Raw genomic sequence first — 72,089 nt, 5'->3', positions numbered from 1 at the left:
ATTCTCGTCAATACTTGTCGACAACTATAGATCTCCATTGACAGTCGACTCCGTATGTGTAGACATATAAGAGCTTGTAATCCGTTATCTCTTCTAGGTCTGAGCACCTATAAAGATTGACCTCATTGTCATCAATGTATCTATATAGTCCTTCACTCTCATGACCAATCATCCAAACTCTCTCAACAAGATGGGTCTTTATCAATTGCAAGTTTGGAAGATCCATTGTGGGAGGATATTCCTCTATCGTCGGGATCTCCAAGCTTGTGTAAGCTGCGTTTGAATCTAGGGTAGACATGATTTCTGGGCTTAAGAGCTTTTGCTTGGTTCAAGTAGACTTAGTCCACCGTGTTCAAGTTCTTTGGTTAGGGAAAAGTCGAAACTATGTCCAAAACCGCAATCGTTTCGTCACAATTCTCGCAAATTGTCGCTTTTAGACACCCCTAACTTGCGGATGAATTTTGAGGCCTCAAACGACGTTTCTTTCAAAGTTGACCTAAACGGTTGTCATAGGCATCATTTGGTTCAAGTTTTGCTCTAAGATCTGTAGAGCTGCTCTCACTCTACGTTTTGATATAAAAACTTTTTCAATCCGATATCGTTTGTGAAAATTATGGCCAAAACAGTGAATTGCAGTTTCGAATGGTCAAAATGAGTCCAAATTCAATTTTAAAAGAAGATTTGGGATCTCTGTGACACTGTGAACACTTTTGTATGGTCAAAAGTACAGTTGGACCCTAAAAATGGCCTAGAGACATCCTACGCGTAGGATGTCTATATGCTCAGAATTGAACAAAATTTGGTCGAGAGACTCCCCTTAAGTCTAGCAACTCAATGGTATGCTCAGAATTTCCTTTGGAACTAAAAATGACCTTGAGACATCCTATGCGTAGGATGTCTTCTTGCTCAGAATGACTTGAAATTTTCACCCTTGCTTCTCCTTGATGTGCTGATCTCAGTGGTGTGCTCATAGGTTGGTTTGGAGTCCTAAATCAAGCTGGAGACATCCTACACGTAGGATGTCTAACTGCTCAGATTTTGTCCAAACTTGATCCCAAGATTCTCCTAGTGCTCATCAACCCAATGGTATGCTCAGAATTGAATTTGGATGCCAATAGGTCAAGTTTTAGGCTGCAAGAGCTTCTAGTGCACTCCAAGAGTAGGATGTTTGACAATTCTTGTCTTTGCTTGGTAAATAGGCCAAACAAGGTCCAAATTCACATTTGAAAGAAAGTTCTGGAATCCTTGAGACACTTAGAACCTCCCTATATGGCCAAAGTAGAATTTTGACCACTTTATGACCCTGGAGACATCCTACGTGTAGGATGTCTTTTTGCTCTGTTTCAGTTCAAACTTGCACTGTAGCTTCCCCTTGATGTGCTAATCTCATAGCTCTTTTTACTTTTTGATTCTGACACCTATAGGTTGGTCAAATGATCAAGAATCTTCTTCAAAAGCCTGATGTCTGTTTTGATGAATTCCCAAGTCAAATTAACTCCAAATTGGACCAAATTTTCCTAGGAGGCTTATCTAAGGCTATGTGACAGCATGGTATGTCCACAGTTTGAATTTGGCCTCTAAATCATGCCTTAGACATCGTACGCGTAGGATGTCTAACTACTCAGAATTGCCCCAAATTTGAATCACAGACTCTCCTTAAGGTGCTGATCACTGTGGTATGCTCAGAAATGTGTTTAGAGTCCAAAATCACACAGAAGACATCCTACGCGTAGGATGTCTTTTTGGACTGTTTGACCCCAAACTTGTCTCAAAGCTTCCCCTTGATGTCAGCAACCCAATGCTATGCTTATATTTGAGTTTGGATGTCAAAAGACCCGAAAACTAGATATCCTTGCCTTTTTCAGTCAAAAATGCTAAAGTCTGTTCAATCTTCCCTTTCACTGACCCAAATGAGATGAAATTTATCACATGCACTCAATACAACATTTAGAACATTCCTATGGAGTCATCCTATGGTTTGGTCTCAAAATTAGGCCTTGGACACAATTTGGGTTGGGTGTCTGGCAATTCTCGTCTTTGGCTTTGATCTGTCAAAATTTGGTCAAATTTCCACTTTCCAGGTGAAAATAGGGTAAAACCTACCTTCTAAACACAATGGTAACCTCAGATTGTCAAAATTTTCATCAGATCACCCTGTAGACATCCTACGCGTAGGATGTCTACTGCTGATTTTTTGAGACTGAAGTGTCCCTGATGCTTCTTTATGCTCTCAGCAAGTGCAAGTATGCTTCACAATTGCAAAAACATGTAAAAATCACTCAATTAAGCCTTTTCTAAAATTTTATGTTTTTTGACTCCGCCTTTTGGCTCTTGGTCAACAAAAATAGGGAAAAACACCCAAGTCAATATGAAAATAGGGTAAAACCTACCCTCTAAACCCACTAGTGCTCTCAGAATTTTCAAATTTGGTCTCCAGATCCCCCTTGAGACATCCTACGCGTAGGATATCCATGTTCACAGAATTGCAAGTTTTCTTCACAGAACCCTTGCAAATGCTCTTTTATATGCACAGCATCAGTCAGTCATACAAAAATATCCACAAAAGATTGTTTAATGCATTTTTACCCTCAAAAGCACACTTTTCCGTGATTTCAAATGCAATCAAGCACTTTAGAAAATAATTCAATGCTGAATAGCTCTAGATCAGAATCGGATCACTTACCTAAAGCTACTGCTACAAATCATATGGGGTTTTGCATCTATGAGTAGAAAAACGCTTCATTGCCACACAAGGACTAGTAAATGCTTTTATCACCTCACAAATCACTCGACCACGAACACCTACTCTAATCCACAGATCCTAACTAAACCTATCTAGTCGCAGACCCTCTGCAAGACACACGCTTCCTGGCTATCCACTTGATCACGGAATATCCTCTTCCGGATCCACTTAAGAAAAACACTTTCTTTAGCCGAAACTAAATCAAGCAACCATCACACGAGTGTTAGTAGGAAACCTACTTAGGTCCTTGTGTCCCCGGCAGTGGCGCCAATGTTGGACGGGAGAGACTCACACACCCATGAAGTGCATGCAAACACTACCTAGATCAACATAATGTCAATTGAGGACACAGATGACACGATAGGCACATGGAGGAAATCTCTTTAGCTTGTCAGGCTGAGACCATCCTACACATACAACACTCTGGAAGGCCAACTAAACCACAATCAAGAACCTCACTGCTCTCAACTACACCACCTAGCCACAGACACATATACGGAAGGTAACTCACCTAATCATGCCAGATTCATACGAAACTTAAGGAACACCATCCCCTCACTAGGATACACCTGTCCCTAAGCTTCTACACTCAAAACCCTCACTCTAAACCCATCTGCGGAAAACGCGTAGGATGACAGAATAGAATTTTGAAAGTTCCCAAAACTGAAATTTATGAGTACCTATGCGTAGCTTATGTTGCCACGATTCTATAGACTACTAGCACGCAGAAAACAAACATCGTTTGATACACTTATGGCCACAAATAGCTCGTAGATGCGTCGGCGTGTGCACTTCGTCTCGCGTGGAATGCTTGGCATTGTCGCGTAGCTCTCCTCGAGCCTACAACAATGGTGCAGTCGGATCTCCAATGTGTTGAGCGAGCCGGGCGTAGCGAGAGGATGAAGCTCACACTCACTCTCTTTCTCTCTCACACACAGTAGACGGCAGCGCTAAGTTTTGATTATGATAAAAAGTCTTTTTTACAAAATGACCTAGGTACCTTATATACTAAGGCTACCTTAGGTTTAACCAAAAATGGGGTTGTAAGGGTCAAATGGCTTTGTATTTACAATCTAGAAGTGCCATTGCACCCCGGCTTCTGAAACTAGAATAACTACTCATTACAAATGATGTTTATAGCCATAATCCGCAGCATTTCATAACTCACAAAAGATAAGACTTTGGTACGAAACATGAGTTATGTTGTGTTGTTGACCCAGCGGTCAACAAGCCTTCATATATTCATGGATATATATGGATGATGTGTTATTTGCTAATAATCCCTTTGTTATGCAATGTTTGGATCATAATAGACCCTTGTCCCATGAGGACCCCTTTACAATTTACCCGCTAAACATTATTGGGATCAAAGCCACACATAAGGGAAACCAATCTACATATTTGAATACATATATCCAGTTATGTGAACCAATAGAAGGTGAATATATTACATACATTGCATGGAAAAAAGATAAATTACCGTGTCCTAATGTCTCATTTATTCACGCAGCCAGTAACCGACCAAAAAAGATGGCATATAATGTATGCATATCACAAGTTCTCCCCATTTTATACAATGCATCCCAGGGATCATATGTGGTAACAGACTTAAATAAACTTATTTCTATGTTTGAAGAAAATGGTTTCAAAAAAGAGAAGATTGTTACATGTATTACTAACTTTATTGAAGCAAATAAATTTCCTCGCATTAGATTTACCATTAATACCTTGAAACATAGAATTGGTAGAGGATAGGTACACTTGGTGACCTATCCTCCACCAAGTGTACCTTTTCTCAGGGATGGGGGATGGCCACACACACACACACACACACACACACAATATATGGACAATTGGGTATTCCCATATTTCCACACACACACACACACACACACACACACACACACACACGCACACATGCAAACATAGAATATTACAATCGGGTATTCCCATATTTCCACACACATACACACACACACACGCACACATGCAAACATAGAATATTACAATTGCTTTTGGTCACATAACAATAGAATTATACTAATCTGTTGAACATGATGCAGGCAACCACATCAATAGCCGAGGACTGATGGATGTCAGCAAGCACAAATATGAGGCCATGCAGTTAATAATTGATAATTGTATACATGCCGGTGTTTTTGGCATTGAACAATTTTTTTATTGTATTTCATATGCTTCTATAGAAGCTAAACAGACGATGTACCAATTTTTGGGTAAATAAAAACTCTCTATCGAGCAATGACAATTGAATTTTTTAAACATGGGATTTCTTTAAATTTGAAATTCAAAATTGAAATAAAGATTTGCCACAAGAACCCCAACAAAAGGGGAGATGATTTGCCGATGTGTGAGGAGTATTAAATAAACTTTTTTTTATAAACTCAATAGAGTTTTTAGATAACGATCTGGAGTGGTCAGACCTTGCGTTAAGGCTCACCTAAAACACGGTGCAAGCGGCCCAGAAGCAAGCGTAGAAGAGAATTAACGCATCGATTCTTGTATTGGCTATAAAGTTGCATATATAGTAGCGCTATATTGTAGATATGGGCATGCTTCTGTAGCACATAAAACTCCTCTCAAGCACTTCATCTCCATAGTATTGCTCCTGGCAACGTTTTCACCAAGTACCATTGATAAGAAATATAGCATGGCTCTATATTAAGTACCTAAAGTATAAGCCTAAGTAGTTATAACACTACAGCTGCAAGCTGCGTTGCAATACACACACGCAAGGAGTCTACACAACAAGCAACTTGAGCAAAGGTAGGGTTGAAAGCCAACGCTTGCAAGCAAATCTACAATTTGTGACAACACCAAAATGAGATACAACACTTCCGTAAAGGTAAGACGTATTTGCGTTAACAAAGTACATAAGAAAGTGATGCACATGTAAGGTAGGGGATTTGCACTTACATATACATGCATAGTCTCATAGTAGAAAATCTCATCTACAATTGGGTTACAAAAAGAAGAAGCTCCACATACATGGACATGCACGTAGGTGGTTAAAGCAATAAGTTATGAATAATCGACACAAGGATAACAGATAGACACCTACGGGGTTGATTATTGTCATACTTATACATACGGAATGCTGGGTTTGGCATCCATGTACAAAGGTATGTATATAAGCACATAAACACATTTGAAAAGCTTCATATCGACATATAAACAGGTTGTCTAGCATGCATAATAAAAAAGTTGTATCATAAGACTAATATCTTTGCAAAAAATTGTGTGTCATTTGAAGGAAGCAGCAGCCAAGTGGTGCATTTCCTTGAACACTATGTGGGAAAGAGGAGCAATATAGATGTCTACTGCAAGCAATAACTAGGTGAATTGGTACAGAAAGCTTCGAGTACAATTGTTTTATATCTACTTAAACAATGATGTTAAAGAGAAAAGTTTCCTCCTTATCTGCTTTCCTTCATGTTTTCTATATAGCATAAAAATGTATCAAGATTTGAAAGAGGGTATATAACAACCTCCTGTGAGGACATATGTCATTATGTACGACTGGTTTTTTTTAAAAAGAAAGGTTGTACAAACAAAATGCTGCCGAAATTTTCACAAATTAAATATACTTATGAAAAAATAGATTGGAAAGATGTCTGTACATACCATAGAGATAGGGATGCCTTAAGGCAACATCAAGTATAGTATGTAAGAATATTAAACTCATATGTGTAACCATCGTTGACAAACAGGGGTACAGGCAGACAGCTAGGATGAGCATCACTCGAGATATATTTAAGCTACAACAGATTCGGGACAAGCTCATGGCAGCACATAAATGGAAAAAGAGAACCAAGGCAGTAGCAATTAGAGATCCTATATCCAAGCCTTGTAAACCCATAAAAACTTTCACAGACCGTAATCGACCCAACTTACATAGATGAGTAAAAGAAAACATAACATATGATTAAGAGTATGGTTGGGGTCTAGGGTGTGCCATCAATAACAAGCAGTGGGGATTGCTTGATATACCTGTCACCCATTTAGTGCAAATTAATTCTAATTAATTGTACTTGTGATTGGTTGGCAGGTAAAGATCCCTGCTCTCATCTGATAGGAGTTTCGGCTTAAGCTCCTACTTTTTCATGTATCAGAGTAATTTGTAATGAAGTTTATATCAAGAAATTATTCTTTGTTTTGTTCTCTACACAAAAGGTTTTTTTAAATAGTATTCAAGTCTCTCAGTATATGGTTCTAAGTGATGGGATTTTAAACTTAAACACACACACACACACACACACACACACACACACACACACACTGTGGTACCTTTATTTCTTGGGGTACCTTTATTTCTAACTGGTACTACTGGACTATATTAGTTTTAGTAGTGGCACTGTACACTACTGATATTGATACAGATATACTGCTATACTCGTACTGGTACAGACTGGTTCTATTGTGTGTACTGAATCTGGTACACACACACACACATGGTTGGTTATTGCGTGGTTCCATTTCCCTGTATAATTCACTAGAATTGTTGGCTAGGGGTACCTTTGGTACTGGCTGGTACTACTGGACTATACTGGTACTGATAATGGAACTATAGACTAATGATACTGATACTGCTATACTTGTAGTGGTTGTACTGGTATTGGTACTTAGTGGTACTAGTGGACTATACTGATATTGGTACTGGTACACACACACACACACACATACATGTAAACATGATAGCTTGTTTGTAAGCTTAGTAGATGAGAGCTTTCTATCTCATTCCATATACTTGTTCGGATTCCCTATCATGTATTGTCATTATGAGCATCCTTGACAAGGATTGGCTTCTCAACATGTAGACCCTACCCTTGACACATTGTCCGGCTGTAGGGATTACACACACATTCTTATCAAGAAAAATAACTTTTTTTTAATCCTCTATTGGCTATAGGTCACAAACACTGGCAATTAGGCTCAAGCATTTGCTCATACTCGGTATCATAAGCTCAATGATGGTTTGTTTTAATATCTCATTATACGGATCAAAAGACTCTTAATCTTAGGTTGTATAGTTTATATGCAAAGCAACTAGAGTTAATAACGATGTATCCTACCTTCATTCTTAATATGGGATCACATGCACTGCTTGGTGTACACAACCCGTTTTTTGACAATAAATTGGCTCCAGTAATTTATGCAATTTCATTCTTCGTAATAGGGCTCGCATTCATCCACGTACATTTCCACACAATTGTGTACGTTAGCCATGCTTCAACCTGTGATTATATCTTGTGAACACTCTTTCTCGAAATGCTCCTTACTTGCCACAAGGTCTGTTCCGTGCTGCTTGCAAAACCCTAGAACCCATAAAGAGAATACACTTCGAAGTTTAAATATTTTTTGGCTTAACTAGATTCATGTGATAAACCAGCTGTAGCAACTATTTTTCTCTGTCGAGTGTGTTATCATGCCCACCATGAGAATCTGCAACACTTATCGACAAGTCTAATTGTTTGGAATTACTTTGTTTGCCCACCTAGTAGAATTAAATGTACACTTGCTTGCCTTGGCCTCCTTACATTGAAAATGTATATTATCTATTCTTTAAAGCTACGCGCATGCTTGCTCTAACGTGTGCATGCTTGCACACTTGTGCACACAATTGACGGGGTGATCACCCATGTACTCTTTCTCGAATAAGGTAATTTCTTGCTTACCACAGATTCAGAGTGATGAGACGTGCCCACATGCGCGCACACACACACACACACACACACACACACACACAATATCCACTCACAAGTGAGGGTGCACATACACACGCATACACACACAAATTTTTGATTATATATACATATTGTGAGCATGGGTTCCAACAGAATATTGGACATTATACTTAGGAGGAAATAATACATGTGTCTATACACACGCTCTCCTCCCCACCTCTTGATGTGGGTGTGTGTACACACACACGCATGCAAATCTGACGGTACCTCTACAAGGACGACAATTGTGAATAGAAGATGCGGAATCCATTCTTCTACACTTTCAGCTTCAGCTCATCTGAATTGAATCATTCAAAAAGGGAGCATTTTTACATGATAGGTAGGTGCTTCTACACCTACTCAGTACTGGCCTTTGCATTTTGTTGCTTTGATGAAAAAGCTGATTAGTTTCAAATACTGGGTTAACAATATGGTTTCTCTATTGCTTAGAACAAGTGTTGGTTACATAATTGTACAAAGCTAATGTTTGGTAAAATCGAATATTTGACATCTCTGAAGATGACTTAAACTTCAAAAGTTGTTTTTTTCAATCTCACAGACTAGTGGTTAATGACTAGTGGTTAATGACTTTCCAACCCAAGGTGAATTTTACGACCTAAAAACTGCTTTTCTTGGTATTGCGGTTGATTATATGGTACACATGGTTGCTTAGTTTTTGATTTACTACAATTGCTACAGAGGTTGCTTAGGGGGAATCCCAACGTCCGAGCAAGTCTTTCCGAGCTAATGCAAAATCGAGCAACATCTACCAAAGCACCTTGAATATATCCACGTTTTAAAATTGATGGAGCTCATGATAAAGCAAGAAAGCATGGCCATGCATTGTGACTAGCATCGCATATTTTTGCATCAGCCACCAGGTAGAGGCCAGATAGAGGTCAGCTATGTGCACAATATAGGTAACAGTGTCTAGTTGCCATTACCTTCTTATCTTTGATAGGTCCATATGTACTAAAATTTGTTTGCATCCATCCTCATCAAAGTAAGGATGTGGCTATAGCCTACTAGTTAAAGTATGATGATTTTAGCATAGTTGCCAAAGCCCCCAGTTCTACTATGCTCATAGCTACAAAGCCCAGGATCATAATTGATGCATAGTTATTTGAAAAGTAACTAAAAACCATGCATCATGTGACCATGCTCTTATGGTGGTCTACTGTAATAGCATACCCTCATGATCAAGGGACATGCTTCAATTAATTAAAGGAATGATTTTTTCCCCAAATTGAAGCTACTCTAAAGCTAAACACTGACACTAGAGGGAAAATTTAAAGACTAATAAAGGGTTAATACAAGAGCAACATCAAGTCATTGCTAGACTTAAGTAGTGTAGGCTCCTTTCCGCCACTCAAAAAAGCTAAACTCTAACATGTCCTCTCTCTCTCTCTCTCTCTCTCTCTCTCTCTCTCTCTCTCTCTCTCTCTCTCTCTCTCTCTCTCTCTCTCTCTCTCTCTCTCTCTCTCTCTCTCTCATATATGTAGTGAAAGACTCAAATGCGATTTGCATTGACGATAGAAAGAAACATGAGAGTATGAATGTAGAAGCCCTCTAAAATTTGTTTCCTAAAAAATCTAGCTTACTTCTTGGATTTTGTTATGGTCTTGCCACATACACACCTACAACAAGCGCAGCTTCAATACTAAGTCGATGCACCAATAGGTTTTCCTTCTTGCACACTTCCTCTAACAATAGCTTCTCCTTGGGCTCTCTAACGAGCTTCCAAATCACAACACCATCTTTGATGAGCTTCCTGATTGTTCTGCCACGTGAACGTGACTTGGCCATGGGAATTTTGTTGACCTCATTGGGATTGAGCCATGCTTTACATTTCATGCATTTGATAATGCTGGCCATGAGACACTTTTGTAGCTTGAGAGATCCATGGTCTTCAACCAGGGAGACACCCATCAGTCGTCTACAATGAGAGCTCTCTCTCTCTCTCTCTCTCTCTCTCTCTCTCTCTCTTCTCTCTCTCTCTCTCTCTCTCTCTCTCTCTCTCTCTCTCTCTCTCTCTCTATAAGATGGTCGAGAGAGGATGAGGTGAGCAATGGCGTTTCCTGCACAAAGGGAGATATTCGCCTTTGAGCTTCCTAGATAGATGGTTCTGTTGATGGAGAAAGAACAAGCTGAAAGGTAGAGAAAATAGTACCCACATCTCTTAACTGAGCAAATAATGATGTTTTGCATCGCTTTAGATGTGTTTGAATGCTACTTACGACATGCTTTGGTTGTTATGCAGGAAAGTTTGGATCCTGTCCTGCCAATGCTCCCCTCTTTGAGCTAGTCCACCATTCTCTACTACTTCTCCATCCTCACACCCATACCCAACGCTTTATAAAGTGAGGCTGATGGGTGCCCGAAATCAAGATCAGGTTAGGTGCGCAGGCTTCAGTGTTGCAAGGCAAGAGAGTACAAAGAACTCGGAAGCCACGATGAGTATGAGATCGATGCCACTGTAATTCCCATCGCCCCTTTGCTCCCAATAACGCATGCAGCTGTTGATAATATTTGGCGAGCCACTCAATATACTGAACATTATACTTGAATGCATGCAGTTGTCGACCATTCGTAAGCCGCTTGAGCTCTAAAGTCGAATGAAGATCAGCATCAAGCGGGGATGATGGAGCCTTGATTTCCTTTGTCGCTCCTATGGGAGAGGTGTAGGATGGGATTGCGCAAGAAATTGGAGATCCGTGACATTACCTGTAGCCATCCACGCCAGCGTGGATGGCTACGGGCAGTTCAAAGGTTGAACGCTCATGCTCTCATTTGCATGCTATTCTTGAAAGTAGAAACACAAAATTGGGTGGTGTCCACTCATCCAACTGGAAACATATCCCCCCCCCTCTCTCTCTCTCTCTCCCTCTCTCTCTCATGTTGATTGTTCGCTCATTCTTGACATCCAGGTGTGTGCAGACTCAAAATTTTCAAGATGCTCTATGCATGTGTGTGTGTGTGTGTGTGTGTGTGTGAGAGAGAGAGAGAGAGAGAGAGAGAGAGAGAGAGAGCACTATCAATCCCTGTAGAGAAAGTAGGAAGTATAGGTGTGTATAGTTTTGAATCTGAATTGAAGGACCCAAATGCCTAAATATTTGCATCGTATTGATCCTTCAAGCCTCCTAGTAGCCACAACAACAAGAATAATTCTATATGGGGATTCTTGCCTTGGCAAGGATGCCTCCTCAAGCACTTGCAATGCTGCTTCCTTCTCTTTTTTTCTTTGTTTCTTTGTGGCTCATTTGCATTTGCTTGCATATTGATGGAAGGAAACGTCAAGTTATCAGTTAAGAGAAGCCCACAAGGGAGGAGGCTTTTGGGTTATTATCACATGGAAACACGCCCACTTAGGATCGATCCCGTCGAGTCTAGAAGCTTCACAATGTCACCTTTATATGATACTCATGCAAAGGATATGTCTGCAAATGCCGCATCAAAGCATTTTGAGGCCGCTCTCCATGGTCTTGGTGATGTCTACATGAAAGGCACGAAGCCCATGCAGAAATTGATCATTGCAAACCTTGAAGAGTCCTACGACATGCTTGATTTAAGGATTTTCTTGCAAACTCGATATCGGAGCCATACCATGTTGCAGATGCAACGGTTTCCTTTGTGGGTCATTTTCTATTTAATGCATTTTTTGTGGCATGAATTGTTTGGAGGGTCCATATGGTTTGGAAGCAGCAGCGGGGAGCTCCATATGACCACCCGCAGCAGCAACCTGGAGCTCCATTGCTCCATTGAGGGACCATTTTGTAGAGCAATGCACTGAGGAATCATTTTGCCAAGCATTGCAGGGATATCTTGAGAGATGCATTGGCGCTCCACTGCCTTATAATAGGTCCACATGAGAATCACAATGATAAATAGCTACCTCCTATTGAAGTTATGATGAGTAGGAATTTGTCATGGTCACCTATGGATGGTCATATGCTCAAGGCAAAATGAGCCCATTTTGTGTTGTCTACCAGGCATCATTTTCCTTGACCTTCCATCACGGAGTTCCAACCTCTCCATTGTTAGTCGACCAAGATGGGTTGTTTTAAGACAAAGGATCACGTTCTTGGTAGAATCGATGAACCTTTGACTCTAACACTTAACTCTTTCTAGTGCCTTTCTTGCATTATAATGAATCTTGCACTCATGTGCTAACTACAAACTACCAAATTTGGTTATGTTATTGTTCGAATTAAAAAATTATTTCATTCAAGTGGAAAACTAAATCATCTTGTCTTTGTCAAAATTTATTATTTTCATGCTCGCTCGATTTCTGGTCTCGCTCGATATTTCTTGCTTGGCTCACGGTAAGACTCTTGCTTAGTTTTTGATTTGGTCGGTTTTTTTAAAGCATAATGTACCCTTGTACATAGACATACACGACATCTGGGTACCAACATGTGAATACCAGCTTTTGGTTACCTTTATGCTCCTCACATACATACATACATAAAGCTTCACAAGCATTGTACATACAACCTCCTTCTTGAGTTACAAGTGAAAGTTAAGTATGTTGCTCCTAAAGGATTCATAAGGATACATAGATACATGATTTATAAGCACATAGACACGCTCTGTTAATATTTTGTTAGTATGTTCATAGGCTGCTATGTATTTCTCATAGGTTTTTTTGATAGCCAGGTTGTGGTTGACTCCATAACATATGTATCACTACATGTATGAACTAAAAATTCATTGAGTCAGAACTAGAATTCTAATGGTTGTCTAGCTGAACATACATCGTCTTCCGTAACATTAACTTTGAGTGGAGGATAAGCATACATGATAAAAAATACAGTTCTTGAAGCTAGGAAAATGGGGGTTGATTCTCTACCATCCAAATATACTTTGGAATTTCCATACTCTGCTTTGACTCTGCTGATGCGTATTCCTTACTTTGATATTGTACTCCCTCTAAGTGGTACTCTCTCTAAGCTGGTAATGGCACCTTGGTGTTATAGTTGAAATTTTCTTAGTTTTTAAAGCTGAACACTCATCTCTTTCTTTGGCATAGAAATTTACATTCTTGTATATCAAGATTTTTATGGGTTTTGAGCTGAAAATAGCACTTTCTTTTGGGAATTGAAATTTAAAAAGCTTTTTGAAGAGGAAATTTCTTTATAGTGATATATCTTTATATATGCAGGAACTCAGTCTCGATGAAAGTAAGTATATAGTGCTGAATTCACATCTGTAAAGTACTTTTTGATGCTATCCTTTCTTGACGGATAAATGATTTTTTTGGAATTTATTTGAAAATTTTCCAATGATGGTAAAAAGAACCTTAATCCTCATGTGGGGGTCTCGGATGAGATGGCATTAGATTGGAAATTTTGAGAATTGATCCAATTTACAAAGGAGGTGCTGCCCGATTTTTTTTGGAAGTTAAATGATGCAAATATTATCATAAACAAATGGCTTAGTCTCTAAACATAATATTTAATCTGTGTTACGTTGTTAGTGTTTGTTGTAATTTTTGACACCAATAACAAGGGGAGGAAGTCATTGACACCTTTCTTCCCAAGTAATGCCAGTTCTGACAAGCTTGTGTTTCTTGGATGGTGGCAGGTAAGAGATTCTTTCCTTGGGATTACAATGACAACTGCAGCAATAACAGAAGATCGTCCAATGTTCGGTTATTTTTATTAGTGATAGATAACCCTTGTACATGATTCTTTGATAAAAGGATGTAATACACTATACATTAGTATCATTTCTAAATGTTAATAGAATCCTAACTTTATCTACTTGGTATCTAATGTATACATAATATGTGGTTATTTACACATTGACTTGTCTCTAGTCGCATTGTATGGTTCAATAGTTTGTGAAATCAAACTATTGTTAGATTATCATTCTTAAACACACACACACACACACTTGTTTCTAGCTAGCCTTTGGTCGGGTTAGCACCATACAATGAGACTAGACCTGTTATATTTTTTTTACTTGACCCACCTTATCCAAAGGGATGGGTTGGGGAGCCACGGCTCCTAATTTGTCAAGCACATATATCATATAGGTCTATTACCTTAGACTAGCAAATGCTCTTTGAATATGTACCAGAGAATGTTTGTGATTAATTAATCAGATGGATGTTTTAGGAATGTGATGCATATATAAGTTAGCCCTATTGGCACACACAAACCTCTTTCTATCTATCCTTTGGTCAGGGTAATACCTTGTAATGGATCAGACTAACTATCTACTTAATCCAAAGGGATTGATCGGGACTCCTTCACTTCCTCTCCCGATCAAGTTGATAAGACCTTTTAAAATTTGTGGTTATCACTATGAACTTTTGACAACATTAACACAGTATTTTATGCTTTTACATGATATTGGGTGATGCTCATACACAAAAGACCTGATCTATTTTTTCAAACACAGATCATGTTTCTTTAGAGAGAAACAATAAGAGATCTTCTCTTACTCAGTACTAGAATTGACACACTTGATTATAATACTCCTTCAATATGTTTGGGTATGACTATATTAGCCTTAAGGCACCACTTCTCCAAATGGAAACCCTTTTACATGTAAAGAATACCACTTGGAACACTTATTTATTATTTCCTTGGACGTTTGTATTAATCATTCTAAACATGGTTTGGGGGTAGGGTTCCACATGGTGGGCCCTACCTCCCACCATGAGGACTCCTCTCCTAGGGTTGGGGGAGGGCCACACACACACACACACACACACAACACACACATTTAAATAGGACAGCTTGTTTATACACTTAGTAGATGAGAGCTTTCTGTCTCATTCCATATACTTGTTAGGATTCCCTATCATGTATTGTTATTATGAGAATCCTTCACAAGGATTGGCTTCTCAACATGTAGAACCTACCCTTTCCACATTGTCCAACTTAAGAATTACATACACATTCTTATCGAGAAAAAAGAGTTTATTTTTATCCTCCTGTGGCTATAGGTCACAAACACTGGCAATCAGGCTCAAGCATCCGCTCATACTCGGTATCATAAGCTCAATGATGGTTTGTTTTAATACCTCATTATACGGATCAAAAGACTCTTAATCTTATGTTGTATAGTTTATATGAGAAGAAACTAGAGTTAATAACGATGTATCCTACCTTCATTCTTAATATGGGATCACATGCACTGCCTGGTGTACACAACCCGTTTTTTGACAATAAATTGGCCCTAGTAATTTACGCAGTTTCATTCTTTGTAATAGGGCTTGCATTCATCCACGCACATTTCCACAAAATTGTGTAGGCTAGCCATGCTTCAACCTATGATCATATCTTGTGAGCACTCTTTCTCGAAATGCTCCTTACTTGCCGCAAGGTTTGTTCCATGCTTGCAAAACCCTAGAACCCATAAAGGGAATACACTTCAAAGTCTAGATCTTTTTTGGATTAACTGGATTCATGTGATAAACCAGCTGTAGCAAAGCTTTTTCTCTGCCAAGTGTGTTATCATGCCCACCATGAGAATCTCTAACACTTATTTGACAAGTCTAATTCTAGCTTGAAACCCCTCTGGCATTACTTTGTTTGCTCACCTAGTAGAATTAAATGTACACTTGCCTACCTTGGCCTCCTTACATTCAAAATTTATACTATCTATTCTTTAAAGCTACACGTATGCTTGCTCCTAGCGTGTGCATGCTGGCACACTCGTGCACACAACTGACGTGGTGATCACCCATGCACTCTTTCTCAAATAAGGTAATCTCTTGCTTACCACGGATTTAGACTATTGAGACGTGCCCACATGTGTGTGCGCACACACACAAATATTTTATTATATATACATATTGTGAGCATGGGTTCCAATCGAATATTGGACATTATACTCAGGAGGAAATAATACATGTGTCTATACAAACCCTCTCCTCCCCACCTCTTGATGTGGGTGTGTGTACACACACACGCATGGAAATCTGATGGTACCTCTACAAGGATGACAATTGTGAATAGAAGATGCGGAATCCATTATTCTACACTTTCCACTTCAACTCATCTGCATCAAATCATTCAAAAAGGGAGAATTTTTACATGACAGGTAGGTGCTTCTACACCTACTCACTAGTGGCCTTTGCATTTTGTTGCTTTGGTGAAAAAGCTGGTTAGTTTCAAATGCTGGGTTAACAATATGGTTTCTTTGTTTCTTAGAACAAGTGTTGGTTATATAATCATACAAAGGTACTGTTTGGTAAAATTGGATATTTGACATCTCTGAAGATGACTTAAACTTCAAAAGTTTTAGTTTTTCAATCTCACAGACTAGTGATAAATGACTTTCCAACCGTGCGCTTCCGTTGCACGTGTCAATGCAAGGAACTTGCTAATACACTATGTGCAAGCCACAAATGACTCCCATCACGCAACTAGACTAAACTAGTAAGCTCAAAGATGACAATGGTGTGTCACTCACTGCTCTACGCTTGCTGTCGTGGAGGATTCCTCGCAGCGAAGAAGAGGGAGATGCCGCTACGCCACGCTCAACTGCCTCACCACCGTCTTGCCACGGTTGCAATGCTTGATCACACACTCTCTCTTTTTCTCTCACGCATACACACACACACAAGGAGATGAAGAAGAAGATGGAGATGGAGCAAGAGCACTCTTCAATAGCACAAATGAAAGAATGAGTGAATTTTAGGTTTAGTTGACTTTTATATGAGCTCGCCCCATTCACACTCGGGCGCCCATGCTTAGCCAACCAATCCCTTGAATGTTCCAGTATCATTGATGGTATGGGAGGGCACCTACCTTGAATTCACAACCCCAAATGTGTGGGGCTTATAAGAGCATAACAAGGTTTTAACTCAAGGCAGGAAAATAGTAGCAACGGAGGTGGAAAAAATGCTTGCGAATGTTGCAGAATGACATTTGGCAATTACCACAACGATGCAATGAGTGTGGTTGTAGAGGTTTTGAAGCTACACATCGAGAGTGAATCAACACATTTAGGAGTTGGTGGTGCTCGAGTACTACTCTTGTTGCTCCTTTGTTCATCTTTCACCAGATATCCTCTCTCCTTTCGTGTCATCAAGAGATATCCAACTATATTGCATTTCTTTTGCTTGGGCTCCTAGCAATAGAATGGTATTTGAGATGCTCCAACATCTGCTTTGTTTGAACTTTGCACGTAAAGAAGTCCTCGAAGAGGGTGCCGCATATGCAGACCTTAATGTTGCCCTCAGCTTTGTAATGCTCACACTATAACGGCTATAGAGTGTAAAAGCCCTAGGATGCAACCATCCTAATGGCCAAGCATCAACGAATATGTCAAAAATCATCCATATCTAATAGAAAGGCTTATGAAATGTGTTATAGCTCAGCTATCTAGCAGGTAATAAAGATTAGTGGATCAAGCTATGTAAATAATGGTGTCCAAAATACCATCCATATCTATCAAAAAGGCTCATGCAATGTGTTATGGCTATGGTAATAATAGAATGTAATAAAAAATTAGTGGATAAAATCTATGTAAATATACATGGATAGATGTTTCCTAATGGAACAAAAAACAATGACTAACACTAAACCCTCAAAATTGTGTGTTAAGGAGTGGATCATACCTTTTAAGCCATTTTTCTCAATATGTTTCTCTCGTTTAATTCTCATAGGACACTATAGACTTATTATGTCTATATTTCCATGTGGATCCAATCTAATGGAATTTCATAAGGTAGAGAAATGACATTTCTACCCTTCATACACAACCATCTTGTTGAGAGAGAAGGAGAGAACACAGAAGTAGAACCCCAAAGTGTGTAGAATACACACATGAGATGATGTATATATAGAGGGGACCTGGGTGCCATATATAGAGAAGCCATATATTGAGTAGCTTCACATATAAGCTCAACACCCCCGCTCAAATAAGGGTCCCTAACTGTGGATGAAAAAACCCTTGGGGGATCAAGGGAAAAACCCACAGCTCTATATACACCCACCATTATATTATAAAAATCATTGAATATACAAATGTTTACGAGGAGCTACATCACTCCTTTTACAATGAATGTTTTATGAGGAGTTACATTACTCCTATCAAATACAATAATGAATACAAAGGTTCAATAAAGAGGTGTAAAAGCTATCGATTAGCTTGTAATCAAAAGTGTCTCCGTGAATCTGCTGTGTAGCTTGTCATCAATATCGCATCACCAAACATGTCTTCATGTTGTCATCAATATGGCATCACCAAACATATCTTCATAAATCTTTTTTTGTCACCAAGTTTGTCTTCATAAAATCAATTCTTTGATCATTCCTACATAGATCATAGACTCCAAAAAAAAACATGTCATGAAAATTATTAGCATCGTTAATGAAATAATTACGCTCACAATGCCATAAGAGATGGTTCGCGACGCCACTCTTTTGACGACATATATACGCACGACAACATATGGTACATAAAGTATAAACATAAAAGTACAAAATGTGTGATTACGTGATACAAATGATATGTGTATATACTACATAAAACAACATTTATCAATGTAGTGATCAATGAATACCATCAAAGTATTAGCAAAATATCATCATTATGTCAATAAAAATGAATAAATGATCATGGTATCAACGAAAAGCATCATGATATCACCGAGAATAATCATTGTATCAACGAAACAACATCATGGCATCACCGAGAATAACCATGGTATCAACGAAATATCATCATGGCATCACCGAGAATAACCATGGTATCAACGAAACAACATCATGGTATCACCGAGAATAACCATGGTATCAACAAAACATCATCATGGTATCAATAAAAATCACCATGGAATCAACGAAATATCATCATGGAATCACCGAGAATAACCATGGTATCAATGAAATATCATCATGGCACCACCGAGAATAACCATGGTATCAATGACATATCATCATGGTATCAACGAAAATCACCATGACCAAAGTATTAACAAAACATTATCATGGTACCATCAAAATCACTATGGTATCAATGAGAAATTATCAATAAAACGACATAAACTATATCTCTAAAAGAATAATTATACGAGAATCAATGAACGAGTATATCATATAACAAAAGATCATGTACCAACAGTAGCTCGATAGAATTTGGACGATCATCAACGGCTCGACTGAGTCGGAACGATGTGTAGCTGGCTTCTGCAGCAAAGTTACGTCAATAACAAATATATGATTGATGAAGAAAAATATAATTGAGAAGTTTTCAATTATGAGAAAAATCAAAAGCAAAAAGTAAAATTTTGATTTTCAAACATATTCGCAGTCTGAGACGATAACCCAAAATTGGTGCAGAATTTAGAGAAACTTTCTTCTGCAAAGTTATAGACCACATCGATTCCAATCCCCATCGCAGGTAGTTTCTTCTGCAAAGTTGTAGAACACATCGAATCCGGTCTCTCACGCGGGTAGTTTCTGCAAAATCGTTTTCAATAAGCAGAAAAATAAAAAACAAAAAACGGAAATTGCTTTTTAGGTATGTACGCAGTCCGCGAACGATAACTCAAAATCGGTGCAGAATTTGAAAACACTTTCTTTAGCAAAGTTGTAGACCACATCGATTCCGGTCTTTCTCATGGGTAGTTTCTGCAAAATCGTTTTCAATAAGCACAAAAATCAAAAACAAAAAGCGAAAATTACTTTTCAGGTATGTACGCAGTCCGCGAACGATAACTCAAAATCGGTGCAGAATTTGAAAACACTTTCTTCTGCAAAGTTGTAGACCACATCGATTCCGCTCTGCTCCATGGGTAGTTTCTGCAAAATCGTTTTCAATTAGCAGAAAAATCAAAAACAAAAAGCGAAAGTTGCTTTTCAGGTATGTACGCAGTCCGCGAACGATAACTCAAAATCAGTGCAGAATTTGAAAAAACTTTCTTCCGCAAAGTTGTAGACCACATCGATTACGGTCTCCCTCGCGTGTAGCTTCTGCAAAATCGTTTCCAATTAGTAGAAAAATCAAAAACAAAAAGCGGAAGTTTCTTTTCAGGTATGTACGCAGTCCGCGAACGAGAACTCAAAATCGGTGCAGAATTTGAAGAAACTTCCTTTTGCAAAGTTGTAGACCACATCGATTCCGATCCCTTAAGCGGGTAGTTTCAGAAAAATCGATTTTGATCAGGAAAAAAATCGAAAACAAAAACGTACTGCTCTAATACCATGTTTAGAGAGAAGGAGAGAACACAGAAGTAGAACCCCAAAGTGTGTAGAATACACACATGAGATGATGTATATATAGAGGGGACCTGGGTGCCATATATAGAGAAGCCATATATTGAGTAGCTTCACATATAAGCTCAACACATCTACCTAAGAAAATAAAGATACTAGTGCATCTTGCGGGAGGATCGTGCAAAAGATATACACACAATGCTTCCACATCATCGTGTACCTAGCCTAAAACGAAAAACTATATCTTTATGAAGTAATCTACAAACATGAAAATCAAGAAACAACTACATCCTTTGGAATATTATATTACCAATAATAGGCAAAGCATTCTTATCTATTTTTCACATATTGCTACAAATAGCCCTTGTGACTCACCTACATGCAATTTCAAGGCCGTTTCTTGCCTTTTCTGCAAGGTTGTGCAATTAAATGTTTTCCTCTTCTTGAAGCTCTGAACAACATGTGAAGCAAGAGGGATGCATCACATTTACCATGAACCACTTGTTTCCATCGTGGAAATCATAGTTTGCCCTTGCCAATATGTAGCTCCTACATATTATGTAGTGTTTACTTTGTGACTGCCCCACCTACTAAGAAATGCTAGAATGGTGAAAATGCTTGGGTTCTTACACTAACTATAAGTTTACTCTTGCAGCCATGTCTTTGAGATCATTTTTTGTTGAAGCCCTCTCACCCACCACTTGTGGCCACCACACCGTCTACTCCACAATTTTTTCAAGGTGCAGTAAGAGAACTCTATTGGCATCGTTAAAGACAATCATGCCATGATGGCGAGTATAGGGTTTCCTTCTCTACAATTCTTTCAAGGTGGTGGTGAAGTTGAGGTGAAACTAGGAATGAACTAAGGTAGTTGACATGTCTAGGATGCTGTCTTCCATCATCAATTTGCTGTTAGGAAATAAGACGTAGCCAAATAGATATTTGAGTAGATTACTTAATGGAGAGAGATAGATTTCACACACAAGATATTATAGAGTAGTGAGAGAGAGAGAGTACACATGATATACGTGGTTCACCCAATGTGGGCTACGTTTACGGGAAAGCAGCCACTCAATGGCTTTAGTACTTCAAAACAAGAAGTAGTTTACAAAGGGATTATACCCTTAATAGAGATCCTGCCTTGCTTCACTCTCACCACCTCACACTCACCTTGTTGCATCAACTTCACTCTATGAAATGTGTGTATAAATGACCTCCTTTTATAGGCCAAAAGGGCTGCCCTCTCTCATGAGAGGAAACCATGTGTAGCCGCCCTTGTGTAGATAAGTCCAAACTAGACCCTCCAATCCGCCCATGTGTGGCCGCCCTTGAGAAGAGAAATCCGCTTTTGAATTTGGCCATCCGCCACCGGCCATTGACTATCGGCCACCGGCCAACCGGCCAACTGACTGGACATTTTTCAACCACTTTTCGGCCGCCGTCCGGCCATAATATTTCGACGAAAAGGAATATTCCGGCAAAGGAATATGTCCCTAAAGTTGCCCGTGAATTTTGGCCGTGAAAATTTTGGTTTTCGACGAGTGATTTTTTTTTCGGTGAGTGATTTTCCTTCATGCACGATGGATTCTCCTCATAATGGGGGCCTTACAAATGTGCGTTTTTACCACAGAAAATTACAAGGGGTAAATCAGGCTCCATACTTAACAATCTCCCACTTGGAGACTGATCTCCAAACCAAACCTGTGACTGCTTTCCATCTTGGCTTCTTATCCTTGAATGTTGATTGAAGATAAGCAAAAGCTCAACTTCTCCTTGTTGACCACCTTTGTAAATATGTCTGCATGATTTTCACTTGTATGCACATTTCCTAGCTTTAGCTGTCCCTCTTCCAAAAGAGTGCGTATGAAGTGATATCTCACCTCAATGTGCTTTGTCCTTGAATGAAAGGCTGAGTTCTTCGCAAGATGGATAGCGCTTTGGCTATCACTGTACAAGACACAATTATCTTGTTTGAATCCGAGCTCTTCTAAGAATCTGTGAAGCCACATAATTTTTTTTCTTGCCTCTATCATTGCTACTGATATCCATTTTTCGGCTCTCATAAAATAATTTTAAGAAGCCACTTCACCCCACAAAAACACCCTAGCACAATGACTGGGCTTGCTTTTTCATTGTAAATAGTGTGCGTGTGTTTAGGGTTTTTATCACATTTTTTTATTAAATCGTTAAGCGAGTCATTGGGCTAGGAGAAAAAAAAAAATTTATAATATTACGGTCCTCTTTATATGTAAATATTTTCTATCAAATAAAGGACCTAAGTACAAAGGGTTTATTTTTCAAAAAAAATTGTATTTATATAAATATATATTCCTAGATGTGCGTTATCAGGCCTAAGTATGCTAGCTTCCATCGCGTGTCATTTCTTATACATATTTTACTATCATTCTATCACTTAAGCTCAACTCACACAAGCCTTGAAAAACCTTTATGTGACTTCATTGTAAAAATTCACCAATAACCTTATCGGCTCCGTCATATTTTTTTCCATCCCTCCCAGTTAAATATTCACAAGTACATAGATTTTATCTTCAAATAAATTCCATGAATTACTCAAAGGAGAGAATAATTGAGGGTCCCTTCCCTCATGATTTTCCTCCTTTTATTTTATATATTTTTTGCCACCATGCATCCCATGTGTCCATTTTTCATGAGTAGCTAGCCTATCTTCTTACCCCACAATTATATATTATATTTGATACTTATCCTATACCATACATGTGTGCAAGCTCCTTGGAAATATTAGGTCATGGTTGATATATTGGGGTCTCACTTGCAAGACTACAAAGGAAAAAGAATCAAATAGTGGCCCACTTCAAGCTTTATTAGGTGCTACAGGGACAGCTTTCTGCTCGAATTTTGGCACCTTTTTATGATCCGAATTTGAGGATACTTCCAAAAGACAAAACATAGCTCGTGAGCTGAAGTATTTTTCATAAGTTTTTCAGAAATTTTGAAGTCAAGGGCGATTTTACATGAAATTTATGGCCGAATTCAAAACTGCCACCTCATACACCAAAAAAATCTTCCTATTTCTCTCACCCTTCCACACACCTACTCACTCTTACACACTCCTCCCTCTCCTTCCCACTCCCAAACCTGCAAGTCCCATGCCCTAATTCACACCTCGATAGCCTTCATCCTCCATTTGTACACCCTATGTGTCCCCCTTTCTCTCTACATATATGTCCATATTACCATACTCTCTTTAGCTTTGTAATGAACTTCAAAAAAATCAGCAAAAATCCAAGTTTAACCTTTGCAAATGAAGCTTTTATTATGAATTTTCCAAGGTTTGAAGATAACATAGATTCATCGACACGCGTTACTTCGCCATGCTGACCGCTTCTTTTACCGGTGCTGTAACAAGGTGAATGTCAACTTCTCCAAAGCTTCAACCTTGCTTTACAAGCTTATCCCTTCTCTCACGTTTCTCATCATATATCTCACCATTTGGTGAATGATTTTGTAAATATTTTGTAGTGATAATTACTAACTACTAACCACTAACCTTATTGTAAAATGCACCCTCTACTAGAGTAGGCACTCCCAAATTATTCACTCAATCCTCTCTCCTTTCATCCTCAATAATTGTCTTCCCTTGAGCCCACATCCATGTGACTCAAAGGATAAGAGAGACCCACCCTCATTTAAAAAAATAAAATATGCATAATCTTTGATTTCTTCAAATAAACTTGATTTGGTCTAATCCTAATCAGGGCTTCTAAAACCTATAAATAGAGCCCTTCTCTCCCTTGTAAAACATCACATGATCACACTACACCACACCATTCTCAACACATAACACACCACTCTTCAAGCCTAGTTGTGTAGAGTGTGTGCATTGTGAGTGCTCTATTCCATCACTACACATAGGTGCATGGAGAAGCTTGAAGTTAGTTATGCCATCTAGAGGAGTGGAGTGTATGCCATACTCTTCACCACACTTGTAGCCTACTCTTGTGCATAAATAAGATTTATAGTTTTGGGTGCAATTGTATGCTGCAACTACGACTCTTCTCTCCAAATTGACTTGATAAGTTGGCTCACCAGGTGTTTGAAGGTATATTGTCCTTGAAGTTTGTAATGCCATTTCATGCTTGGTGGTTTGAGGGCTTGTTGAATTGTTTGCCTAAAAGGTCAATTGTAAGAGGGTGCTCGGTGAGAGGGCTCCTGTGACCCAAAGACAATTTGTGTATTGGCAACAAGATCAAGTTTTGTGTTGTCTCTCTATTTTTTATCTTTGGCGTGGTGAATGTTTTTGTTTGGTGTGTGTGCGGCTATCTTGCATTCCCCTACCTTTGTGTGTTTGATTACAAGGAGATATCGCGTGCGTCCTAGTTCTCATATATAACTAGGTGGTGCCGCTTTTCCTATATTGGTTTCTGGCTGTGAGTTGTTGTTATCTGTGACTGTGCTTGCCCTAACCCCAATTGAGCAGCACGAGAGCCTTGAGAGGTGTTTAGAGGTCGCCTCTCTTGTTGCCCGCCCCGGACCGCCTCACTACATACTCTGCTTCCGTGGTAGAAAGTGAGACCACTTTCTGCAGCTTTGAATCCCAGCTTACTGCTGATGTGCCTCCAACTGTGAACACATAGCCAGTAGTGCTCCTTCGAGTATCTTTGTCACCTGCCATATCTGCATCAGCATACCCTTCTAGAAAAATATCAGTTTCTCCAAAATACAAAGCATTTGTTATTGTCCCTTTTACATACCTAAGTATCCACTTCACAGCTTGCCAATGCTCTTTACCTGGGTTGTCCATGAACCTACTCACAACTCCCACTGCATGTGCAATGTATGGCCCTGTCCAGACCATAGCATACATTAGAGAACCTACCGCTGTAGCATATGGAACTTTAGACATATAGGCTATCTATTCTTGTGTCTTTTGACACATATCCTTCGTTAGTTTAAAGTGACTAGCCAAAGGTGTAGAAACTGGTTTTGCATTTTTCATTGCAAACCTTTCTAGTACCTTCTTGATGTAATCCTCTTGAGATAGCTTTACTGTCTTCTTCGTCCTATCCCTTGATATTTTCATACCGAGTATCCTCTTTGCAGCACCTAAATCTTTCAGTGAAAAGGATTTAGACAGCTCCTCTTGTAGGTCGTTGATGTCCTGCATGTTAGCACTTGCAATCAACATGTCATCAACATACAACATTAGGATGATGAATTTCCCATCTCCCAAATTCTTTGTGTAGACGCAGATATCCGAGTTGCATCTTGTGAATCCATGGTCCAATATCCACCGATCAAACTTCAAGTACCATTGTCTTGATTCTTGTTTTAAACCATACAAGCTCTTCTTTAATCTGCAAGCCATTTTCTCCTTACCTTTTACTTCATACCCCTTTGGTTGAAGCATGTAGATTTCCTCCTCTAAGTCACCGTGAGGGAATGTCGTATTTACATCCATTTTCTCGAGATTTAGATCATGAGCAGCCACAAGGCTTAAAATAAGCCTGATTGAGTTCATTTTTACAACAGAAGAAAATATTTCATTGAAGTCAATACCTTTCTTTTGACAAAACCCTTTTACCACAAGCCTAGACTTGTACCTTTTCCTCCCACCTTCTTCTTCCTTCACCTTGTACACCCATTTGTTTTGAATTGCCAGCTTACCTTTAGGCAACTCAACCAACTCCCATGTTTGGTTGCGATGTAGTGAGTCCATCTTCCCTTGCATGATTTTCGTCCATTCTTCTTTGGATTCATCTTGCATAGCTTCCTCGTATGACTACCGCTCTCCAGAATCTGAGATCAAGAGATGGTTGAAGGAAGGAACAAACCTTTCTGGAGTTCTACTTGCTCTTGTAGATCTTCGGGGAATAGGTTGAGGCTCCTCAATTGGTTGAAGTTGTTGCACATTGTCCCCGTTTGCAGTCCTTCAGTCTTCGCCATCCTCAAGCTCCATGTACTCATCACCTTTTTCTTTTGTTTGATTTCTTTCCAAGTAATCTTTGTACATATTTTGTTCGTTAAAAATTACACCCCTACTCCTTAAGATTTTACCATCTTCAGGATTCCATAGGCGATACCCAAAGTCACCTTCTCCATATCCAATGAAGAAATACTTTTTGGACTTTGCATCTACCTTTGATCTTAGGCTTCTATCTATGTGCATGAAATCCTCACACCCAAAAACTTTGAGAAATGCATAATTCACCGGTTTACTTATCCATGCCTCTTCTGAAACTCCCCCATCCAATGCCGTTGAGGGTGACCGATTGATTAAGTACACAGACATACTTACAACTTCCGCCCAAAGCTCAAGCGGTAGGCCTGCATGTAGCCACATGCTTCGTGCTTGCTCCATGATTGTCTTGTTCATCCTATCCAAAATCCCATTTTGTTGAGGTATCCTTGGGGTTGTCCTTTGCCTCCGAATTCCATTGCTAGAACAAAAGCTTTCAAAATCTTTGCTACAATATTAATTTCCATTGTCATATCTGAGGCATTTAACCTTGGTACCTGTTTCATTCTCCACAAAGGCTTTCCACCTTTGAAATATGGAAAATACATTGGACTTATTCTCCATGACATAAACCCATGTTTTTCTAATCGCATCGTGTATGAATGTTACATAGTACAATGAGCCACCAAGTGATGGTGTATTTGCAGGACCCCAAACATTAGAATGAACCAACTCAAGTTTTTTATTTTTTCTTTCATTTCCTGATTTTTGAAATTTGACCCTCTTTTGTTTACCATAAACACAATCTTCACAGAACTCTAAGTCCACTTCTTTCAAACCTGATAGAAGCTTCTTTGTTTGAAGGATTTGCATTCCTTTGGCACTCATATGCCCAAGTTGGTAGTGCCACACCACATTGTCAACTTTTGTAGTTGCTGCACAAGGTGAAGGTTGCATGCTAGCAGTACACAAGTAAAGTGTACGGACCTTTTCTCGCTTGGAAACCACCAAATATCCCTTTGAGATCTTCCACCGTTTGTTTTCGAATACAATGTTGTGACCTTCATCGTCCAACTGTCCTGTAGAGATCAAATGTTTTCGAAGAGAAGGAACATGACTAACATCTTTAAGCTACCATTCATTTCCGTTATCAATTTTGACAGAAATTGTACCTTTGCCAACAATCTCACAAGCTTCATCATCCCAAAGCTGAAGGTACTCGAAGAAGATCGTCAGTGGGGGCACCAAAAGAATGTGAGTGGGATGGAAACACACAAAACGCCTCTATAATGACCCGACACACACTCTTGGGATGATACACACACAAACACTATGGGGTACCACTCGGCTTGCACAACCCATCTGGCCGAGACAGGGAACACACCGATGGAGTGAGAGGAGAGAGACTGTACATTTTCCCACACAACACACAAACACACACACACACATACACACCTAAATAAATTAGCTCAAAAAAGGAGAATTTATAATGTTTAGGTACAATTGCGCTTGGGCCAACACCAATGGGGCAAATAGCTCACACAATATGGATGAAATATGCCAGATACAGTCACAAATTTGAACAAAGGCTTCACTCACAGGAGAAACTTACACAACCAAAACAGAAAGAAAAAGTGAGGAATTTGGCAAAATGGACAGCATCATTGCGTCCAGAGCAGCCAAAAATCCTAGTCTACAATATCAAAGAGCTCAAATCCGACCTCGGATGAGCAATTTATGGCCAAAACAGGCTCCAAAAACAACAAAAACTCAGTTGCGACTGTTCCTCCTCCTCTCTCCAGGTTTTTTCTGGTCTTCTCTCAGGTTGTCTAGTGTCCACACTTCACTTTATCCCTTGGGGACCTCTGGCCTTTTAGTTGACCTCAAACGGACCCCGAACAGGCCAAAAACTGGCCATGCAGTGCATTTTTGTCACCCTTCTACATCCATCCGCACACTTGACACTCAAATTTTTCAATAATGCATCCCGCAACCATATGAAGTGGCCCCCAAATACATTTCTCATGATGACCTTTTTACATAATTATCACAAAAAAGCAACATGTTGTGTTCGTACTTATCCATGTGCAAGTATTGACCCCATTCGACCGCCTAATGCAACTAGATGCCATCTGACGCACCTGCTTACCTCATGACGTCGGCCCACGGATAGCTTCCTTGAGAAGTTTTAAGCGCTATCAACTCCTCATTATTATAGGAAAAACACACTAGTACTGGTGATAGTGAAAATCAATGCATTATGTACATGTTGTCCTACTTGTACACATGCGGGCCCCATGTAACCACCTGGATCTGGAAATGGGAAATTCTTTATTTGATGCACCATGCATGTGTATGTACAAATGTTTAATCACTTCGTCTAAAAAACTCCTAACAGTGTCGTCTCGATGACACCTATAGTATAGCCCATCATCATCGGCATCTAGAATGTCCACATCAGAACTGTGGCCCGGATCTGGCAAGTCAATGGATGAACCTCCCCCACCTCCTCCAAAGAAAGCATCAAAACAAGAGCCTCCCCTCGATCCTCGTTTCAGCTAGATATCAATGGACTCTCGTCGGCCACCAAATCCACATGAACTATGTTTCTCACTCTGCCCTAAAGAAGATCGATGACCACGAGGGTTAGGATGGCATGATGGTCGTAGCGGGGAGGGTTGATGCGAGAGAATCATAGAAGAGGGTGCCAAGGAAATTGATGAAGGAAATGTAGTAGCGGAGTCCAAGAGAAAAGGTGAAGGAAATGTAGTGGGGGTACCAAGGCAAAGGGTGAAGAAAAGGTAGTGGGGGCCTGCAAGGGCATGGGTTGTTGAGATAAGGAGAGAACACAGAAGTAGAACCCCAAAGTGTGTAGAATATACACATGAGATGATGTATATATAGAGGGGACCTGGGTGCCATATATAGAGAAGCCATATATTGAGTAGCTTCACATATAAGCTCAACACCCCCGCTCAAATAAGGGTCCCTAACTGTGGATGAAAAAACCCTTGGGGGATCAAGGGAAAAACCCACAGCTCTATATACACCCACCGTTATATTATAAAAATCATTAAATATACAAATGTTTACGAGGAGCTACATCACTCCTTTTACAATGAATGTTTTATGAGGAGTTACATTACTCTTATCCTATCAAATACAATAATGAATACAAAGGTTCAATAAAGAGGTATAAAAGCTATCGATTAGCTTGTAATCAAAAGTGTCTCCGTGAATCTGCTGTGTAGCTTGTCATCAATATCGCATCACCAAACATGTCTTCATGTTGTCATCAATATGGCATCACCAAACATATCTTCATAAATCTTTTTTTGTCACCAAGTTTGTCTTCATAAAATCAATTCTTTGATCAATCCTACATAGATCATAGACTCCAAAAAGAACATGTCATGAAAATTATTAGCATCGTTAATGAAATAATTACGTTCACAATGCCATAAGAGATGGTTCGCGATGCCACTCTTTTGACGACATATATACGCACGACAACATATGGTACATAAAGTATAAACGTAAAAGTACAAAATGTGTGATTACGTGATACAAATGATATGTGTATATACTACATAAAACAACATTTATCAATGTAGTGATCAATGAATACCATCAAAGTATTAACAAAATATCATCATTATATCAATAAAAATGAATAAATGACCATGGTATCAACGAAAAGCATCATGATATCACCGAGAATAATCATTGTATCAACGAAACAACATTATGGCATCACCGAGAATACCCATGGTATCAACAAAACATCATCATGGCATCACCGAGAATAACCATGGTATCAACGAAACAACATCATGGTATCACCGAGAATAACCATGGTATCAACAAAACATCATCATGGTATCAACAAAAATCACCATGGAATCAACGAAACAACATCATGGCATCACTGAGAATAACCATGGTATCAACGAAACATCATCATGGCATCACCGAGAATAACCATGGTATCAACAAAACAACATCATGGTATCACCGAGAATAACCATGGTATCAACAAAACATCATCATGGTATCAACAAAAATCACCATGGAATCAACGAAACAACATCATGGCATCACCGAGAATAACCATGGTATCAACGAAACATCATCATGGCATCACCGAGAATAACCATGGTATCAACGAAATATCATCATGGCACCACCGAGAATAACCATGGTATCAATGACATATCATCATGGTATCAACGAAAATCACCATGACCAAAGTATTAACAAAACATAATCATGGTACCATCAAAATCACTATGGTATCAATGAGAAATTATCAATAAAACGACGTAAACTATATCTCTAAAAGAATAATTATACGAGAATCAATGAGCGAGTATATCATATAACAAAAGATCATGTACCAACAGTAGCTCGATAGAATTTGGACGATCATCAACGGCTCGACTGAATCGGAACGATGTGTAACTGGCTTCTGCAGCAAAGTTACGTCAGTAACAAATATATGATTGATGAAGAAAAATATAATTGAGAAGTTTTCAATTATGAGAAAAATCAAAAGCAAAAAGTAAAATTTTGATTTTCAAACATATTCGCAGTCGGAGACGATAATCCAAAATCGGTGCAGAATTTAGAGAAACTTCCTTTTGCAAAGTTATAGACCACATCGATTCCGGTCTCCTATAGCGGGTAGTTTCTTCTGCAAAGTTGTAGAACACATCGATTCTGGTCTCTCACGCGGGTAGTTTCTGCAAAATCGTTTTCAATAAGCAGAAAAATAAAAAACAAAAAACGGAAATTGCTTTTTATGTATGTACGCAGTCCGCGAACGATAACTCAAAATCGGTGCAGAATTTGAGAACACTTCTTTCTGCAAAGTTGTAGACCACATCCATTCCCGTCTCCCTCGCGAGTAGTTTCTGCAAAATCGTTTTCAATTAGCAAAACAAATCAAAAACAAAAAGCAAAAGTTGCTTTTCAGGTATGTACGCAGTCCGCGAACGATAACTCAAAATCGGTGCAGAATTTGAAAACACCTTCTTCTGCAAAGTTGTAGACCACATCGATTCCGGTCTTTTTCGTGGGTAGTTTCTGCAAAATCGTTTTCAATAAGCACAAAAATCAAAAACAAAAAGCGAAAATTACTTTTCAGGTATGTACGCAGTCCGCGAACGATAACTCAAAATCGGTGCAGAATTTGAGAACACTTCTTTCTGCAAAGTTGTAGACCACATCCATTCCCGTCTCCTTCGCGAGTAGTTTCTGCAAAATCGTTTTCAATTAGCAAAAAAAATCAAAAACAAAAAGCAAAAGTTGCTTTTCAGGTATGTACGCAGTCCGCGAACGATAACTCAAAATCGGTGCAGAATTTGAAAACACCTTCTTCTGCAAAGTTGTAGACCACATCGATTCCCGTCCTTTTCGTGGGTAGTTTCTGCAAAATCGTTTTCAATAAGCACAAAAATCAAAAACAAAAAGCAAAAATTACTTTTCAGGTATGTACGCAGTCCGCGAACGATAACTCAAAATCGGTGCAGAATTTGAAAACACTTTCTTCTGCAAAGTTGTAGACCACATCGATTCCGGTCTTTCTCACGAGTAGTTTTTGCAAAATCGTTTTCAATTAGCAGAAAAATCAAAAACAAAAAGCGGAAGTTTCTTTTCAGGTATGTACGCAGTCCGCGAACGATACCTCAAAATCGGTGCAGAATTTGAAAAAACTTCCTTCTGCAAAGTTGTAGACCACATCGATTCCGGTCTCCTACGCGAGTAGTTTTCTGCAAAATCGTTTTCAATTAGTAAAAAAATCAAAAACAAAAAGCGGAAGTTGCTTTTCAGGTATGTACGCAGTCCGCGAACGATAACTCAAAATCGGTGCAGAATTTGAAAAGACTTCCTTCTGCAAAGTTGTAGACCACATTGATTCCGGTCTCTCATGCGGGTAGTTTCTGCAAAATCATTTCCAATTAGCAGAAAAATCAAAAACAAAATGTGGAAGCTGTTTTTCAGATATGTACACAGTCCGTGAACGATAACTCAAAATCGGTGCAGAATTTGAAGAAACTTCCTTTTGCAAAGTTGTAGACCACATCGATTCTGATCCCTCTCGCGAGTAGTTTCTGCAAAATCGATTTTGATCAGGAAAAAAATCGAAAACAAAAACGTACTGCTCTGATACCATGTTGAGAGAAGGAGATAACACAGAAGTAGAACCCCAAAGTGTGTAGAATACACACATGAGATGATGTATATATAGAGGGGACCTGGGTGCCATATATAGAGAAGCCATATATTGAGTAGCTTCACATATAAGCTCAACATGGGTGAGGATGAGAGGAAAATCCCATACTATGACAACTAATGTGGTGTATATGAAGAGAAGATCCCTTGCAAAGCTTGCTCGTACTCTTGCCGCATGTGCAAGAATGAGGCTGTCTCAGGATCCATAGGGACCAAAATAGGAGGAGGACAAGGAGGGGACTGGTCTCAGGGACTGGAGCCCCCAGAAGGATTCCCAGAAGAAGAACCATTGCACTGTTGTCCTAAAAAAAGAGCGAAAGAAGTCTTCATCTTGCCCGGCCATGTCACAATTGAAAAAGAGAGAAAAGAGAACTCAAATACAACCTAAATATACATAAAAGTTTGCATGCATATATATGTATATACACACTCACATACAGCCGTTTGGGAATCCCATTGCATGCAAATAGACATGCCAAAAATCCTGCAATAGAGGGGCCAAACTCATACCCAAAACTAGGAGTTTTGGGATGAATTTGGCCCCTCTATTAAGATTCATGGGCACAAGTGATATCTACATCTCTCCAAAAAGTTGTGAGCAAGTGATCTATCTTCCAAGTATTGATAGCTATTTTTTGGCTATCTGAAATTTCCATAGTGAGCTACCTCGCCCTACCAAAATCACATAAATACTATGGCTATCCCTACCTTTTTATTGTACATAGGCGTATGTGAGTTAGGGAACTTTCTCCATATCTCCTTAAAAACCCTCACTTAGCTAGTCATTGGGCTAGTTGAGCCAAATAAATAAATAAAAATAAAAGCCAAAGTATATTATGGTCCTTTTGCGTATAAATGTTTCATTGTATATAGGGCCTAAATATAGGGATTTTTTATTATTATAATTATTTTGGTATTTATTTAAATATTTCTAACTAGGTCTGTGTTATTTGTCTAAGTATGCTATACTTACCATTATCACAATTTTCTTCCCATTTTGCATACTCTTTATTCCATATGGAGATATTTTTATGCAAGCTTCTCTTATTTTTGGTGTGAATCCACTCCAAGAAAAAACCTTTCACCATGAGTCATTGCCTTTCACTAAATTCCTATTTTCTACATGTATTTTTCTTTATCTCTTGTAAATAATTATACATCAATAAAAACAAATGAGGACCCTCCTCATTGGATTCCCTATATTTTTATATATTTATTTTTATATATATAGCTCACACTATTCTAGATTCCATGAATTGTTTATATATAGTAGCTTGCTTTTTCCATCATATCCATATATTATATTTATGCATAATCCACAACCATGCATATTTTCAAACTCCTAAGAATTAATTAGGTCATGCTCTTATGCAAGGAGGGGCTCACCTTTGGAGCCATATGCAAATTCAACAAAAGGGGGGGCATTGGAGCCTTTTTTTGTGAAGAAAAATATCCATTTTCGTGGGATTTCTTATATCCATCTCCACTCTAAATTTGAAGTAGTGGTTTAAATAGAAAATATGGACCAATATATGAGTAATCACCTCAAAAAATTGGACAATTTTTTGAGCTACCACTGGTAAGATAGGATTTTTTGAATGGACCACTTTCCTCACAAGTGGTCCATAGTCTTCTCTCACCTCCTTTCCTACTTCCACACACACACACACACACACATTCCTCTCCATCTGTCACTCCAACCTGCAACTTTCATCTTCCATAGCTCAAAATTATCATCTCTACACACATATAGCTCAATTTCTCTCTCTAGAATCAAATTCCTAATACCACAACCTCTTCATCCTTTCACAAAAAGAGAAAAAATCAGCAAATAACCAAGCTCAAGATATACCAAAGGAGGAGTTTGATCATGGAAAATTCAAATCTTCCATGGTCACAAGAACTACACCGACAGAGTTCTACAACCACTTCATTCACTAGAGGAGATAGGTGGAAATTCCCTTTCCACCTTGTGATTTTCATCAAATTGTGTATATTCCCATCCTTCTCTTACTTTTTATGTGATGCACCTTGAGTGCATATGGCATGTAGCTATACCCCATCCTACTAACTACAAAACTACTAACACTAACCACTAACATACTAGCACAAAATAGCCATTGACCTAACCATAAAACACACCTCACCTCAAGCCTACAGGTGCATAGTAACTCTCTGTCTCTCTCTCGCTCCTTCTTTAAAACTCTACTTTTACCGTATCTACCATCAATAATGCTCTCTTTTGAGTCCACATCCATGGCTCTAGCAGACAAAGAAGGCCCGCAATTTTTTGATATTAAAAAAAAATCATAATCCTGATTTTTTAGCTTGTAAATTAAGATTTCCAATAACCTTAATGAGAGGTCTCCAACCTATATACATAGGCCCCTCTCTTTCTTGTAAATAGCCCCCAATATCTCACATAGCACCCCAACACTCTATGCATGAGGAGAGATTTAGGCGTAGCAACCACTTTGTGAGCTTCACTTTGGGTGTGAGAGAAGCTTTCGAGCTACCCATTGCAAGTGAGAGAGCGGAGTTCAAAATCTCAAAATCACTATTGTATATGTTCCTCCATCATCAATAAATTGAGGCTGGGTGTATCAAAGGCGTGAATCGACGTTCAAATATTCGTCCTTCCACTTGTGCAATACGGTTTGGTGAATTCAAGGTGACTTATATATTTTAAGTTTTTATCATTTGATCTTGTGTTAGTATGTTTTCATTGCCAATTTTTTGTCCATTGTAAGAGGGTATTGTGGTGAAAGGTCTCCCACACCCTAAGAAAATGTGTGTGTGTGTGTGTGTGTGTGTGTGTGTGTGTTGGCAATGTTTAGCATTCACTAAGCGTTGATTTAGTTTTGTACAAGCTCTACCATAGCATCATAACAAACCATATCCATTTGCAAGTCACAAACAAGGCATTACGCAAGTTTCGTTCCTCTCTCTCTTTCCTTTGCTCTAGCTCGCTCTGCTCCATTTGGTGTGTCTTGGTGTGAGATTGATTGTGTGTGTTTTGTGGCGCATCTTCTTGGTTGTGACAAAATCTCTCTTGTGTCCTAGTTTGCATACCATAACTAGGTGGTGCCCTTTCACTTGTTTGGCTGTGGGTTTGTTGTTGTTGTTTGTAACAGGACTTGATTTTGAGGTGTTTTAGTAGTAAATTTTTTTTTTCTAGGAAGTTTTGGTCGTTTTAAAGTTAGTCCACTGTGTAGAAGGATGTATGGATTGTTTTCATCCAATAAAATTTTTTGATCCGGAAGGCACTTTTTGGAGCATTTTTGAAGGTGTTAACGTGGGATTTTGAAAAAGTGATGTATGAAGCGATCGAAGCCTATGTTATAAGGAACAACTTTGGTTCTCTGAGTCTTTAGAGATTTTGATGTTTTGATGCTCGTTGAGGGCCAAAGATTAAGAAAAAAGTGGGACTTGCTGTTTTTGCATCGTTTTTGTAGAAAATGTTGTTTTGCAGGTTGATTTAATCAGAGCAGGCTATGGAAATTTTCCATCACATAGCCGTCGAAGAGCGCAACGAGGGCAACAAGATTGTGTGAGACAGACTTGGGCTGTTTCGGCTCCGTTTGAAAGTTATGTTCAATTGAAGACAACTGAAAAAAGTTTTAAAAATCTAACCTTTACGGATCGCTTCGCGATCACGTTCTTACCTTATTTTCGCAGGTATACTTGGCACGCAAGTCCAGTCGACCAAACGCCAAAAATAGAAAAGCGGCTATTTTGAGAGGTCGCATGCTTTTGGAGGAAAAATCAAAACAGAAAGACGGGTGGTGCGTTTTGGGGATTAATCACCGATCTCTTCTTCTGCAAGTGCGAGTGCGAGTGAGAAGCTGCATGCAAGCGAACTGAAGCTCGGGGGTGGTCGGGAGGTTCGAGCTCCGTACAACGGAGTGCGCCCATATTCAATTGCTCCTCTATTGTATCAAAAGTCTGCAAAGATTCATCAATACAAAGATCTCTTTCTCTACCTTTTCCTGTCTATCTCTATTATTCTGTTCCTGTGACATTGTTTCTTGCTTGTGGTTACCCCAGCCCCAATTGAGTAGCATGGGAGCCTTGACGGGTGTTTAGAGGTCGCCTCTCTTGTTGCCCGCCCTAGACCGCCTCGGTATTTACGAACGAAGATATTCATTTGTCATACAAGTCACGCCAAGAGCAAGATGTATACTAGATGATGCAGCGAACATAGGAACCACTATGGACAAACACAATGATGATGATGAAGCAGAAATGGAAGGTGAAGAACTTCCAGCATGATCACTTGACGAAGCAAATGAGAAAGATGTCGATGAGGAAGAAAAAACCTACATGGAAGACGAAGAAGAGGATGAAGAGCTAGAAGAAGAGGATGATGATGAGGATGATCATTTTGATGAACTAGGACTCCATGTAGACTGCATCATGGCTATGGAACTAGCAGATGATGATGTAGTGGATGATTAATCAAGGCCATCTTTTAATGCATCGTAATGAGGATGTTGTAGCTAATGTCGATCACTTGGTTTTGTGAATTCTTTGGTAATGATCTTCTGCCAACATACATTGTAACACATTTGTTTGATCTCTCTCTCTCTCTCTCTCTCAAAACTCCGAACAATAGGCAAGAAACGATCACTTCAACTTATCTTAGGGCTGGTTTCAAAAAAAACAAAGAGGATTAAAAAAGTTATTGACAATTTAATAACATCTTTGAAACTACAATAAACAAAAAATAGTATATAATGAAAATACAAACAAGGCGAGGGCGAGGGCAAGGCTTGAAAAAATGACACTATGGAGCAGGCTATAGAACCTTTTCATCCCTTTATGAGAAGGTAAAAAATATGTTTTTCTAAAAGACAATTCTACATATATATATTTGAATCTTGAACTGTTTAACTAAAATTTCAATATTTGAGTACATTTCAATTGCAAGGCGTTCTTACAAAAATTCAAAGAGACCATTTTTTTATTGAAGCAAGGCTACCTTTTCATGAGACCTGCAAGGGGTTCAGATCCCCTCCAAGTCATTGTGAGACTCAAACCTCACAAAACAAATTAGAAGTAAGATCTATAGTGGTAGTACCGTCTCCTTTAATATTTTCTACCACCTTCTAGTATGTGTGCACGATTCTAAACAAACCATCCATAGGGAGAATCTATGCAAATTTATTGTCGGAGGTGATGGGAGCTAGAACTTGCACAAACACACACAGAGTGTCAATTTGCAATGTTTGGCAGTAAGAGAACAACTCTTTCGAATGCATCAACAGAGGTTCTTCTGGGAGTGGTTTGGATTTTGGCGTTCTCTTTCTCTCTCTCTCTCTCTCTAAAATGTCGGTGTTCTCTGTATCCCATGTAGGCTGCTCTGGAGCATTCGCAATTGACCAACTTGCTGCTCTTTCTCTTATAGGTGCTCAACACTGGCTCTCAACTCGTTCTAATTTCCATCTCCATCCCTCTTGTTTATTCTCCATCTCCCATAACCAAAATGCGGTCTTCTGTTCAAGCAACAAATCATTTTGTTTAACTCAATGTATGAGCTCTCTCTCTCTCTCTTTCTCTCTCTCTCTCTCTCTCTCTCTCTCTTTCTCTATCTCTCTCTACCATTTCCTTCTATGCAAGACAGGGCGTTGGGGAGATGGAGAAGAGTGAAATTGACTGTGCACATTATGCTCACTGCAAGTTCAAGAGTCTTAGTACCACACACTACTAGAGTACTCAGCTTTTTCTCACATCCGAACTTGCTTCTCTCACATTTCTGCCATGACTTAAACCTACACACCTTCCGCTCCAAGCCACAGTGGGCTCTCCATTGCGACTCTCATCACCACAATTTTGGGAACATCGACAGTCAATCATTAGCCATACACATACTCCATCACATGTAATTGTGGCCCCACAGGTCATGTTTGACCTTCAAGGAAAATAATAACATCTCTCTCTCTCTCTCTCTCTCTCTCTCTCTCTCTCTCTCTCTCTCTCTCTCTCTCTCTCTCTCCTCTCTCTCCCTCTTTGGGCCACTCATTGATGAATTGGAATGCATGGTTCTTGATTTTATGCAACGAGAGGGCATAGAAGAGGTTAAGATCGGAAATGCGGCGATCATGCTTTTGCTTTATGCGGATGATGTAGTGCTCTTGGCACATACCTTAGAAGATGCACAAAAGCTTATGAGTGTCTTGGAACACTTTTGCCTACATAGCGGGCTGATCGTGAATGGATCCAAAACTAAGGTTATGCTTGTAAAGACCCTCAATGATGAAAATCCATGCATTGTATACAACAATGAGTAACTTGAAGTGGTAGATAGCTTCAAGTACCTTGGACTTGAGGTTCCATCCAATCATAGATGGAAGGATTGCACAATGCGTCGCTTGGAAGCCGGAAAGAGGGCTTATTATGCATTTGAGAATATGTGCAATGCTGGAGAGATCAAGTGTTGGGCTCTCAAAAAGTACCTCTTTGACACATTGGTGACACCGGTGCTTCTTTATGGAGTGGAGGTGTGGGGTGGTAGCATCTGGAAGTCTACTTGGAAGAGTTTGAGAATGTCCAAAAGCGTTTTCTCACCAACTTTCTCCAAGTCAAGACACAAACACCCTACATGCTCTTACTTCTTGAGTCCGGATCGCTTCCCATTGAGGTCTTTGGCATGCAAAGGGTTGTGGAGTACATGCTTAAGACACAATGTAGACCTATGTATCGACTTCCTAGAATCGCATATGAAGAAAGTCAAAAGGTCCAAAGGACATGCAAGAGCAAAATAATAAGTTCGGGGTGGATGCTTGACATCAAGAAATGGTTTGGACGATGGGATGCATGTCACTTGGTCAAGTTAATGAGGCCTTCTTACAACGCCAATGTATCATGGCTTGGGAGAAATCCGGAGGTTCTCGTTTCAGCCATTACACCACACACATTGCCCCAAACTACAACGCTCTCTTCTTCTCCGAATGCAGTCACCGAACCCATCCCTACATCCTTGAGCCCATCCCATTGAGTGCAATCCGCACCATTGCCTCCATTCATCTTAGCTCCCATTCTCTACGCTGCGAGATAGGAGGTTGGGGTACTGGCGAGGAGTCTCATCGACTTTGCACCTTATGCCCTCGTCAAGTGCGAGAGATTGAGTACCACACACTACTTGAGTGCTCAGATTTTGACCAAATTAGGTCCTTGTTTTCCCATATATTCAGACATGATCTCTCCCTACATACCTTTCTCTCCCAACCATGATGTGGACTCTCTATTGCGATGCTCATTTCAACCATTTTTGAGCATCGAGAGTCACTTATGACCTCCACTCACACCACGTGACATGTTCATTTGGTCCCATAGGTCATATTTGACCTCCGAGGATGATAATAGAACTATCTATCTCTCTCTCTCTCTCTCTCTCTCTCTCTCTCTCTCTCTCTCTCTCTCTCTAATATATCTTTGGCTCATTTGTTTGAAAACGACGAGAAATAGCAAAGCGAGCTGAGGTGGGGTGGTCTTTGCATAAGGATGAATTTGCTAGGACATATGGGCGAGACAAGGGAAGATGTGGATGGAAAAGGCATGCACACAAGGGGGGGGGGGGGGGGGGGGGTCGTGCTTAGAGACAACTAAGCTATCATAGAGGATTGGAAGGGAATATAGGGTAGACAACTGGTGAGGGCGGCAAGGCGAGCAGTCTCTGTTGATGTGGAATTTTGGGGTGGGAGGGGGGGGATAGAATGTTCCAATGGAATCCTAAAATTTAATGGATTTCTTTTGTATATAGAGGATAAAAAATGAAAGTATTGTTTATTATTAATTTTGTATTATAGATAGTAGAGATGTGGACTATCATAAAATCTAATATCTAACCAATCCAAATGAATTTTTCATATTAAATTGATTATTTAATGTAGGAGAATAAATGAGAACAAGGGTTAAGATATAGACATGTGCTTATAGATCTATCTCAACATGGGGCCAATGGTAAAGGGGCTCAAATGAGAGATGTCTATCAAAGAGCAAGGCTAACCAAGGGAGCATAAAGACCTTAGGGTTAGCTTCATTGAAGACTCCCAATAGTTAGTGTAAAAGTCCTTTGACCTAGGTAAGCTAGGGGAACCCGGCCCAAGCTTAAGGTGCATGACGTGCTTGATGACTAAGGTGCTTGAAATGCTTGATGATTGAGATGCTTGAGGTGCTTGATGGATGGGATGCTTGAGGTGCTTGTCATGCTTGAGGGGATTCTAGGGTTGTACTTGAGGTGGGAACCCGGCCCAAGCTTGAGGGGCTTAAGGGCCAAGCTTGTGGTGGGAACCAAGCCCAAGGTTAAGTGGCTTGAGGTGTGCAAAAATCAATGCGAATCCCTACAAGGAGGGGGCGAGCCTTACATGAGGGGGGATCACACACAAGGCATGCCTAGTACAAAGAAAGAACACATGTCTAGTGTTAGACCGTGGGGGATTGGACCATGCAACTCTCCACCCAACCGTTCCATATATAGACTCCTAGCCCCTAAATATAGCGCCTCTTGACCGCATGTCCATCCTGGCCCTTGGCTCTGCCCTTGGCCTGACATTGCTCCCCCCTTGGAGAAGAGTTTTCGTCCTCGAAAACACAAGTGGTAGTATCTTCGTAAGAACACTGATGTTTTCCTTACTGGCATCCTCTACACAAGCCAATTGTCCATATGACTGATACCTGGTGCAGTGAGGAGGTTCAATGAAACCAAGAGCCACATCTTGATTTTCAACATTGTTGTCCTTTTGCAACCACCCGTATCTAAATGGTAACTCATGATAACTCATGTGAGTATCTTGAAAATCTCATAGCTACTGAAAGATAGAATAGGGAGTGTCCTCATGTCAGACTTCTGAACATTTTGGAACACACAGAACCACATGTTCACCCCTAACAAAGGTTACATGCCAACATACTTTGTCAGCACACCTACTAAGTCCTTGACTTATGAAACTATCGGTATCCAACCCCACCACAACAGGTGTTCAAAGTTGAAAACCTAACCTAAGCAGAATTACCTAGAATAAGGAGAGAATCACCTATTCAGAATGCATTGTGCTAACGTATGCTCTTAGCAGATCCTTTAGCACGGTTTACTAACGTATGCGCTTAGCATATCCTTTAGTACTAAATAGAATACTTGTAAGCTGCCCATCCAATGTGGGATGAATAACAACAGTAAGAGTGGGGTACTTTCCCCAACCACTTACAGATAGTCTTCCACGACTGACGACAAACTATGACTCAACCATTGAGTATCCCGCCATATACTCGATATGGAATGGAGACAACCAACTAGGTTGAAGGTAGATTGGAGGTTCCAGCAACCTATCACTAATATCCATACTCAGCCATCACCTTGTATGGCAGGGTGTAAACTCATACGAAATCTCCAAGAGAGATTGCACTAGCAGTGGAAAAGGGTGCAGAAAGAATAAAGTCCATGGATTTGCATGCCGCTCCAAATAAATTTGTGTTAAACACTAGGGCCCATAACACCTAGTGTGCATGCATTTAACAAAAACATATCCAAACCGCAATTCCATGACGAGAATTTCCACGATACTTACGTGAAAATCTTGCAACAAAGTTGGACCATAATAGAGTGTGACAACCCAGTCACACCTAGGAACCAACCATGAGACCTTCTCATGAACGTAGCAGACTTTGCAGAAAAAGTTGGACCATAATAGAATGTGACAACCCGGTCACACCTAGGAACCAACCATGAGACATTCTCATGAACATAGCATACTTTGCTATATGTAGAAACGACCCTCCGTTAAGGTGGTTTCACAGCACTTGTAATCACAACAAGTCTGTACTTAGTACCCGATAATTTTTGGCCACTGAAATTGTTCCTGATACTGTGTGCGTCAATTGGTCTAATGAACGGATGCGACCAGCACCTAGGGACTTCCTCGCGACACATCATTTTGAATTGGGTGCCAGTGTCAGTCCCAGAGACTCATATTCTCCACATGTGGAATATGTCTCAAGTAAGGATGCCAGGAAAAGTGACATCCATCAAGTACGAGCTGTACTTGTGTGTGGAGGTAACTACAAACACTCTGCGACACGAGTGAGAGGGACCCTCATTATCATGCTCCACACTGGCTAGACCAAACTCCCTGAGTTCCTAGACCATGTTGTATCCCATGTGACAACATGTGCCAAATCGAACCCTACAAGTAGGTTCGTAACAGCATAAGGAAAAAAGGTAGATTGGACACTTGGCCCAAAATACTTTGTGCCGACATGCCCTTGGCATGGCTCTGTAACATTCAAGCGTACTTATACGTATTGAAAAAAAAAAAAAAACAAGCAAAGCATACAAAAAATGGAATAACACCAAATAAATAGATGCGTACCTGGAGGTTTGAATGTAATGTTCACTTACCAGTACTCAAACGGAGAGGAGCACATGTCCTACCTAAAAAACAAACAACATTGCACTGGGAACCGTGGGTGTTGCCTTCACAATCCAACCCCTTTGGTTAAAATCTACGTAGTCAAACCCCTTGGTAAGACCCTTTGTAGAAACTGCTCAACTAGCAGGTAGCGGCAACCAACATAGTTAACCGTGTACATAATGATTGGAATCAACTTGAAAAGTTGAGTTTGTCTGCTACCGCGTGGTAGATTGCGGAATTCTTTCCTTGAAAGTCTAACTGAGAGAGATCAAACTGTGATACTCAATGCAGATCAACTGTGATCCTCAATGCCTATGGGGTGATGTAGCAGTCACCCGTCGGGTTGTACCCCAAAACAATATGTCCATAGACACTCCATAGTGCTATAGAGAGAGCAGGAAATCCACACAAGTGAACTGCCTAGCTCTAGTGGACACCCATGCTGTCTCAACTGATTGCTGCATCTATACTGCCTTGTAAAGATCAGTTGCTGTGAGTTGAAGATGTATCAAAAACTCAACTTGAGTGTTGCACTAAAAACATGTAGTGCAAAAATGACACCCTAAACATCTGTAATGACAAGACTCTTGCTTATGCATTAACGTCGATGTATACTTCCCTGGGTAGATCTGTTCGATCTGGAAAACAATCACCCAAAGAATGCCAATAATTGGGTCTTACCCTTGGCCTGACAATGGCTCTTAGCCTGTGTGGCTCATAGCCCTTACACAAATTAGTTGAGAGTTAGAGCACCTTGGCTCAGGCTCCATTGAACCGTTGAAGACTAATATGAGTAGCATCTTAGCCATGTGCTAGCTGAAAGGTAGAGCATCTTGGCTCGGGCTACACGTATCAAAAGCTTCTTTGAAGATGTTCATTTTTCCCTTAAATAGAAAGAGAGAGAAGAATAGCAGGCTGGGCTGAGGAACTTTCTATAAGTTTTTAGAGTGTGTGCCCAAACTGTGTGCTCTTATGCATCGTATGCCTGACTTGCAGCTTATTGTATAAGCATTCCACAGGTTTTCGGTATGACTGTCTCATCAAGAGAGATAACAGAAAAACACAAAACTCACTCCGACCCACCTACCGTGTAGGGGTCGTGATTGTATGAGTACGACATAGCTTTGGCACTTTTCCTAGAAAATAAGTGCTAGATTGAGGTTCCTTTGAGTATTGTTGGGTGGTAATCGCAGCTAACCATCAGGTTCAACAATCCATCACTTAGTCTGTCCTTGAAAGAAATGCGAGTGTGATAGCGGAAGCGTAATCTATGAAGTGGTGGATTCCATGCCACCTGCTTAGCATGCCTTGCATGAAAAAGCATAAGCCCTTGGCTAATATGACAGCCTCAAGCGTGAGAGCAGAAACCAAAAGTGCCTTGCACAATCTGCATTGGTAGTGGTACATCATAATGGGATATCACCACACCTAAAATGGGAGCAAACTGCTAGTCATACCAGTTTCCCAAACTTGTGTGCCAACGCCCGTGATTTGAGGTCAATGGGCAGTAACGCGGCACAAGGGAGAAGCCTTGCTTCGTGTAAAGTTGCCAAAGCACTTTGCTTTGCACAATGATAGTAATTGCCAAGGAAAGTGTAAACATGGAAAAAACAAGGAAAACTTAAACTGGGCGAACCTGGTTGTTGTTGTAACCAGTTGTCCCGAGATGTTGTAGGAAAAAACTTGCTCACAGATGGCTCATAGCCATATGTGGTTGTCAGATAGATGACTCATAGCCATATATGATGTCTCATAGATGGTTGATAGCCGTATTTGCTGTGCGAGTGGGAGTTGATGTGTACACAACTACGTCTTCTTATGTCAGATACATCCGTCGTGTACGGAATGAAATATCCTGCAGAGAGTTTTCCATATCCTTCCCAAGTTGTATGCTCATAGCATATGCCAAACATGGGGAGTGTCAATGCAAGAAGCCTGATGTGAAGCCTTGCTTCATAGAAATATGTTTGTGCTGACAGTCAACGAATGTGGCTGCAGATATCATAACAAAAAGAATCGACCTTGTCAAGCAATTTCAAGTGAAATTAACCAGTATTGTGTGGCAAGCATCGTCTGTCCGTTTGTAGAAACAGTGACAAGGAGTCAGCCATGGCGAGCAACTTGCTGCCCACAACAAATCTAGTAATAGGCCATGCCGATCTCCTTGAGATACTAAAAAATTGGTCCTTGGTTGTGCCTTTGAAGCAACATGTAACCTATGACGAGCGTGCTCTATCAAGGTAAGCAACATGTAACCTATGACGAGCGTGCTCTATCAAGGTACTCAGAAGAAGCCATGCCTCAGATAACTATGTCCGGCCTCATTGCCAATAAATGCTATCAGCGAGGACAGATGTCATAGCAAAGAGAGTTGACCTTGTCGATCATGCACAAACAATTGACCGTGTCAAAGTGTAATGTAATGGAAAAAAAATAGAACACGTGCAAATTATGCCACGCGTACCTGCTTGGCTCTATGAATGATAGGCGTGATCATCCATGCTAGTGCATACTAGAGTTATCAAACACATGCTCAATACTACTCTACTTCTTGCTGCCAAGGGCCTTGCCCAATGCGCAACCAATTTGGGATCTTGTGAGAACTTCCATAGCGTTGCTGTAGAATCATTCAAGCCTTGCTTGATAAATTCTACCTATCTCTTGAGCGGCAACTATTGCACCAGTCGGAATTCACAAAACCAAACAAAGTGCAGATGATTGTAAAGAATGCAAAAAGTAATGCCGAAACATAGACAAAAATACCTGGAGCGTTAACAGATGCACCTTGAAGCCTCGCCAAGATGCCAACCCATGACCTTGTCGTGCATGATGTTGGATCTCTCCCATGGGATCCATAAATTCTCGAGTCTGGAGTCCAAATCTGTACCAGACTTGGTACTGCTTGAATCTGGGAGTCGGCCGGATTCCTTTCAAAACAATCGGCATCCGCCGCTAGTGATGCCTTGCATGTGATTTCCAATCCATGTCGAAGTTAGAAACCTTGCATCATGGCAAACTAAACACCTTGCTTCGCGAGCACTGCTTGCCTTGGACTCCGATTTCAATCCCGACATGGAGAGGTTTCGAGAGGTAGCTTGTAAATTTCTTGCACACAAGCTTGAATCGCATGTCCGTCCGGAGCCATGGCTCCTTTGCATGCCCAATCGGAGCTTTGCCTGCCTGAGCGAACGTGGGGCCTTGCCCCTCCCAAGGGGATGGGTTGATAACCTTAAAGTAAAGTAAAAACAAAAAAAATCGAAAAAAAAACTCCCTGCAGGCAGCAGCGATGGCGGCCTTGCGCGAGCAAGAAGGCTGAGCCAGCGTGCACTGAGGTCCGTTTTTGAGGTTGCTGCAGATACGTAAACTCCCTGGCTCGCTGACGCGCTCCTGTCAAGCCATACTTCAGCTAATTTGGAGCCGGTCGACACACCCGGTCCCCTCGTCTCAAGAGGTCCTGCACACGGGTTCTACTTCCTCATCGCCTCGCCTTGACAGGGGTTCATGCACACCTGCGTGCCTCGTCCCCGGCTTGTGCAGGCTGCCGCTTCCACGGCCCTCCTCTTGCATGCCTCGTGCATGGCGCCCATCTCCTTCTTCCTTCCCGGCTTGGGATAGCAGCCCTCCATAATCGTGAAAGAGAGAGATTCCAGGAGAGAGGGATAGAGAGAGAGAGTACATGCCTTGAAAAGAGAACCATGCCATCTTTCTCCGCCCTGGCTCCACCCTCCTTCCTCCTCTCCACCTTGCTCTGATACCAATGTTAGACCACGGGGGATTGGACCATGCAACTCTCCACCCAACCGTGCCATATACAGACTCCTAGCCCCTAAATATAGCGCCCCTTGACCGCATGTCCGTCCTGGCCTAGTACGCTTGAATGTTACAGAGACATGCCAAGGGCATGTCGGCACAAAGTATTTTGGGCCAAGTGTCCAATCTACCTTTTTGCCTTATGATGTTACGAACCTACTTGTAGGGTTCGATTTGGCACATGTTGTCACATGGGATACAACATGGTCTAGGAACTCAAGGAGTTTGGTCTAGCTAGTGTGGAGCATGATAATGAGGGTCCCTCTCACTCGCGTCGCAGAGTGTTTGTAGTTACCTCCACACACAAGTACAGCTCGTACTTGATGGATGTCACTTTTCCTGGCATCCTTACTTGAGACATATTCCACATGTGGAGAATATGAGTCTCTGGGACTGACACTGGCGCCCAATTCGAAATGATGTGTCGCGAGGAAGTCCCTAGGTGCTGGTCGCATCCGTTCATTAGACCAATTGACGCACACAATATCAGGAACAGTTTCAGTGGCCAAAAATTATCGGGTACTAAGTACAGACTTGTTGTGATTACAAGTGTTGTGAAACCACCTTAACGGAGGGTCGTTTCTACATATAGCAAAGTATGCTACGTTCATGAGAATGTCTCATGGTTGGTTCCTAGGTGTGACCGGGTTGTCACATTCTGTATCTAGGATACACTTAGAATCACCCTAGAAGATAACTGCAATGTATAAACTGAAGGTAGACCCCCACAAGTAAAAATAACTATTATTAGGAATTAGTGTAAGCAAAATGATGCATTTAGTATAATGTTAAATTTACCTTGACATTAGGAAGGATAAGAAGTTTTCATCTAGATGGGAGGGGTTATTCGTCATTAGGAAGCACTACAACAATGGCAGTTATTGATTGATGGATGCAAATGGTAGGCTCCACAAAACACGTGTCAATGGATGCAGGTTGAAGCAGTAATTTCTGAGGTTTGATCAAGCACCAATGATGGATATTCCTGAGAAGGGAGACTCCTCCACCTCAATCGAAGAAGAATAAAGTACAAAGCTAGAGGCATTTACAATGGATGCAGGTTGAAGCAGTACTTTCTGAGGTTTGATCAAGCACCAATGATGGATATTCCTGAAAAGGGAGACTCCTCCACCTCAACCGAAGAAGAATAAAGTACAGAGCTAGAGGCATAAATGTCTCTAGCTTAAGGGGAATGGCTAATGAGGGCCGCTCTTCAAATTTCGGTTCATCTCTCTCTTGGTATACACTTGATAGCAAGGCTTCAAGGCTTCATGGATGAACCCCCACTTGAAGACTCAAAGCTTGGAGAAAAAATCTATTTCAAGAGCTTTCCATGGGATAGATGGTCAAGAGGGTGCATTATGGTCAAGCATTGGTGGAGCCAAGAGCATCTTTCTTTTCCATGGGGCTCCACTCTTAATTTACTTTAGCAATATAATATCTAGAGTTTGAAAATAGGGTGGCCAATACTGAAGCCAAAGTCAATAAATGAGGAGGGAGGGGCCTCCTTGTATCCTCTCTCTCTCTCTCTCTCCTTCTCCTTATCCCACCACCTCTCTCTCGCTATTTCTCTCTCTCTCTCTCTCTCTCTCTCTCTCTCTCTCTCTCTCTCAGCTTGTGTCTTCCCTCTCTCTCTCTCTTTGACCAACAAAAAGCTCTCTCTCTCTCTCTCTCTCTCTCTCTCTCTCTCTCTCTCTCTCTCTCTCTCTCAGCTTGTCTCTTTGACCAACAAAAACTCTATCTCGCTCGTACAAACACACACATACACGCGCACACACATGCACGCACACACACAAGCTGAAAACAACCAATTTTCAGCACATATACACTCACACATACACATGCATGCACTCTTCACTCTCCCTCTCTTTCTTGCTCTCTCTCTCCATGGCTGAAAATTCTCTGTCTTTTTGCTCTCTAAAAATCAATGGTTCTCTCTCTTCTTCCTCTCTCTTGCACATGCACACACACGACCACTTGTAAAATTCTCATTTTACTTTACCTATCATCAACCTTACCTTTTTCCTGTAATTTTTTTAGAAAAAAACAAAATTTATTGTATATTCTCCTTCTCTCTGTAGCGGTGGCCACCCACTGACTAGGAGAGAATATAGCATGCATCATCATCCTTAAATAACACCAAGCAGATGGTCTTCCTAGCAGGGCTGGCGGGCCATGTGCCAAGTCCCTCTTGTCTAGCATTAAAAATTGTAGCAGATTCCCCCTCTCCACCTATATAAGGAGGGTTAGAGGTCACTCTCAAACACACAACGATTACCCACACAAGATCATCACACACACCATATGCATTTCACGTAATAATCATGCACTAAGGGAGTAGGCAAGCACTTGAAGGCACCATGAGCACTCTAGGGCAATGATCAATAGCTCCATTCTACTCTTGGGCATTTCTAGCAATTGTTATTGTCGGGCTACTGTAAGTGCCCGTGAGTGAGTTTTTTGAAGTGAGCCTTGTATATAACTAAAACTTATGTACAAACTAAAAACATTTCAGCCAAACATCAGAAATTTTTAGGTTTTAGCTCGTTGTGTCTCCTTGGTGCTTTTGGATGCAGATTTTTGCCCCGACTAGCCTTCTCTACGTGTAGTCGTGCTGGGAAAGCCTTCTGTTCGCGTCAATTTTGCTCATGGCGGCGTATGGAATCAATTTGGGTCATCTTCAGCTTTCTCGCCAGTAATTTTTCAAGCTTTATCTCAAGCTTTAAAGTGCCCCAATTGGAGTTGTGCTCATCAGGTTACGACTAGTTCTCTGCAGGGTTATGGCTATGGCAGCCTAGTGGCAAATTGTGTATAGGCAGATTGGGAGGGCATGTATCTATGAATTGTGGAATTTATGTTGAAGTTATGGGTTTGTGATGCTTGATTGTGAAAGGAGAGGCTCTTGTATTCATCTGCATTGGTCGGCGTGTGCTGTAAATCCGTGCTTTGATAGGGTTTTGCTCCTATGTGACATAGTCTCTTGGGTGGGCGACGGCTAGTAAATTCCCAAGGGTCTACTCTTATTGGACTTGTGGTGTTTCAGAAGGTTTTTCTTAGCTTTTTGTGTCTTGTAGTTCTCTTTCAACGCTCTTGGGTGACATCACTATAGAGGTGTTTGAGTTTGCTTGTTTCCCAACAACGTGACAAGTACCCGAGCTTATGCACAAACAACGCCAAATCTTTTGTGTTATTGGGAGGATCCATAAGCAATACAGCCTTAACTTTCTCTGGGTTGGGTTCTATTCCATTTTGGGAAACCACATGTCCTAGAAAATGGACTCTGGCATGAGAAAACTTACACTTCTTTGGGTTGAGTTTCCCACCCTCTTGTTTAGGCCTTTCAAAACTCAACCTTAGCTTCTCCAATGTGTGACCTTGGAGCTAGAAACTCCAATGTCATCCACGAAACCTTGAATGAACTATACCCAAGTAGGGACCAAACACTCTATTCATCCACCCTTGGAAGGTAGCATATGCACTAACCAGTCCAAAAGGCATTCTTTTGTAGGCAAAACAACCCCAAGGAGTAATGAAGGTAGTCTTTAGTCAATCTTGAAGTGCTATCATGATTCAAAAGTAGCCGGAAAATCCATCCATGATTGAGTAGCATGCATGACCTGCAACCTGATTGAAGATTTCATCCAAGAAGGGAGGTGGATAATGATTCCTTTTTGTGATAGCATTCAAAGGTTTTAATTCAACACATATCCTAAATATTTCATTCTTCTTGGGCACAATAACTACTGGAGAGACCCATTCGGATTCATCCACTCGAAAGATGAAAGTTTCTTCCAAAAGCTTCATCCCCTCTTCATGAACTACCCTCTCATGAATGACCCCCAACCTCCTAAGATTTTGAACCATTGGCTTGGCACCTTCTTTTAGAATTATTCTATGCTCGATCCCTTTATCTCCTTGCAACTCTGTATATTCCGTGGCAAATAGATTTGGAAACTCCATAAACATGTCTTCATACTCCTTCTTTTCTTTCTCTGCCAAGTCCTCTCCTAACATGATCCTTACGTTCACTTTTGCCCGCTCTACAATTGCTTTTGGATTATTCTTCTCCTCCTTGCCCTCCACATCATGCATTGATTCTTCCTTTTTGACACTTATCCCAAATAGATCAGGACATAACTGCATCAAGCCTTCCTCTACACTTTCTTATGATGATGTAGATGAAGCATCACAATCGCACAACGTAGTTTTGTTGAAATTGTATCTTGCATCTCTAATAGGGGCTATGTATGGCTCTTGCGTGTCTTCATGTTGTAGACAACGGTTCCTCCTTTCTCTTGGTTGGGGATGGTGATCAAGCCCGTGCCCCAATCCTGCTTAGCACCAACGGTTATAAGCCATGGCCTCCCTAAAATGATTAGATAAGAATTCTCACCTACTTGCATCACGTAGCAATCAACCAAGCACTTAATCCCCAAGACTTTTATCTTAACATCCTCAGCTATCCCAAGACACCTTGCCTTTTTGTGGTTGGCCATCCTCATACAAATTGAAGCATTCATTGACATCTTGACACCTACTTTCTTCATGATAGCCTCGGTCATGACACACACTTGGGCACCACCATCCACATATGCTTGCACTTCCGTCTTCTTTCCCAACATAGCTTCAACTATTGGCACCATATCCATCGGTTGACCAACCCTCAAGGATGACACCATGCTTTGATGCTTTTCCTTTTTGGAAGGAAGTCACGTACTCACACATTTGGTCCACTGCGTCCTCAATTTAGTGTTTAAAGCCACCAAATAACCAAAAGATATATTGGACTTTTGATTTTGTATGTCGTCAACAATATCATAGTCTTTGACACCTTGGCCAAGAAGGTAATCCTTTGGACCTATTTTTATTTGTTGCCTAATTTTGCTACACTTTGGTTGGTCTTCTACTTTGCCTTTCCCCTTCCTTGCGCTTGTTTCCCTCTCTTCTTCTCTCTCTTTCTCCCTATCATGCCTAGCTCTCTTATTGGCCAACACATCCACATCTTCATGCTCAAGGGTAATGATGTTGATAGCCCTACCTTCTCCATTTGTAGGCAACAGTTGTGGTTGTTGTTGCGATGGTGGTTCTTCTAGTGCCTGCTCTTGATGATTTTATTCTATTCTCCCTCGACCACACCAGGTACATCCATCCTCTCTCTCTTGGTGGTTCTAGACAACCACGGACGTAGTGACCCTCTTCACCACAATTATAGCATCTACTTTGTGTTAGGGCAGCTAGGGTGGGTGATGCCGAAGTAGGGCCATGGCATCAGTGGATGGACGTGCAGGAAAGCAGAGAACGAGAGATCAACATTGCACGTCCATCCACGCCATGGCCCTACTCCGGCATCACCCGTCTTAGCTGCCCTAACATATGGTATCAGAGATTGGTTCTCTTGGCGCTAGAAATTCAAGGCAAGTGGGCATCTCTCAAGACGATGCAGGCGATTCAACTTCTCAAGACACTGTTACAGAGCTCAGTTGTTAGAGCTTCAAGGCGGCATCTCAAGGTGTAGACATAGCGTTTCAACATGCTGCAGAGGCCATCTGTGCAGGGAAAATACACGGTCAAGACTTCGTGGAGTGCAGGCTTATCAAAACGCTTAGTGGTGGATCCTAGGAAGGCAAGAGCAGTCAGCATATCAAAACGTTGCCTATCTTGCAGAGGTGGACGTTGACTTGCAAAGTGTTTTAAAATGCTACAGTCCCAACACTGGTTACGTGGCATTCCAAAATGCTGTTGTTGTTTAAGTCAAGGCATTGATGGTGCTAGCATATCAAAAGGCAGCAGTTAAGCTTGTTAATAGGGAAATTTTGCACAATACAGTATCTCAAAAAGCATCAAGTTTGGAGCAACTCTCACGCTCAAAGTTCTCGACAATATCAGCAATCCAGCATGGGTTTTTTTTTATGTGCACTTATTCTGCGGCTCAATATGAATATTTTGCGGTTTTGCCAACATAATCGGGATTTCAAGACATCGATGATCGAGACAACCAAGATGGATTTCCTTCAAAATAAATTTACATCCACATGTTTGGTTTTTGAAGCCGATTATCATCATCATTATTTGTTTTGTCCTATTTTATGTCAGTTTTTCTACAGTCAGTTGTTAGGACAATCTTGTATGGTGGTGCAGCCAAAGTGTATCGACTCTAGAAGGTGACATGGGCAGATGTGTACAGCCAAGCAAAAGCATGGCAAAGGACTGGAGCAGCTAGGAAAATCATGGGATGGCAGGTGGCAGCGGAATTGTATGCATGATGCGGCTTATAGGCCAGGGAAGGCTCCATGAGGGGCTAATTTGGGTAGCAGGTGAAGGAGATGCAAAGTGCAGCCTTTGGGTCCAGGAAAGAAAAACTTGAAGTGCTAAAGGAGCAGGTCCAGACGGCTCATCAAATCGAGCTACAGAGCCCAAGTTATTGAAGGTTAACGCTTTAGTGGTTTGCAGATTGTTGCCACACAGGGCACCTAGGGATCGGAGCCATGGTTTGCAAGATATGATCATTTGAAGTTTTTTCGGGGGTCAGGTCTGAGCCCACTAGGTTGCATTGGAGAATGTGCTATCTGGCATCTTTTGAGCACCGACGAAGTTTTGGAGTAGGGTGTACATTATATGGAGCTAACAGGAAGTGACCCCCCCCCCAATAGCGACATTGCTATTTCCTCGATAGGGGAGGGGTCCCGCTGCTGAGAGGTGCCGACAAGGGGGAATTGAAGAGGAAGCCAAGGCAAGAGAAGTCCAAGAGGAGATTCGGCCAGCCAAAGTGGAAGGCACCAAAACCCAATGTGTCTAGCATGCAAAGGTTTCCAAAAATCAACTATGCCAAGTGTTGGCAATGCTATAAAAATTCTAAAAGAAGCTGTAAGTGAAGGCTACGGGAGGAGAGATTCATCTTTTTTTCTTTTTTTGGGACTCCTAGGCACACCCCTATACAAGGAGGTTTATGTTCATTTTTTAGGGTCTTGGGACCATTGTGGCTTTTTTGCCTGTGTGTGTGATTGGAAGCTTCAAGCTTGTGTGTTGCTAAGCTTGCCATTGAAGCTGCATACGTTAATTGTACTACTCTCTATGCAATAGTACTACTCATTTTGCCCCATTCTCTTGTGTTGCTTCTCCCCATACCCTGCTCTTCTCTCGCTCTTCGTGTATTGGCCATTGCTTGCAGAGGGTTTGCCTGCAGCTCAAAAGGTGCTACCAAGAGGGCAGAGTAGGAGTGTTTTGTGAGTCAAAAAGCGTGAGTTGAGCGGTGTGGGTGCATTTGTGTAGTGGGTGTTTTTTTGCAAGGCGTGAGGTAGTTGTTTCGTATGCTAAAGCGGAGTTGTTAGTGCAAATTAGCCAATTTGAAGGTGTTATTTGAGAGGTTAGGGGTGCTGTGAAATCCCTGGGCTATGGAGAGGAAAATATAGTGTGTGATGGGTGCGTTCCCTATTCCCCCTCTCCATCTTCTAGTGCCCCCACTAAGGAGCTATGTGATGCTCAATTTTGTAGTTCAAAGTGGTGTTTTTTTGCCGATGAAGCTGTTGACTGATATGGTTGAGACATTTGATGGTCGGGTTTGAAGATGACAGAGATGGTGGAGCCAGGTTTTGGCCCCATCTTTACGGGCGTCGAAGATCCTGAGGATTGTTTAGCGGATTTGGAATTATGGTTGTTGTTGATGCGTATGTCGACGGATGCAAAAAGGTTACAAATGGTGCCGTTGTTGATGCGAGGATGAGCTAAGGTGTGGTTCGATGGCTTAGAGAGCAGTGATCGAGAATCATGGCAAAGGTTGCAGAGTCAATCTTGGAGCGGTTTCGAGAGGTGATTACGACAGAAAAAGCCGGTGCAAGACTGAAAGCGGTACACCAGGATGTAAGTAAATATTTCTCTATTTTCATTGAGGAGTTTGAAGCTTGTTGGAAGCAGTTAGAGATTGCTATTGGGGTCAAAAGCAATCAATCTTTGAAGTTGTCAAAGCTGTTAGAGTGCTTGCATCCGCGGATTAGAGAAAAGGTCGAAGATGGCGCAGATACCTATGAAGACATGGTGTATCTGGCAAAGATAAAGAGTAGAAAGGTGAAGCGGAAGTTGGAGTTGGGAATGCTAAAGCGAGCAGACTATATGCCTGTTGTTGCAGAGGAAGCAAAGTGCTCTTGGGTCCAACCAAAGGTGATTCTAGTTGTGCAAAATGTAGGGCCTGTGGAGGTAAGACCTACTATTGGTTATGTTCCTTGGAGGTTTCTAGTTTGTGATCTGCATGTGCCGAGGGTAGAAGAGCTTGTCAATGAGGAGAAGCTCCATGTCGAGGTGAACCAAGATGCAAAAGCGGTAGCAAATGTGGAGGTTCCAGTATGGATCAAAGAGGTAAAGCATGTTCCTGTTGAAAGTTTGTATGAAAAGGTAGCAGAATGCAATCGAGATGCAGATACCGAGGGTTCAGAAGCCGATGAAGAAAGTTTGCAAAGTGGTGAAGATGGTCAAGGTTTTGTGGATCAACAAGTGGATGCAAATGCTGATACAGAGAAGGTATATGATGCCGATGCCGATGATGATACAAGCTCGATTAGCTGGGAGACAAGTGAGGAGAATAATGTGGATGAACATACATCCTATGACGAAGAGATGGAATCTGATGAACCCGAACTGGTAAGGTAAAGCTTCCCTCTTATATGTTTGATGATATGGTGATAGCACATGTGCAAGAGGAGCAGGGAATAGAGCAAGCCGAGATACTTGATGAAAGCCAAATGATGCGGTCTAGACCTACAGATGATGAAATGCAGCGGTGGAAGGTGCCATGGTGGCGCAGCAGATGCACCATTTTGCCAAGAGAGATAAAGCGGCCGTGTCTATGGAGGAACTTGAGATGGGTGTAGTAGACAACGAGTTTCTCTCTTCCATAGAGGAGCATGATGCAGTGGTAGAAGAGGTGCTTGAAGAGCAGGTAATTGAAGCTGACCAAGCGGTAGTGCTGATCGACCTTGAAGGGCCAATTGACAAGGAAGGGCTCGATGATGTTGGAATTGAGTGTGTGGTCAAAGAGGCGGTTGTGATGCCAAAGACTGAGAAGATTCTGATGCAAGAGACATGTCCAAGGGTGGAGAAAGGAGAATCTCAGCAGTGGTTTTGCTTCCAGTAAAGGTATGTAAGCTATGGTTGATGAAAAAGATGGTAGATACAACTCTATGGAGGCTGGTTAGGTAGGTGTGGAGTTCTATGCTCAAGGCCTCCACTTTATTTGGTCTGTAGGGAGGGTCAGAAAGGGGTGTACCCCACCCAATAGCGACATCGCTATTATTGCCTCGACAGGGGAGGGGTCCCGCTGCTAAGAGGTGCCGACAAGGTGGAATTGAAGAGTAAGCCAAGGCAAGAGAAGTCCAAGAGGAGATCCGGCCGGCCAAAGTGAAAGGGACCAAAACTCAATGTGTCTAGCATGCAAAGGTTTCCAAAAATCAACGCAATGCTATAAAAATTCTAAAAGAAGCTCTTAGTGAAGGCTACGGGAGAAGAGATTCATCTTTTTTTCTTTTTTTGGGACTCCTAGGCACACCCCTATACAGGGAGGTTTATGTTCATTTTTTAGGGTATTTGGACCATTGTGGCTTTTGGCCTGTGTGTGTATGATTGGAAGCTTGAAGCTTGTGTGTTGCTAAGCTTGCTATTGAAGCTGCATACATTGGTTGTGCTACTCTCTATGCAATAGTACCACTCATTTTTCCCCAATCTCTTGTGTTGCTTCTCCCCATACCCTCCTCTTCTCTCGCTCTTCGTGTATTGGCCATTGCTTGCAGAGGGTTTGCCTACACCTCAAAAGGTGCTACCGAGAGGGAAGATTAGGAGTGTTTTGTGAGTCGGAAAGGGTGAGTTGAGCGGTGTGGGTGCATTTCTGTAGTGGGTAGTTTTCTTGCAAGGCATGAGGTAGTTGTTTCGTATGCTAAAGAGGAGTTGTTAGTGCAAATTAACCAATTTGAAGGTGTTATTTGAGAGGTTAGGGGTGTTGTGGAATCCCTGGGCTATAGAGAGGAAAATATTTTGTGTGTTGGGTGTGTTCCCTATTCCCCCTCTCCAACGGGTTATAGACACTACCAAAAATACAAATGGTAAGACCACCCTTGTTGTTTGGTCGAGTTCTGGTATGTCTCACACTGATGGTTGTCTGAGGAAAGTACACACACACACACATGCGATAGTAAGGGGGGGACTTCTACTCATGGTTTCAGGTGAATGAACTCTACGATGGTATGTCTCAAGTCCATTGTTAGTGGTTTGGGCTTAAGGGGGGATTGTTGGGTATGCAAGCCCGGATTTAATAGATTCTACGCCATGTGAGAACACGTCTCAAGGCATGCAGCTATATACCATCAGTTAAAGTAGAGTTTGCATGGCCTTTCTAGGCTTAATATATACAATTGTAATAATCAATCAAGTAGCGTGTTTTTTGCTGTGAATCGAGTCTCTCTCTCTCTCTCTCTCTCTCGCTTCTGCTGCAATCTCAAGCTTGCCATGGATCCTCATCGAGAGCACCCGCCATAGCCGTTGTTCCTAACACCTTGTAGCCTTTGTCCCCTGTCTCTCCTAGCTGGCCGCTCTTCTCTTCTATTCTCCCTCGACCATGCCCATATAAGGGGTACTTCCCTCCTCTCTCTCTTGGTGGTTCAGGACAAGCAGGGAGATAGTTGTAAAGAATGAGGATGCAAGAGAGCTACACAAGACAAGCACAAAGCACACAGAGATGGAAAGCTTCTTCTTCTTCTTCACAGAAAAGAGAGTACAAAATGACTAAGTGCTAAAGCTGAAAAGTAGCACATATGTACATGCGGTCACTAAGTGTGAACTCACTAGAAGCGTACTAGACTGGCACTATAAGTGTAGTCCAGCTGTAGAATCACTGGCAGAGATCCTCCGTGTCGGTCACCTAACGCGCCAGTGAGTAAATGCCGTAAGCGGCCAAGACCCGTAGTGGATGCCAGCTCAAGGTGTAGAGCTCGACATCTCAACACTCCCCCTCGAGCTTTGCATGTCGCAGAGTCCAAGCATAGTACGGAAACGTCAAAGCTTCTCAGCTCCGAGGGCCTTGGTAAAGATATCCGCTATCTGCTCCTCTGTGCTGACGTAGACCAAGTCGATGTCGCCCGCCAACACTCGCTCTCGAACGTAGTGGTAATGGACCTCTATGTATTTGGTCCTGGCATGGAACACTGGGTTCCTAGACAACTGCATGCTGCTGAGGTTGTCACAATGGATGAAAATCTGCTGGTCCACCTACACTCCCAAGTCCTCAAGTAATGTGCGTAGCCAAGCTACCTCGCATGCCGCAACTGCTGCACCTCTGTACTCGGCCTCTATGCTCGATAAAGCAACCGTAGGCTGCTTTTTGCTGCTCCAAGTAACAGCAGCACTCCCAAAAGAGAACATGAAGCCACTCGTAGATCTCCTATCAACAATGCTACCTGCCCAATCTGCATCTGTATACCCATACAATGCTAATGGTGCATCTGCTGCATAGAACAATGCGTAGTCAAGAGTACCTTGCACATACCTAAGTGTGCAATTGCCCACCTAGGCTCTGCAACCTGGCCAAACCTTCAGTTACCTTTTCTAAATGTGAAATATGGGAGCTATATATACAAAAATCATCAATGAACACTCTTATGGATGTTCCACAGAACGATTGAAAAACATATGTGACATATCTTTGGAATGTGGCAGGTGCATTTGTGAGACCAAATGGCATAACCCTGTATGCAAAACAACCCCATGGCGTGATAAAAGTGGTTTTTAGCTGATCTTCCAAGGCTATGCGTATTTGAAAGTATCCAGAATAACCATCACAGACGGTATAGCATTCAAAACCCGCTACTTCATTCAGAATTTCATTTAAGAAAGGGAGAGGAAAGTGGTCTCTCTTTGTAGCTGCATTTAGTGGTTTGTAGTCAACACAGACCCTCCACTTACCATTCTTTTTAGGCGTCACCACTATGGGTGACACCCATTCTGAGTTTTCTACAGGATAGATGAATCCCGCCTCCAGCAGTTTCCTTACCTCGGCCAAGAGTGCCTTTTCTTGTATGACCCCCAATTGTCATAGCTTTTGCACAACTGGTTTAACCCCTTCCTTTAGCTTAATATGATGTTCCACCACTGTAATGCCTGTGATTCTTTCATAGTTGTCAATGATTCTTTCATAGTTGTCAATGAATCGGTTAGGAAATCCCATCAACATTTGCAAAAAACTATCTTTCTCCTCAAGTGTTAATTCCGTAGACAACATACCCTTCAACCTACTTCCTCCTAGGCCAGGTGATTTTCTCTCCTCTTCATTGGGTTGCCCTTTTGGTGATGGATCACCAGTTGTGCTTACCCTTTGTGGATCCTTCATAATGATACCCATCACATCAATGGAACTGTCACTTTCGTCGGTGGATGTGGTCTCCTCCTCAGAACTTGAAGATTCACTAGTGGTTTCATCTGCCGATGTTTCCAGATTCATTTTCTTCTGCTTGCCAATCCTCATGTCGTAGTAGATTGTCTCCCCTTTCTTACCGGTCATGCGTAGAAGGCCAGTACCCCAGTCTTGTTTTGCCTTCATGGCCATCAACCATGGCCTTCCCAAAATTAGTGGATAGCCCCCCCCCTTAGTAGGCATTACAAAAACATCTACCTCTACCTCAGTGTTGAAAGCTTTGATTTTCACAGCACTTACCACACCCACACACTTTACTTTTGCGTTGTTTGCCATCTTTGCCTTGCATGGAGAAGGCCAGTCAACCTCAAGCCCTAATCGAAGCATCATAGCTTCGCTCATTACACAGATTTGTGCACCTCCATCAATGTAGGTGTTTCCAACCCTCTTTCCTTTTATGTTTACATCGACAATTGGAAGGATGTCATCCATGTTGCATCCCGAAATTGCTCCGGATACCTTTGTTTTGGAGCGTCTTGTACTTACCATTTTAGACCATTGTCGCCTTACTTTAGGTACAAGATGTAGCAGCTGTGGCCATGTAATCTTCGGCCCTTGCTCTGCCACATCCAATGTTAGATCATAGGGCTTAGAACTTTCCCCTAGCTGGAAGTCGGTGATGCCCAATTTCCGTCGTGGCCTGGATGGCCTCTTTCTAGTTTCTCCTCTCATGCTTCTCTCATCATCTGATTGTGTAGCTTTCTCTCTCCTAGCTCTTTTCACAGTCATGGATTCAAGTGGTTCTAAAAAGGTTACCTTCTCCTTACCCTTGTCCCTCTCCTTTTCTCTGGGTGGATCCACTACTATGGCTTTTTCTTTCTCTTCTAGCCTTATGATGTTTACAGGGCGATCAGGTGGTGGGGCTGGTGGAAGAGGTGGGATGGATGCTTGTAGTGGTGTCTGGGGTGGACGTAGAATTTGTGTTGGTGGGGGTGGTGCTCGGGGTGGGGGTGTTCTTTCTCTAAGGGGTGACAATTGGTTCCTCCTACCTCCTCTATTATAGTTTTGTCATGGTTTGGGACAGTAGTACATACCGTGACCGTCTTCTCCGCAGTTGTAGCAATGATACTCTCTGTTTTGTTGTCGTTCTCTTCCAGGGTCTTGATCTCTTTCTTGACTCCTCCCTTGTTGTATTAAGTGGACAGACAAATTCTGTAGTTGGTCAGTAATATGGGCCAACATATCTTGTTGGTCATCTCTTACCCCAAGAGCCGGTGGTAGTGGTGGAATGGTGGTTGTCGTAGTTGCTGGTCGACGTGATGTTCGTGATTCTCTTGACTCGGTTTCTTTGGCTTTCATTCGCAGCTTCTTGTCTTTAAGGCGAGCAATCTCAACGGCTAACTCGTACGTAGCCGGGAATCTACCTTTCACCTTCTCCTTGAGAAGCGGCCATAAGCCATGCGTGAACCGATCTTTTTTTAGGAAATCGGGTGCAGCTTCCCCCCTAGCCAGTGACTCAACCCACCGTTCCCACAAATCCACAAATTTGGACTCATAGGTGGCATATTCTAAAAGACCCTCCTGCTTCAAGTCTCTCAACTTGTCCCACAACTTTTCTGAAGTGGTACCTCCCCCAAAGCGCCTCTTAAAAGCGGTTTTTAAGGGTTCCCAGTCATCCTTGGTTGCTTGTGGAAGTGCATTGTACCATGATCTAGCTTCTAGCTTCATGAGATGCTTAAAGATTCTAACCCGGGATTCATCCGTATCTTTGTTGCTCACTACACATGCTACTTCAAAGTCATCTAGGAAGTCTGTTACCAAATCCTCCCCCTTCTTTCCTTTAAATGTTGGAAATGCTACACTTTCCATGATTAATGACAGAGAGCTAGAAAGACACACTGCTTAACTTGCAGAAGTTTTTTTCTTCTTTACAAGGAGGCGTGTATACCCTCTTATACTAGGACATAGATTAAAACTTCAAACGGTACATTGCCTTGTACCAAAGGTAAGACAAATGGTTGATCTGATGCCAGAACCTCAAAAAATCGCTCCCCACCCAGCATGGTGTCAATGACGTGCTGGTAGTGAGCCTTCAAATCCAGTATTACCTTGATTGAGCGTACATGTGTTGGTATGTGTGATCTGTCTTGAGGTAGGTTGTACTGATTCATGTGAAGCTTAGAGGTGCTTAGTCACTGTCCAAGCTTGTGGGAGAGGGTAGTGTTCTTTCCTGAAACAAACTCAGTAGATCCCTAGTTTCTCTAGTGAGAGTGTGAGCCAATGATTCCATTATCTATGCTGCATCATCAGGTGCGACTTGAAAACTGACTGTGATAATTACCTCGGTGACTTGAGTTACCCGATTCTCAAAGTAGAATAGTGTTGATCCTCTATTGTGTAGAGCTCCTTCCATTTTGTTGTTGTGGGTTGGTTGTAGGTTGCGGACCTGGTTTCGACCTTCTCCTTCTTCTTCTTGGCACTTGGCCTATGTATATCCACTGGGTTTGGCGTGTTGGTTGACTCTCCCACTGCAAATCGATTACCGTTACGCCTGGCACTCGAGCTTCGATGGAGATGCGGAGTTCGTCTAGTTGTGCTTGGAGCTCTTCTTCTTCTGTCGTCCAATTAGCAAATCCTGCTAGCCATTCATCCATTCACAATAGTTTAGGGATTTCAGTCTTGTAAACTGAAGGGTTTCATGAAAAGATCCTCAGTGGGGGCACCAAATGACGGGAGCAAAGCGAACCCCGAACCCCGACGGCCTCTAAAACACCGGGGACCGAATGGCGCACCTCAAGCCTGTCAGGTAAAGCAAACAGGGGGCACCACCTAGCTTCAGCGGCTAGGACGCAAACAACACACCACCATAACAAAGTTTTCATCCAAGAGAGATGGATGCTTGCGAGTAATGATGAAAACGAAAGGGAATGAGATCAAGTGAGAGAGAGAGAGAGAGAGAGTGAGGGAGGGGGTATAGTGGCTTAGTACTTAGGCATCACAAAAGGATGGCGAATCCGCACACCCTTCACACATACACAAGCTCACTCCAAAACACAATACTAGGTGGCGATTCCGCACACCTGACATGGGAAAAACATTGCAAGAAAACATACTCACAAAACCTCAAGCTTTATTTAGAGAATTAGGCGATGAAATGGGGAGCATAGGGTAGGGGAATGAGAAGGGAGAGAGTGGTAGAGCACATGGCGGATAGGTGGGAGTTGATGGCGAAGACTCGCATGAGGATTATGGCCATCATCGTTCATTTAGTTGCCCTTCATCTTCCATAGCCAAGGGTGTAGAGGTCATGCTCAAGACAAGCATGGTGATTGCGGTGATGGTGATGGTGTGGGTGTGTGTGTGTGCACTAGGCACACACAGTGCATAGTGTGTTCTTTGGTGATGTTGTGTGTATTTAGTGTGATGGTGACCCCTCTTTATATAGGGGAGGAGGGGGGAGAAATTCTAGAATCTAGAAATGAAGAAATCATTATCTACATAGGCCATATGACTGTGGTCCCCACTTGTCTGGCTGTGTGTATATGTGCCAAAACAGCAGTCTCATGAGAGAGAGATGGGTCGATGAAAAAAAGTGAGAGGTGACTTGGAGAATAAAGTAATTACAAGAGGGGAGAGAGGGGAGTGTGTTCAGAGGTGAATCTGTGTGCAGATGTGTGTGAACACAAGAAAAATCAGGTAACCACCGGGTGGGGATGGGTCTGTGGGCACCTTTTTCAGTGAAACTGAGTGTGTGTGAGTGTGGGGGAGGTTATTTAGCTACAAGACAAGAGACATGGCGCCCTTTAGAGAGAGGGGGGGGTATTTGGGTCATGGGATATGATAGGAGAGAGAAAGGGGGTGTGGGGTATACTATTTTGGAAGATAGGATAAGTTGCATGTGAGTTAGGGTGCATTATTGGTGAGTTAGAATGCATTATTGGTGAGAGGTGGGGTAGCCTGAGGGGAGAGAGAAAGGAGAAAGGACAAGGGAAAGAGAGAGGGGGTTGACCTTTTGAGTGGAGGAGAGGAAAAGGGACTCACGGCGGGGCAACAATGAAGAAAAAGGAGGCAAGGTGGGGATGGGCTGCCCCGCAGGCATGAGGTGGCCTATTTTACCTTTCTTATATATTTACATAATCATACTTTTTTTTTTCTTACTTTTTTCCAATGCCTTTTATCACTCCCTCCCTAAGAGGGGGTTTTCATGGGGTGGGGACGAGAGAAGAGGGGTATGGGAGCTTGGCTTGTGAAAAGCCCCCATCAGTACATATTGAGATAGAAATCTTTGGTGCATAAGATCTCATAGACGACGAGAGATTAACAAATGATTTTTGCTAGAAACTCTTTTGTAAAACTCTTTTTATTAGTCTACAATAGACTTTAGATTCATTCATTTGTATTACAGCTTCGTTGATTTGTTATTTGTATTGATTAAGAATTCCTTCTGTAAACTAAAGTATTTTGTTGGTGTTATTTGTGTATGATTAGCCATGGCCAATGACGATGAGCCATACTCTCCTAGTTTTAGTTTTTATGTCACTCTGACCGACATGTCACCCGAGCAGATGGGTTCATTTTTGTCTCAGTTCACACCAGAGCAGATCGCAATGGCAGAGCACCTTTGGGTAGCAGGTCCCTCTAGACCTACTACGGTCGACCCTACTCCCGGGACTAGTGTGGTACCTACACAGAGCGGCCCCCACACCTCAGTCTAGTGTGCCCCCTACACGTAGGAGTCGTGTGCCCCCTACACCGACGGGTGGTTCATCCTTGAGATGAGGTAGGCATCGTTCTCGAGGTGGTGTTTGATGTGGTAGCGGTTCTACCGATGCATCGACACCACTGAAAGAGCGTCCACAACTCTCTTCAATAGATAGTTCACCGATTGGCACACCATGTACACCTTGGGGATCACACAAGCATGATCCTAGCAAGGTGTACAAGATCAGGGATGGGGCTGTTGTGGAGGATAGGGTCGAAAAGGCCATGCGATCAAGGATTCGACAGCCCCCTACGATTCAGTTTTTTCACTTTGTGATGGAGGTTTGGGATAACCTTGATTTTGAAAGAAAGAATTACATTGTCGAGGCCATTCACGGAGAGTATAGGCCGATAGAGGGGTATGATCCAGTCTCGAACCCTTGGATTTTGAGCGTGGCGAAGTACACATTGTCACACCATCGGTTAGAGGTGAGAGAGAGGTACAGTGACGGAAGTCCCAAGCCGGCATGGTTGGATGCAGAGGAGTGGGCGGGGATTGTACGAGAGACACAAGACAATCTTGAGAGATTTCACCAGTAGAGAGATGCAATCAGAGCACATTTGGAGTCTGTTGAAGCGTCACATCTTGGGATTGGAGGCTACGATACGCTTTGACATGAGTTTGTAAGTATTATATGTATGCTTTAAATTATTAGAAATATATATGTTATTTGAAGATTTATCTGATAGGGAGAGGAGCTATGGGGGATGCAGCCTTTGGAACATGGCGTGCATGTGCAGCAGGACGAGAGAGAGAGAGAGAGAGAGAGAGAGAGAGAGAGAGAGAGAGAGAGAGCTTGACACAGCAAGAAGCAAAATCACGCTATGATTGATTTATTAAAATAAAAACTTTTGTAAACATTCCCTACAATATAAAGGCCAAACATGCCATGCACAACTTGAACTCGAACTAAAGCTAACTGCATGCTCTATAAAGGGAGTTTCCCACAGGCTAGACGCACAAGGGCTTGCACACCCAACAACCCCCCCCTCAAGCCCAAACTACTGACAATGAACTCGAGGCAGATAGACCATGCCAGAGTTCATTAACCTGAAACCATGAGTAGAAGCCCCCCCTTGACAATAACATAGGTGTGTGTGTGCACTTTCCTCAAACAACCATCACTGTGAGACATACCAGAACCCGAACAAACAATAAAGGGTGGTCTTACCATTATATTTTTATGGCAGTGTCTATATCCCATACAAAAGTTTGGCATGACAATAAGTGACAATAGATAAAATCATAACAGACCTATGACAACATGACAAAACATGACTTTTAGCTAGGATAATTAAACTGAAAAGCAGCTGAAGAATATTGCCAAAAAATCGAGTTGAAAGAAACCACTATTTTTGGGTCACTGCCTTGAATCATGGAATGCTTAATAGAACTAGTATAGAATCCAGTTTGATTGTATGTGACAAATTGATCCACAATGCTCAAGGCTCCTTTATCGTATTCGATTGACACATTCATTTGCCTCCCTGCCAGGTCATACCTGGAGCCCTTTTGGCCTAAAAAACCACATAAAGCCTACATCTCTGCTGCCACTTGTCTGCATAAGTTCTCCCCATCTGATCTAGCCCTTTGCCATGCATCTATAATCATACACATCACTGCATGTGCCCTCTACTATGGTGGACACACTTTGGCTGCACCATCATTGCCCTACCCCCTTGTTGAACATTCATGTTCAACCAAAAAGTATCTTTATTCTTCTACTGGTTGCAAAAATTGGCAAACACTACTAGCAAACCAAAACACCCCCATATGTATAAGGACCTACTCTTGCCACATATTGCCAAACCTCAAGTGGGTCCATCAACATACCTAGCATGTTAAGCATACCACTTGCACCAACCAATGCACCTGGCACTGCAATGCCACCACTTGCTTCGACCAACAATTTCGACCCTCCCTCCCAACCATGTAAAGCAGAGTTCATCTCCATGGAACTCCGTATCTAGCAAATAACACACCTCACTGCTACACTCACAAGCATACACTTCAACTGCATACCTTTTTTGACAGCTTGGACCCAACCGGAAAATTTCCTTCATTTTCCATACAACATGCCTGCTTCACTGGACTCTCCACCTGTAGAGGGATTAACTCTCACATAACCTACACCCTGGTCAAGGATTTATCCCCAAGCACTTTCATCTCTTCATCCATGACATCCTTGGCATCATCAAAGAACCAATCAGCTTCACTTTCACAACATACCTGGTCCAAAAGTCCTACATCTATAGCATCATCATGGCAATCCATAGGCACCTACAATTGCTCTTCACCTTGGTCAACATCCATCACCTCATGAGCTTCAGAAATATTCCCAATCCCCTCGGCTTCCGCTTCATCATCACCCTCTTGCAGATTTGGTAGGCTAGTTTGGCTATCCATAGACTCATGCTTATCCTTCTTTGCAGAGCCTTGAGCCAATCGTACTGATATAGATATTTCCACTACTACTTTCATCAACATGGACGCCAATAGAGCACTGCATGTCACCTTTGATAGCATATCCTCTTTCACTTGCCTCGGCACCTCAACATGTTCTCCTTCCACACTTGCTACAACCACATTATTAGATACATAATAAGATAGCTTCACTTTTACCATCACCGACCTATTAGACTCGGTCTCCTCGTCATAGGATGTAGGCTCATCCGGTCCATCTTCATTTCTTGCCTCCCAGAAACTGGAACTAGACTCTCCATCTTCATCAACATCAAACATTGACTCAGTATCAGCATCTTCAATTGTCTGCTACTCCACAAAAGTTTGGTCATCGTCTAGGCTTTGCACACTTTCTTCATCTCCTGCCAAATCCTCGGTTTTCGCAACTTGATTGCTATTTGCTACCTTCTCATGCAAGCTTTCCACAAGAACAGGATCTACCTTTTTAATCTTCTATGGAAACCCACCCCATATTCCTCTCTGGCACACTGACTCACTTCAACGAGGGGCTTATCCTTTTTGACAAGCTCGTCCATCACTAGCACACGCACATCATGAAATGGAAACTTCCAAGGAGCATAATCAATTGTTGACCTTACCTCAACAGGCTTTGCATCCCGCACAATGGGTACTGCCTTTGATTGAACCACAGAATACTCTGCTAGCCTGGAAACAGGCAAATAATTTGGAGGCTTTAACAAACCCAGGTCCAACTTCCGCTTCACCTTTATACGCTTCCTCTTGGCCAGATACACCATGTCATCATAGGTATCAGCACCATCGTCCACCTTATCTTTGATCCTTGGATGAGGAGCATTCAAGAAACCTTGACAGCTTCAAAAACTGATTGCCTTTCACCCCAGTGGCGACCTCTAACTATTTCCAACATGCTTCAAATTGATCAAGAAAAATGAAAAAATCCTTACTTATGTCTTGGCGTACCTCCTTTGGCTTGGCACCAGCCTCTGTCAGGGTGACCACTTCTCAAAACCGCTCCAAAAACTGCCTTTTCAATTCTTACCATGGACCTCGACCACTAGCCTTCAAATCATCGTACCAAATCTTGGCCTGTCCGCGCATGAGCAGCGACACCGTCTACTGCTTTTCTGCATCCATCAACATACGCAACAATAGCATCCATAATTCAAAATCTACTAACCAATCTTTAGGGTCTTCAACATTTGTAAATCTGGGGCTAAAGATCTGCTCCATCATCTCTTCTATCTTTCAACTCAGCCACCAAATACTTTGACCATCCGCCGACTCCTTGTCAGCCTTCAAACACAGCTTCTAACCTTCAAATTGGAGCATTAACACTCCTCCGTGGGGGCACCAAAAGATGGATGGGGGGAAATGGGAACACACCCAGCAACAAAATGCAAGCCTCTCTATAGCCAAAGGTAATCATTGCACCCCGACCCACTAACGTTCACCTTCAAAACTCACACAATTTGTTACAAGCCTTGCACACAATCCTGTAAAACACAGCCTTCACCCTTAGCACAATCTGCTGTCAGCTCTCACTCAACACAACACACTATCTCTCTCTTTCTCTCCCACAACAACGGTCCGCAGAGGTGCACTCTTCTCAACCAACACCACACAATAGGGATAGAGAAAAGATGAGAAAGGAATAAAACTCCACAAAGAGATGACAGCAAATGTGGCTATGGTTTTCTTTGATTAGTGACAAAAAAGATGACTACAACTCTGGTAATCTCCTGCTAACACACTATGTAAGAAACCTCGATGAGATGAACAACAAGAAGCTTGGGACAAAAACGCTCATGCCCCCTCGGCCCCGCCTTCTCCTTGGAAATGCAAATAAAAAAACCCCGCTCTTTTGTCCTCTGCACGCTCCTCTCTCCTCCCTTCTTCTTCTCCAAAACCCCTCCGGCTCATCCAAAAAAAGTCCTCCAAAAATTGCCAAAAAAAAACTCCTTTTTAGGGTGTGTGTGTTGCCCCTCAAATTAGCCACCCTGTTTTACTCCAGCATTGCATGTGATCCTTCCCTTTCTCTATTTGGGGCCCGCTTTCTTGGGACCTGAGCCACCAACCGTGTGAAGCCCTACTCAAGTTAACCGGGGCACCAATGGCGCCGTCGATGCACCCCATGCCATTTCTCAAAGTGCTTGGCGCTAAAATCAAGCCCAGTGGGTTCCACGTCATCCTCCATATCGCGCCTCGCACCGCCCATAGCCACCCCATGCCCTTGCTCTATTTGGGGCCCGCTTTCTTGGGACCCAAGCCACCAACCGTGTGAAGCCCTACTCAAGTCAAACGGGGCACCAACGGCGCCGTCAGTGCAGCCCATGCCTTTTCTCAAAATGCTTGGCTCTGGAATCAAGCCCACTAGGTACCACGTCATCCTCCACATTGCGCCTCTCACCGCCCAGAGCCACCGGTGGATGCCGAAAGCGCCACCAATGAAGCACCCCTACCCGGACGCCATAGCTGGCGAGCTCCATGAGCTACCACACTTTCACATACTCCCCAAAGCTTCATAGCCTAGGCCTTATTCCTTGCGAACTTCACCTCTCCCTGCGCATGTGGGCTTAAGGCCCCACCACGTGGTAGCTCCAGGGTGCTCTGCCCCCTTGGTCTCATGAAAGCCCTTTGTTACAAAACCATCAGCAAAGTTTTTTTTTTCCTCTTTCACCTGCTTCCTCTGCTTGCCATTCTCGACACTGGGATCCAATCAGCGAGCCGAGAAAAATCCCTTGTAGATTTGGTCCTTGATAGTGACTCCTACAAGCCCCAAAGCATTTCGACCTTTCTGGGGCTATGAACCATCGGTCCCCAGACCGGCAAAAACATCTCGCATCGCATCGTCATCATCTAGCACCAAGATCAATGAACCATATCTCACTGTACAGGCATCTGATGAAGGAGCTGTCACTTCCTACTGATTCACCACAATACACATCTTTCCATTTTGTGAAGATTTGTATCTTCCTGCAAATGGCCTTATTTTTCCACTCAAGGTCTCCTTACAGGAATTAAAAATTCCAAAATCAAGTAAAACACAACCTTTAACCCTTAGCACAATCTGCTGTCAGCTCTCACTCAACACAACACACTATCTCTCTCTTTCTCTCCCACAACAACGGTCTACAGAGGCGCACTCTTCTCAACCAACACCACACAATAGGGATAGAGCAAAGATGAGAAAGGAAAAAAACTCCACAAAGAGATGACAACAACTATGGCTATGGTTTTCTTTGATTAGCGACAAAAAAGATGACTACAACTCTGGTAATCTCCTGCTAAACACACTATGTAAGAAAACTCGATGAGACGAACAACAAGAAGCTTGGGACAAAAACGCTGATGCCGCCTCGGCCAGGCCTTCTCCTTGGAGATGCAAATGAGAAAACCCCGCTCTTTTGTTCTCTGCACGCTCCTCTCTCCTCTCTTCTTCTTCTCCAAAAACCCCTCCCGCTCATGCCGAAAAAAGTCCTCTAAAAATTGCCAAAAAAAAACTCCTTTTTAGGGTGTGTGTGTTGCCCCTCAAATTAGCCACCCCGTTTTACTCAAGCATTGCATGTGATCCTCCCCTTGCTCTATGTGGGGGCCGCTTTCTTGGGACCCCAGCCACCAACCATGTGAAGCCCAAGGCAAGCGGGGCACCAACGACACCGTCGGTGCACCCCATGCCCTTTCTCCAAATGCTTGGCGCTAAAATAAAGCCCAATGGCACCCTATCGCGCCTCACACCGTCCAAAGCCACCCCATGCCCTTGCTCTATTTGGGGCCCGCTTTCTTGGGACCCAAGCCACCAACCGTGTGAAGCCCTACTGAAGTCAAGTGGGGCACCAACGGCGCCGTCAGTGCAGCCCATGCCTTTTGTCAAAATGCTTGGCGCTGGAATCAAGCCTAGTGGGTGCCACGTCATCCTCCACATTGCGCCTCTCACCGCCCACAGCCACCGGTGGATGCCGAAAGTGCCACCAATGCAGCACCCCCACTCGGACGCCATAGTCAGCGAGCTCCATGAGCTACCACACTTTCACATACTCCCCAAAGCTTCACAGCCTAGGCCTTATTCCTTGCGAAATTCACCTCTTCCTGCGCATGTGGGCTTAAGCCCCCACCACGTGGTAGCTCCAGGGTGCTCTGCCCCCTTGGTCTCATGAAAGCCCTTTGTTACAAAACCATCAACAAAGATTTTTTTTTCCTCTTTCACCTTCTTCCTCTGCTTGCCATTCTCGACACCGGGATCCAATCAACGAGCCGAGAAAAATCCCTTGTAGATTCGGTCCTTGATCGTGACTCCTACAAGCCCCAAAGCATTTCGACCTTTCTGGGGCTATCAACCATCGGTCCCCAAACCGACAAAAACATCTGGCATCGCATCGTCATCATCTAGCACCAAGTTCAATGAGCCATATCTCACTGTACAAGCATGTGATCGAGGAGTTGTCACTTCCTACTGATTCACCACAATACACTCTTGCCATTTTGTGAAGATTTGTATCTTCCTGCAAATGGCCTTCTTTTTCCACTCAAGGTCTCCTTATAGGAATTAAATATTCCAAAATCAAGTAAAACACAACCTTCACCCTTAGCACAATCTGCTGTCAGCTCTCACTCAACACAACAGACTATCTCTCTCTTTCTCTCCCACAACAATGGTCCACAGGGGCGCACTCTTCTCAAACAACACCACACAATAGGGATAGAGCAAAGATGAGAAAGGAAAAAAACTCCACAAAGAGATGACAGCAATTGTGGCTATTGTTTTCTTTGATTAGCGACAAAAGAGATGACTACAACTCTGGTAATGTCGTGTTAAACACACTATGTAAGAAACGTCGATGAGACTAACAACAAGAAGCTTGGGACAAAAACGCTCATGCCGCCTCGGCCCGGCCTTCTCCTTGGAGATGCAAATGAAAAAACCCCACTCTTTTGTTCTCTGCACGCTCCTCTCTCCTCCCTTCTTCTTCTCCAAAAACCCCTACCGCTCATGCCAAAAAAAGTCCTCAAAAATTGCCAAAAAAAAACTCCTTTTTAGGGTGTGTGTGTTGCCCCTCAAATTAGCAACCTCGTTTTACTCCAGCATTGCATGTGATCCTCCCCTTGCTCTATGTGGGGGCCGCTTTCTTGGGACCCGAGCCACCAACCATGTGAAGCCCAAGTCAAGCGGGGCACCAACGACACCGTCGGTGCACCCCATGCCCTTTCTCAAAATTCTTGGCGCTAAAATAAATCCCAATGGCACCCTATCGCGCCTCACACCGTCCAGAGCCACCCCATGCCCTTTCTCTATTTGGGGCCCGCTTTCTTGTGACCCAAGCCACCAACCATGTGAAGCCCTCTACTCAAGTCATGTGGGGCACCAACGGCGCCGTCAGTGCAGCCCATGCCTTTTCTCAAAAGGCTTGGCGCTGGAATCAAGCTCAGTGGGTGCCACATCATC

General features: G+C 42.0%; 2 pseudogenes; one reads left to right on the top strand and one right to left on the bottom strand.

Annotated features, from left to right (window-relative positions):
* Window positions 1–33,392: 33,392 nt before the first annotated feature.
* LOC147445735 (uncharacterized) lies at window positions 33,393–37,293 on the top strand (annotated as a pseudogene).
* An 8,400-nt stretch (window positions 37,294–45,693) lies between these two features.
* Window positions 45,694–46,811, bottom strand: LOC147445734 (uncharacterized; annotated as a pseudogene).
* Between the last annotated feature and the right edge of the window lie 25,278 nt (window positions 46,812–72,089).

This window comes from Adiantum capillus-veneris, chromosome 12, assembly GCF_014529385.1.
Source record: "Adiantum capillus-veneris isolate H3 chromosome 12, ASM1452938v2, whole genome shotgun sequence".
NCBI lineage: Eukaryota > Viridiplantae > Streptophyta > Polypodiopsida > Polypodiales > Pteridaceae > Adiantum > Adiantum capillus-veneris.
This window is presented reverse-complemented; position numbering and strand designations above follow the sequence as displayed.